The following is a 70,697-nucleotide window of genomic DNA, read 5'->3' as shown; positions in this document are numbered from 1 at the left end:
ATAGGAGTATGGGGCTACATAAGTTGGGTCATATTCCAAGGTCTTGATTGCATGTCTTTGCTCGGCATTAGTCATGATTTGGTAGCCTTCTTGCTCCCATTAGAGTCTAAGAGCATACCATTGGTGCATGAAAGAGGAGTCATTAGTAGCCAACTATTTCAGCTTTGCAATTTCTTGATAGGTGGGCAAGGATTGTGCCCTTGACGTAAGATGTAATTAGGCTACCTAGGAATAAGCTATTCATAGAAATCAAAATTACATTTGGAATTAAAGCATAAATGTCAAGACATTATGATATCTTTTCCAAGGAACTATATATAAGCAATAGCATGTCTCCCTAGCCCAATCAACTAGAAACATGTAGCTCTTTCTTTAGAGGGAGCTTGTTCAAGGGAGGGTGGTTGAGTCTTGGTGTTGACTCAACTTTTCAATGTGAAAAACTAGAAAACATTCCCTTTTGGTGATTGGCCTTACTAAATAGACATGAGGGGTATAGCCACATCATTTTCCTCATCGAGATCTTTAATGTGCATTGCTTTTACCCTAATCTCTTTCTCATCATCTTACAAGTATTCTTCATGTCTTGGATCTTTGGGTAGGTAGTATCACTTAATATGGCTTTTGCTACTATAATATCCCATCCCTTTTCATGTCATGTCTTCTAACTCCACTCACTCAATGAACTAATATTCTAACTCAATAAAGGCCAACTTCTTATCATTTCCTCTTCTCCTCTTGGCCCCTTTTTCATAAATGTCAATTTTACATCACCTATAGCAAGGCTCCTTTATTGAACATTCTTGCCATGTGAAGTCTATTTATGGGTTTTCTCTATAATGATTACATGAATTGCCAGCAATCTTATGTCTATACATCTTTTCAATTCAATAGCTACTATGTCCAAGCATTTCCTTCCCATGTTTTTTACCTTGCAATTCTTAAGCTTAGAACCAATAAAAAGTCAGCTCAAGGTCAACTTGAATATATTAAATTATCTCTATCAATATCATACTCTATGCTCTCATGAGCTAGGCTAATGTGGCACAATATAAATGTGCAATCTTTCCTTGTCTTGACTTGATATAATTGCAAAATATTTTCCAAAACTCTAATCATATGCATTGGTCCATCTCTAAATAGGGTTTTCAAATAATGTATGTTGATGCACGATGTAAGTTAATCCATTCCCATATGTCAAGATTCAAACATAACATTCAAGACATTGGATGGAATTCTTACTATTTTAGGAGCTTTAATACTCTTAAACTTAACCACCTTTCACATGGTTAGCTCTGAAACTGGTCTCACAACCATCTACTCTCTCCTTAGTATCCCAATCAAGAAAGAATGCAAATAACCAATAGTTCATAGTAGGATCACCCTCTCACCTTCACACATTTTGTTTTTTCCAAGGCTTGATAGTGGCCTCATAATTCAAACATTGCTTCTTTGAGCTACCACACTACCTCATTGTAATCGATCTACTCCTCAAGTGCTCCAACAAATACAAGAAATGTAGAGAAGGAGGTGTTCCAACCTCAACCTCACTCTCCACCTCTAACACTCCAAGATATGGAAGGAGCAAAAGAAGAGAAGAATGCAAGGTAAGACAGAAGCTTCACCCTCCAAGTCTCTCATTTGCACTCTCCCGCTCATGCTCTCACTCCCACTCACTCTCAACTTGATGCACTCTCCCTCTCGCACTCTCACTTTCGCTCACTCTCAAATTGATGCACAAGAAGACAAGATAGAACAATAAGAAGGTAGCTCTCAAAGTTGCTCACACAAGAATCAGCTACTCTATTCACTTTTGGGCTTTTATACATGGGTTTGAGATTTAGGATTCTCTCCATAACCTAGGCACCTTTCCTATTTTTAAAGCTCTTGACTAGCCCTCTTTTAACACACATATATATGTTATGTTAATTGCACTAGTCCCATAAAAAGTCAATCCAAAGACTAGTGCCTAAAACCTCTCATGGGTACATCATTTCTATGGGTCTTCCTATCTATTCCAACATATTTTACCATTTTCATGCAAGCAAGCCTATCTATCAAATGATATTATAATAATAGTAGAATCTAAAGTTCTTACTTCTTATGTAGATAATAATACCTAAAATGTTATAATGCAATCCAAAAAATAAAATTGTTTTCATATTAATTTTGGTACATTGCTTGACTTACATCCTTTGTCAGTATATTTGCAACATGATCCCCCTCCTAGACGAGTGCCTATTCATAGCACTTCTCATTGTAGGTAGCGTGCTTTAGCTTGCAGTAAAGTCATGTAATTCTTGGGACATCAAGATGTTATCCTTGGAAGAGTAGTTGTGTACATTGATGAGTGATGTTGATTGGTACATGGTGGCTGAGGATTAAAAGTATTGATGATTATGAATGTGCTAGAGAGTTTATCATCATTGGCTATGTTATGATGAGAAATCTCTTCCTTGATGTGCCAATAACAATGAAAAGGCTATTCATTTGTGTGTCAAAGGGTCTCATTTTCAACACATCCATGCACATACAAAACACCCTTTCATGATCCTTATCTTTGTTCAAAGTATAATTATACCAACATTAGGTGTTATAACCATCTTCCATATACTCTTCCTACCTCAATTGTTGCTACTAAGACTGGGAGTAAATTAGGCATATCCTTAAAGTCATCTTTTATTATACCCTTATGTGCAATCCTCTTCTTAACAAGAGTAATCATTTCTCAACATACTTACAGCTCCCTTCTCATAATCCCTAAGCTTGTTCCCCTTATTTTAGTCCTACTTAGACTATTTCAAGGATTTCCATAGAGTAAATAGAGGGCGATCAACTTCCTCTCGAGTTCATTGTAGGTACATCTAAGGGTAGCTTTAAATTCAACTTGCATCCTATTGTTGCCCCATGGGAAGCATATACATCTCTAAAAGAGCTTTAATCCAATTTGTTTGTAAGAACTTGGTCCCTAGACTAGTGTTTCATATTTCCTTATCTCATTATTTTTTCTAGGGTCATACAGAGTTAAGGTTCCTTCCAGTTCAACTCCTTTCAGTGAGGGTATTCTTCAATAAGGGATTCCAATTACTAGAGTACCTGTATATTCCACTATCACTTGCATATCCTCCCCCCAATGAGATCACTCTTTGTAAAGGAGACATATCACCTACAAGCAAAGAATCCTAGAAAACACCCCTATCTACATCTTGTGCAAAAGTCACATGACCCCCCTTTTTACACTTATACAATGTTTATTATGTACTACCTTTTTTAAATATAAGATATTATATATTGTTCAATTTCTCATATTGATTAAGCTTAAAAGACTAGAACATTTCTAACCCAAGAGTTACATGTTGCACTTTAAAGGCAATACATTGTTGTATTAGCTCAAAAGTAGTATTTCCCAATAGTGTGTTATCTTGAACACCAAAAAGGTAGTGTTTAAAAAATGTAGCAAATAAATTATACTTCCCTTGCCTCCTTCTTCCCCGTCCCCTGCCCTTACTTTTAGGATTAGGGGAAAATTTAATGGGGGTCTACCCCTAATGTATACACTTATGCACTTTTTGAAAACAACCCCGTCCCCTACACTTACATGATTCCTTAAGTTACCCATGGTGAACTCCTTCGAGTCCTCCCTTGATTATTATTTCCTACATAATTCTACTATGTAACACATTGTAACCTTCTCATAATCTAGCAAGACCATATTATTAAGTTATGAATACAAATGTTAGATAGTACCTAGAATTATGTATTGGAGATGGTCTATGTGACAATCATACTTACATAGGGTAGACATTGGCCCTTTGTGATTGGCTCAAGGTGTTGCTTGTGCATACTTCTTCTTGAACAATACGTTATTTTATTATCAATTTCTTTACATAGACTAGTAATTGGAGCTATTGCAAATATAGAGCTTCTAAAGGTGGTAATTATGATAATAATGTTGAGGGGGAGGGGTTAGCATAAATTCTACTTCTCTTCTCCTTTCAATACACCACATCTCTCTTATTCGACTTCCCTTTGTTCATTCTTATTCAATATATCACATGTCTATCCACTAACTTTTTCTACCCACTCTCTTTTCTATTCCAATGACTAAATCCCTGATCACTCTCTCTCTCTCTCTCTCTCTCTCTCTCTCTCTCTCTCTCTCTCTCTCTCTCTCTCTCTCTCTCTCTCTCTCTCTCTCTCTCTCTCTTCAATTTCCACTACCATCTCCCTTAAATACACACTTTTTTGCCATGTTCCTACTATTAGCTTAACACTCTTTATCTTCCTACTAATCTTACACTACACTAATCTCATTTTCCCATGCTAGCAATGTTCTAAGTTTTGATAGGGGTATATCTATGATATAAATAGAAGAGGAGGGTGTACCTAAATAAAAATAGGAGAGAGGTGGGCTTTATATAGGGTGAGGATGATGAAAGATGATGTGAGGGAGGAGTTGAGTACGTGTCCATATATGGTAGCCATGTGGGTGGATGAGGGGAAGATATTCATGATATCAAAGGGAGGGTGGAAGACAATAAGAGGAGGGGGTGTGATCAATGCCACCCAGAGGGAGTAGAAAGGACAAAGAGGAGGAATTAACTAAGGGGGAGGAGGGCTCAATGGGATGGAGTTTGAGGGAGGGAAAGTGATGGATGGCAAATGGTTGGGGGAGGGGAAGCGAGGTGCCCCCCCCCCCCCCGATCGCGCGAAAAGAAAGGCACAACTACCATGCTGTTAGCCCTCCAAAGTGGGGAGGCCTCCCCCTTTAAAAAGTCCATATATTAATTAATATTTCATTTATATTATTACTATTAAAATTTAATGACCAAATATTATAACATAACTTACTAACTCACTATTTACTAACTTAGTTCACGAGTTGCTAACTTATGTATTATTCACACATAGAGAGAGGGCTATATTGTGTGCATTCTATGCAAGGTTATGAGCATTCATGCATATCTTGAGTGCAAGAAGGGGGGAATAACACATAATGGGTACATTGCACTTGTATATCTTTAATAGAAGATTGTAGAAGATGGAAGAGTTATTGTCTGATAGATAGTTGATAATGTAGGAGTCTTCACAATCTTCTATATCTAGAATAGATAACTTGTCATCCCAACCCTCCTTAGGGGAAGTGCTAGTCTTCTAGTCAATATACATTATATTTTTGTTAGTTTGTGAGATGGGTCAAAGCCCAAGCAAGGCTAAACTATTGTCCCATACTTGAGGACCCAAACCATATGTTATTTATAGTGTAGATATTATTGTGAGTGTGTATGGTCACTTAGGTATTTACATAGCTAGAAGATGGCTCTACTAGCTCTTCATACTAATATAGTTCATGAAGTAAGGGAATTTTTTGGAGAAGGATGGGAAAAAATATAATTCTCTAACTGCCAAAACAAGGGAGCAGTTCACTACTCAATACCTGTAAGTGCATCCAAGTAATAGCCAAGATCCATAATCAGAGCATCAAATCCCATATAGCATCCAATGTCGTAATGGAAAAAGCCAAGTCAATGTCCAACTACTCAAGGGAATACTCAAAATAATGTCGAGACGAGCTCAAACAACTGCCATCCACATCCAAAGCATAAAGCATTCACCAAGACATCATAACCCATACTGGGTAGCCTATACATAAACCATGTCATAGATGAAATGCCAGCTGCAAAGAAGTGACAATCAAACCCAAATCGAGCTCTAATCTTAGCTCAAAAGCATTCCAGAGCATAAACAAGACATGTGGCATAGTCCAAATACATCTTGACATCATATCGAGTAGCCGAGAGCACCCCATGACCAATAGGCATAACCCAACTATAGCATAAATAGCTTCAGCCTTGAAGTTTCCAGCAGTAAATAATAGTACAAAACTGAGTAAAATAATGCTCAAAAAAAGCTCAAATCAAGTGCCAACTCATAGGCATGCATTCCTAGACATGTAGGCACCAACCGGGCATAAAATGACCATGTACCATGAGCATAAAATGTAATGACAGGGGGCTGCCCTGTTTTAGGCTGCTTGTGGACTGTGTAAAATAGTCAATGGCTGAGCAAGATCAGCTCCAAAACCATCTCACATGATAGGCATACATTCCTAAATTATTCAGGGAGCATTTGAGACCAATCTAGCGAGCAATGTCAATGCCAATGTGGCCCAAATATAAAATGCTAATGTAGCATTGTTGTAAACTGTTTGTGAACAATCTTGGACTGAAGTAAATCAGCCCACAAATCAATGCCAAGTCAAATGCCAAGTGTCGGGGGGTCCAATGGACCAAGATCAAGTGCCAATGAGTAGCCAAGTGGGGGAGCTGGAGAATGATCACGTGCTATCCAGGGCCTGCCAAAAAATGGCGCAAACTGTCGTGAAGGGGGCTGATCACGTTTTTTATGAAGGGGGGCTCAATAGGTGCCAATGAAGGCCTAAACAAAGGCTCAATAAGCCAAGCAAAGCGGGAAGCTTCAAGCTTCAAGGGGGAAGCTCATCAATGGTTGCCCCAACTTGTAAACCCCGATGTACCTATGTGGATTGAAGAATGAGAGAGAACAAGATCTCATACCTCATGTAGATGCCGGGAAGAGCTCGCAAAGGAGTGGCTCTGATACCAGTTGAAAGGGATGTAGGAGACGCGGGAGAGAAGAGCACACACAATGTAGGTGTTGTCAACAATGTTATGACAGCCTCATTGCACTTTCATATATATATGAATAAAGAATATGGGCAACCATTGTACACGGGAAGGCCCAAGGGCCTTTTACCCCAACACATGACACCACCCCTAGCTCCCGGCCCAAGGATATGCCTATGCAACCTAATGTGACTAGATCAATTGAGGCTCGATCTGCACAAGTGAATGCGCAAAGGGCAACAAAGGACCCGACCACTTCTGATCTGCTTAAGGACTTGACACTGCAACCTACCAATAATGGCCAATCCGTTGAACTAGCCATTACTACTTCCAATTAGGAACTGCAATAGTCACAGCCAGTGGCCGTGAATGCCCCTTGTAGAATGTGTCCTTAGCCATACACCCCAGTGAAAGAGATGTCACAACCAACATCTTGATACCTCCAGCATTGCTGAAGCACCTTAAGCCTAGGCTTGATGAGAAATCTCTCAAAGATGTGGCCAAGGAGATGGCGCATCCGACCAATCAACCTAGCAAGGAAATTCAACAGGTCGCAACTAAGTCCCATGAGAGCACACTAGAGAAAGAGAGTGCTAAGGACTAACCAAGCACATCAACGATTGACCTAGTTCAAGGTCTTGAGTCCTTAAAGGAGACACCGCAATTGCCCAAGAAAAAGAGAACAAAATAATGGAAACAACAGTAGTTACAAGTGGTGGTAGATGCCAATAAGATCGAGACCAAGAGCACTAAAGAGTTGAGGAATAAAACATCAAGCCCATCCACCAATGAACCCATTGCCATCTCTCCTAACAGCGGTGAAACCTCAGATGCATCCATGTATTCTGATAAGTCAGAACAACCATTACCATCGACGGTTGCTTGCAGCACTCAATCCACCAACAACAAAACTCGCATTGACCAATCAAGAGTGGATACAACACTGTCACAACAAGGTGACAGGACTATACCAATCACATCCGAGGAGAACCGTGACACAATAATAGTAAAACCTCAGGAAAAACATGAAAACCCCGAGAATATAAGCAATCCTAACATTGACCAATCTTGCTCATCTAGGCCTGAGCCCCCAACTATGCTAAAGCCTAGGGAAACTCCTAGAACCTTGCATGAGACAGCAACCGAGCAAGCCCTCATTAAACATAGAAGTGTCGCAAAATGCTTAACTGAGCTGGATGCTAAACTCAAAGTATTCGCACATGTCTACGTCCTTGCAGGCATGGGTGCATTCCCTAGCGTGTAGCTAAAAGAATACCTGCCATTTCCCCTATCCTAGGAAGAGCAAGAACATCTTGATGAGCACTATGATAGGCTCGTGCACGAATACATGCGGCTCATCTCTAACAAGGAAGCTGATGAACTACGCTTAACTGTGACATTCAATGATGTGCTATGCCAACCAAATCTCTTAGAGATAGAGCAACTAAAGTGACAATCAGAGGGTTGAAGTCAATTTAAAAAATGTTGGTTTGAAAACCGCGTTACAATGGCCGAACTAGGAGCCCAAATTATGACAATCTCAAAGGAGCGATTGGCCAAATCGCGGTCTCAAAGAGACCCAACCTATGCGGTGCCAACTTCCTTTCGAGTACTGACTGCCATTCGGGGTGTGGACTTAGCCGGTGAAAGGTGAGAAGGATCGAAGCTTGCACTCGAGAGCTATGGCAGGAGAGCAAGAGCAAGAAAGAGAGAGACCAGAAATGGGAACTCCAACAGACACAATGTGTGACCGGGCCTTCCTTTATTCAAATTGTCACTAAAATAATAAAGAATAAAGTGACGGTGACGGGCGCCCGCCACCTGCAGTGTACAGTGGCGATGACTATCAATGTAGTAATACACATGCGGCTAGGTGGAGGTGCCTTTATCCCCAACAACCTCCCACTTAAAGGCGAATTTGCCCTAGTGAGGAGTGAAAAAGAAGAAGAAGAAAAAGACAGTACAACATGTACACATGTACAATAGGATGAGGAAAGACGTCATCTCATCCCACGCCCATCAACCTCCTGAGGAAGCCGAAGCGCTCTGTAGAGAGACTTTTCGTAATCAAATCTGCAGGATTCTGGTCAGTCGAGATCTTGACAAGGTCAACAGACTTGTCCTCAACGACCCCACGTATGAAGTGATACCTCACCTCAATGTGTTTCGTCTTCGCATGGAAGACTAGATTCTTGGCTAACTGAATAGCACTCATAGAATCCGAATGCAGTATAGGGGTAGCATCAATACCAAGGTTAGCAACCAAACGACCCAACCAAATGGCCTCCTTGAAAGCCTCAGTGGCTGCAACATACTCGATCTCTGTAGTAGAAAGGGCTGTGCATTTCTGCACCCTGGACATCCAAGAAATAGCACCTCCAACATAGGTGAATACATAGTCGGAAGTAGACTTCCTACTATCTGCATTCTTGCATAATCAGAGTTAGTGTACCCCATGACTCCTATATCTTGGTTGCCATAGCATATGCATATATCTGCAGTGCCCTTTAGGTACCTCATGATACCCTTTACGACATCCCAATGCTTCTTGCCAGGTGCCACAACACCAACTCCAAAGGCAATATCTGGACATGTGGCGATCATGGCATACATAAGATTGCCACTGCGGATGCATAAGGAATCTTGGCCATCTCGGCCCTCTGCTCATCTGTTTGTGGACAATCAGCCTGTGATACCTTCACATAAGAAGGCAATGGATAGCCAATAGACTTTACATCGTGCATGCGGAAGCGCTCAAGAACTTTATGAATGTACTCCCTCTGTGACAAGTAGAGGAGTCCTTGATGCCTGTCGCATCTAATGCGCATACCAAGTATGTGAGCGGCCCGTCCTAATCTTTCATCTTAAAGCTCTTCTTGAGCTGAGCCTTCAGAGCATCTAGCTCATCGTGAGCTTTCCCTGCTATTAGCATATCATCCACATAGAGTACCAAAATCAATAAAGAACCATCACGGGATTTCTTCGTATAAAGACACGAATCCATAGCACTCCTACTATAGCCCTGTGACTGCATAAAGGCATCAAACTTATGATACCACTCCCTAGGTGCCTACTTCAAGCCATAAAGACTTTTCTTCAATTTGCACACTAGGTGCTCCCTACCAGGTTCTACAAAGCCCTTAGGCTACTCCATATAAATCTCATCATGCAAGTCCCCATGTAAGAAAGCCGTCTTGACATCCATTTGGTATAAATCCAAGTCAAGCTGAGCAACCAAAGCCAAGACTAAGCACAAGGTGGTCATCTTAACCACAGGAGAAAAAACCTCATCAAAGTCCACACCATGCTCCTACTTAAAACCCTTTGCTACCAATCTAGCATTGTATGCCGACTTGGGGTGTCCAGGGGTACTTTTCAGCTTGTACACCCACTTGCATGGCAAAGCCTTCTTGCCCGTAGGCAAGGAAACCAAATCCCAAGTGTCATTCTTATGCAAGGAGTCTATCTCAGACTGCATAGTCCTCTCCCAAGAGTGACTGTCACCCCTGCGCATAGCCTCATCATAAGTGAAAGGCTCTCCTGCATCTGTAACCAAGACATAATGCATCGAGGGCTGAAATCTATTAGGTGGATGTCTGTCTCTAGCAGACCGTCTCACGGAAGGGTCTACTGCCTGCCTAGCTACCTGTCCAACACCCTAACCATGAGCATCTGCTGCAGCTGTAGGCTATCTAATTGGCTGTGCGGGAGCTCTTGACTCCTCCTAAAATATGACCGTGCAGATCTCAACAACTCTCTCAGGTTGCCGATGCATCTTGTCTTCATGGAAGACTACATCATGACTGCGGATGACTTTCCGTGCCTGCGGATCCCAGAGATAATAACCCATTTCACATGCATCCCCATAACCAAGGAAAATGCATTTGACACTCTTAGGATCCAGCTTACTTCTCTTGTCCCTGGGCACATGGCAAAATGCCTCACATTCAAAGACACAGAGATGCGCATAAGAGGGAGGTTTTCCAGTCCATACCTCCTCGGCAACCTGGAAATCCAAACCACTAGAATGTGATCTGTTTATGATATGCACAGCTGTACTAACTGCCTCAGCCCAAAAGCTCTATGGTAGGCCTGCGTGGCTAAGCATACTATGTACATGCTCTTGGACGGTTCTATTCATCCGCTCACCCAAACCATTCTAGGGGGGGTGTAGGGGGCGGTCAACTGACGCTTAATACCCCTCTCATCACATAACTGCTCAAAAGCACGTGAGACATACTCACCCCATTATCTGTCCTTAGGCATTTTAGCCTATACCCAGACTAGTTCTCAACCAATGCAAGCCATCTCTGAAACACAGCCAAGACATCGGATTTTAGCTTAATGGGATAAGCCCAAAATTTCTGTGAAAAATCATCTATGAAAGTAACAAAATACTTGGCACCACCCATAGATTGACAAGGCATAGGCCCGCAAACATCTAAATGTACCAATGCCAAGGGCTCACTCATGCGTGGCCTACCAGACTTATATGTAGACCTAGTCTGCTTTCCATAAAGACAATTCTCACATGAATCAAAACATGCAGAATCAAGGGGCGATAAGTACTACAAACCAGAAAGCATTTTCATTCCCTTCAAAGACATATGGCCCAAACGGGCATGCCAAAGAGATACATGTGAGATAGAACCCACAGACAAAACATGATCAAGGGAAGAAGCGGATACAATCAAGGGATAGAGGCTCCCAGCCTTGGCACCTCTCGCAATCACAAGTTTGCCACACGAGTGATCTTCCATGCAGAGTCTCCAAAAGATACATGATAACCTGTGTCATCAAGTTGTCCAACTGACATGAGAATGCATATCAAAGCAGATACATGACGTACATCCTGCATAACAAAACTACTGCCAGAAGGAAACTGCAGCCTAATATCACCAATGCCCACAATATCAAGAGAGTTGTCATTGCCCAAGCGCATAGAACCCGAAACAGTACGATATGAATAAAATCACTCTCAGCAAGGTGTCACATGAAAGGACACACCTGAGTCTAAGAGCCAACATTGTGCATATATAGAGTGTATCTCTATCATCTACGAAGCATTAGAAGAAGCTGCAAGGATATAATCATCATCATCAACATCCTTAGGCTACATAACATTAATCTCTTCATTTTAACACTGGACTTTGCAGGCACTATGCTGCAATCAAAAGACTTATCCTGCACTTTGTCTTTCCCCTTATCTTTGAGCCTTTCATTGCGCAGTTCATGGCATTGTGGCCTAATATGGCCGTTTTTCCCACAATGGTGACAAGTAACATCTGCATTCATGCCACAGGATTTGCTACGTGACTTTCCACGAGACTTGGACCGAGATTTCGGAGAACTCCATCCACGGCCACTGCCACTGCCATGCTTTCCATATCCATCATTCCTGCCTTTAACTCTCATAGCATGCGACACACAAGAGGCATCCAAATTCTTATGATTAACCTATTCCTGCGGAAGAGAACTCTCAATATCAGATAATTTCAAGGTAGCAGTAGAGGCACATAATGCAGCGCGAAATACATCCCATGACTCATTAAGAGCACCAAGCAAGAAAAGAGGAGTGACATGCTCTGCAAAAGTGATGTCCTGCGAAGTCAAGTTCTTGAGTATAGCATGGAATTGGCTCAAGTGAGCAGACATAGTTATTCAAACTGTCATTAAAAGAATAAAGAACAAAGTGACGGTGACGGGCGCCCACCACCTGCAGTATGCATTGGCGGTGACTGTCAGTGTAGTAATACACGGGTGGCTAGGCGAAGGCTCCTTTACCCCCAAAAGTCGGAACTAGCCAAGAGAACTCTCTGACTGATAAGGTTCTCACTGAGGAGGAGTTACATGTTGCCGATAGACTCGGACAAGGTACCATGCTACTCGATGTTGCAAAATATCTATTGTTATTGAGTAAGCTGCCATGAGTACTAGATGTATGTGCTACATTCTAGTACAATCTTGAGTTCTATAATTGGTTTTTATCCTCACGGAGTGACATGGATTCGTAAATATGTACATAAATAAACAATGAGTTTTGTGACCCTGTATAGATAATATCAATACACACAAGCAATGATAGTCAAGCGCAGGGAGAAGAGTTGGGTTTAACAGGCTCAGCTCCTCAGGTCCTCCTCTCACCACACGTCTAGAAGTTGTGTGACCATTTTCTCCTCCACGTGAAAGGCATGTAGCCCTCATTGCCACCATGGAAAGCCTTGACCAACACCTTTGAGGGTGTAGATAGGGTATTGTCCCTTTCTATTGGCTTTCCCCCCGTGTTCCATCTATCCTTCCGAAGATGAGCCTTGCCCCATTCCATCACAACCAGCTCGTGTAACTTGGCATGAGCAAAGATCTGCTACTGGTTGGAATACACCCCGTAGTCTAGGTAGGATGAACATCATCATGAGGACCATCTCTCTACAAGAAACACTACATGCCTCACCTCGCCCCTCCTCCTCATGTGTGCTTGATAATCCGCTGTTTAATCCCTTTCATGCAAATAATTCTATCATGCCTCAAAGCCTAACCTTGTTTCACATTTTGCAGGTTTCCCCACAATAGCCGTCATGGAGCACACAATGCAGCTGGTATGCAAGGAAGCTCTCCTCCGTAGAAGGGAGCATAAGGCACAAGCGACTCCACCAGAGCGATATGTGCCTGCCCTTAAGAGGTACACACCAAAAAGAGACCCTAAGCGACATCGCCCCGGACGCAGGCCAAAAACTTCCCAAGGTAGGAAAACAAAGGCTCAAGGGAATGCCCAGGGGATGGCAACCCCGGCCGCGTAGGCCCTCACAAGATGCTCGGGCACCAGGTGCTCGAAATAGGAGAAGGAAGCTAGAAACAAGAGGGAATTTGATGACTTTTTTTAAAAGCATTCTTGAAACAGCTGCGGCCAGGGACTACACCATACGGGTTCCAGCTAATATCTTCCATGCCCGGCCTAATGGGAGTCCCGCACCGGCACAACCCCAATCGCCTAGCCGCCCAAATTCACCCTGCTTCATACAAATAGAATAGGCCCTATGTTGTATAAGCTACTTGCCAAATACCATTTTGTCGTAACTTTTTGTCCTTAAGTGGTTAAAGGGGCAGGCTCCCCAGCTGTACAAGCCTCCCTTATCGACTTCAATATATGTTACATCTTTAACAAGCATCGATGATATGCATCGCAGTCAACACCGTAGGATTTAGATAAAGTAATATCTTCTTGCATCGCATTTGTTCATTATAACTGACTCATGTGACTTGCATATACTCTCACGAAGTGTTGATGAGTGGATGCAGGACGACATAGGTCTTTCTATGAAAGTGTTCAATGCCCAAGTCACCGCGAGACCACCAATCTCACAAAGAGCCATGATGGAAGCCTCACCACCATCGAAAGTGAAAATCACCCCTATTGATCGCCCACATCGCATGGCCCAAAGCATGATCAATGGCCACTCTCTTTTTCTGGGTCAAACTCTACATCGAGCACTCATAACAGCTGTTACCTCAATTGGACCAACATTGCACGTTACATAGAGGTCTTGCAAAATCTCCAATGTATCTCCCCATCTCAACAACTGTCCCTCTAGCAACGAGGCTAGGACACAATCATCACAGTAATATCCATTTTCAGAGCCTTTGAATCTCGACAATTCCCTATCCAATTGAAAGGCTGATAGCCTCAACGTATTGCAATGGTTGTACTCATATTATTCTTTTTTTTAAAGGGAAAAAGAAGAAAAATAAAAGCAAAAACAAAAACAAAAATAATAAGAAAAGGAAAAGGAAAAAGCACCACTCACAATCGCAGCATGACACCTAGGGGTCCTCAAATTGGGTACGCCCAGTGACCTTGGTCGGCTGGCTCTATCCCTAGTTCCCTAGCTCTCTACACATCCCCCACAATTGTTCATGGCACAACAAAGGCAAAACACACCTAGGGAGCTTGTTTCTCTCATGGTTAGACCTATCACCCTGACCCAATTGCACGATTCCTTTTTGCAACTGCCTTAGTACCATTGCAATCGATCGTGGTAAGCACCGCACGAATGGCCATGAAAAGTACACCATACTCGTCGAGCAAGCCCAGTAGCTACTAGCTATCGAAAGTTTGGTGTCAATGTGTTCAATTATGCTACATCGTGCTATCATAACACAAAGGATGTCTTATACACCTTCGTATGTACTTCTCCTCAACATATACAACTTTGCTTCATCCACACGTTGTTACGAGGAACCAGTCCGCAGTCTTCTAACTACGTAATATCTAAGTATGCACGAGCACTCGCGTAATATTTGCACTGAAATATATACACAGTTTGGGTCCTCAAGAGTAGGACAATACTCTCAGCTTGCTTAGAGTTCGACCTGTCTCACAAACTAATTGAACTACGTCTTCTACACGATAAAGAAGACTAGCACTACCCCAAGGGAGAGACCACATATGATAGGTTTTCAATTGCAGGTATTGAAGACTCCCACAAAGTGTCATTCGCCCTTCATCAATACTCAACTCTGAATTCTCATCCTTTATCATCATGCAAGCCCACCAAGAATCGTCGGCCGCCGCAGAATCCCTAGAACATCAACACCTCTGCCAACCCATGAGTGCAACTCCCAGCCCTATCCTTCTAAAATGTCTCTAGGAAAGTAGAGGAAAATGATTGCATTTCTATCCTTTGGATAGGTATTCCTTCAACATTTCCTCTTAGAGTGGGTTCCACATCAGATTAAAAAACTAAAAAAATCTAGATGGAGGATATATTCCCCTTAGATATATTAATGAATGGCCTTTTAGGTAACCCATATGCTAAGGGAAGCAATGTACTCATATTGCTACTAGTTGAGATTGGGATTGAATGTGCAAAATGATTGTTCTCCCACATTTAATATATTTTTCTCATAAATGTGTACCATGGAGATATAAAGCTATATGCAAGCCTTAAAATGGGAAACTTGTTAAGAAAGAGTTGCAATATCTATCCCTTATCTTCAGTCCTAGTAATTCATGCTATTTGAAATATGCCTTATATAAGATTTCTATGCATAAAGCTGAACTCACAAACCATAATATATACCTAAAGGAGAGTTCTCATCACTTTTTGAAATCAACTATGGTAAAAGATAAGAGTGCATCAAGATAAGTGTCCTTTCTTTTTTGATTTCCTTATACAATTTGTGACCTAGAATTTAAGATCAAGTGTGTAGGTAATTGCTAATCTATTTAGAAACTAGGATCGTATGTGGTTATCCTTACAAAAAGTTATATTCTCGAAGAACCCAAAGCACAATTCTAGTCTTCTAAGGTGTCAATCCTTGTGCTCTCATAATGACCATGGCTAGCTCAAAACAGAATCTCTCAAGCCCTAAACATAATTCACATACCATAGATTACTTTTTGAAAGCATGAATTTGAGTAGTACTCCCTTGATTTATTCCCTTCGCTCATTTGCAACACCGGTTTGCTCCTTGAGCACTCCACAAGAGAAGAGAAGCTAGGGAAGAACAAGAAGAAGAAAAATATGAGAAGAGCTTCACCATTCCTAGTTCCTCGTTCAACCTTTGTCTCACTTTCTTCACTTGAAACCTCACTCTCAACCCTCTCGCTATTCAATGCAATGAAGAAAAGAAAGGTGAGAGAAGAGTAGACCTTCTCTCTACCAAGTCCCTCACTCACACTCTCTCACCCTCCCACTCTCCCTCACACTCACATTTTGCACAATAAGATAGATGGAAGTAAGAAGAAGAAGAAGAAGAAGACTCTCAAGTTTGCACACACCCAAACTCTCCTCTTCCATTCACTTTTTATCTTTATATATGCTCTTTATGATTTAAGGTCCCACCCATAGATTGGATGCTTCTTTCAAAATTTGGCTCTTGACCAATTTTCTTCACTTGATGCATACACTTTAAGTTATTTGGATCAATCTTGCTCCCCTCAAAGCAAATGGAAGATTGGCACCCGCAACCCTTTATGGCTATAGGTCTTCCTATCTAGTCTAGTATACTATATAATTTGCATGGGACCGATTTCAACTCTCGAAATAATGTTACCAAGTGAAATGTGCAATTATAATAATTAATTTGAATACAACATGATTGCACATAGAGCTTGATATTGCCTAAAATGGTATATTGCACCCCAAAAATATAATCCATTGTGATTGGATTATGGCACATTGTGCTTTAGCTTGACTCAAATCCTTCTTTGCCATTGTAATTAAAAACCAACCACATAAGAGCACATCAATGTTTTAGCCACTACTACATGGGATCTACAATACTGTTGTTGCATCCTCCTAGACCTTTTTAACCATATTTGAAAACCTAGTATCTTACAAGAAATATAGGTTAAACTTAAGGGGGGGTGCATGAGCAGTCATGCCCATACATACTACCATTGTTGAAATCATGATTGGAAGATGTTTTGACCAGAGAACATCAACAAGTACATGAAATATACCATTGCACTTCAATCACCAAGCCTATGATGTGACACACATATAATCCAAGCATGAGGCCCTCAACAAGTTGTCAACATGCCAATTATGCCAAGTAAAAGTTACCATTTTCTCCATCAGCAAGGCATTTCAACTGATGATGGAGGGACAAGGACTCCCATGTTCTCCACCTCTTTTTGAATCACGCATATGGATGTGTGATCTATTGCCACCACTCACTATCATATTCCGATCTCCTAGAAGGATGGTTGGTAGGATGACTATTCTTCTCTTCTAGAAGCCCTAGCACATTGCCCTTTTAGATGAAACATTAGGGGCATATATAGAAAGAACATCAATCCTTTCGTCACTAACCCAACTAGATATTTCCACTATATGACCACCTGATTGCAGTTGTCACATTTCTAACCTTAGAGACTTTTTCCCAAGATCAAGGACCTAGCATAGCTCTTGCATTGTTAGAAAAATGGAGACCATCACCCACATTCCATGCAATGCAATCATCCACACCTAACTCTATTTCTTAAAGAGTTAGTGCATAGTTTGTATATTTTCAAGTTTGCTAACACCATACTCTTATTTTGGTGAGTAGAGTTCATTAGAGGAATGTGATGTTTTGAGATAGCATATTCATTCAAAGTAGAGCAAGAGTAAAAAAAAAAAGCACGTCATGTGCTCCCAACACAATGAGCATATTCTTCTCCATTAGCAGCTTATACATTATCTTTTCGAGTGAGGCTCCTAGTATCGTCTTTTGAGAATCCTACACAATTGCCATTTTTGGCTTGTGAGAGGATTGAGAGTTCTCTTCACGAGCCCCTTTTGCCACAAGTTACATGTTCGTCCCATGCAACAATTGAGGATGTGGTTGCATTGTGCTTGTGGCTCCAATTGTGAGACCCCCTTTGATCATAACTTCTTGGCTTATTGCTCAACACCTTACTTCACCACCAACCACTTCTCTATTTGCGGGCATTGGACCACCTTCATTGGCTTATCAAGATGCTAAGTATCCTCCTACTCCCCAATTCTCCCACGGCAGTTGTGAGAGAAATGCCTTATTGCCCTATATATATAACATGCATCAAGGATGGGAGTAAACTTCACCTTCATACAAATATCAATTGTGTTTGTGTTGTATCACAAAGCTCCAAAACATCAAGAGGAGCTTGATATCAATCCCACAAAAGGCACGCCTTTTTATCTGGGTGCATGGTTGTTGACCCACGTAGAGCATTGATGTTGCAAGAAATAGACTAACTTACCCCTAAAATCTACAGTACTAGCAAAGATACACTCTTTCTGTGCGAACAATGCCAATAGTGCAAAGAAAAACCTCTTTCCGCAAACCTGGAGTGATGGAGGGTCGCACAAGTATCACATGCCTATGAGAACCATAGATGTGACATGGTAGAGATATGCACAAACCAAAGGTGTGACATGTTGCCGAATGATAAGGGTGGGTACACACTACCCCGGACGACTAGGGCAGCATGCAATGTGTCCTATCTTACGTTTACACACTAAACTATAGGAAACTTTACATAAGAGGAGGGATGGCCCAGTGGTATTAAGACTTTGCTACATATCTATTGGTGGAGGTTCAATTCCTGTCATCCACATCGCAGTGTGTAACCAAACTAAGAATATGCTTTGCACTAGATGACTAGTGTGTAAAGAATAGTGAACATGAGCCCACATCTTCTATCTCTATTATTGAAATGTTTTTGGAGGGTGCCATGTGGCAGCAACTTGTGTCACTCTAACATCAAGGAGTTGTTCATTGCCATGTTTGCATAGGGTAGTAGATGAGGTAACCATGGGGGACTAAAGTATATGCGTGACTAGAACAGGTGCCCATACAGCCTTTATTTTTGCAAGTAAGGACCCTATAATCACAAGAAGGGCATTCTTCAAGGTTACCTTTCTTTAGGAAAGGCAATTTTTTTCTAGTGCCTTTCGAGAGCATAGCCATGAAAAAAATGCATTTCTTAAAAGATGTTTTTAAATATATAAATTAAAAAATGTCTATTATGTAAACTTAAAAGTTACAAGTCTCTACTAAACTAAAAGCACAAACCGCATTGTAAGGCTTCAAAAATTATCATAAATGCAAGCTTAGACATTATTTATTATATTGAGAAAAAAATCTTAATGGATCAACACATGCCGTCAAAAGGAACAAAAAGATAACCACTTTCTTATGTTGTCATCACATCGGGATTTCGATGCTCTTTCAAGCCATCCCAAGAAATGTACATGGCATCCCAATCCACAACATGATGATCTTTCTCACCATTGTAGGATAAAAACATCAACATACTTAATGTCTCAAAAGTTAAGTGGTTTCTCTCAAGTGACTTAATTCTATTCATTTGAGAAAACCCTCTCTCACAGTCCATTGTACTTGCAACAATCACTAGACAAGCTCGCCAAAGTTTCTTCATTTCTCCATACAGTTGCTCCCAATGCTCATCAACTCCACGTATTGCCCATGCCTCATGCATACTCATGCCTGGACAAATCCTTTTCAATCGGATCATGAAATCCTCATACTGCAAGTTACATGCATTCGCATTGCCTTGTGCTCAATAGGATAGTCTTTTGGACTAAATACTTTTGCTGCTTCAAAGAGTTTTATGTCATTGAATCGTAGACACAAGGATGATATAAATTTGCCAACAAATTGTCTACCTATAGATATACAACTCTCCCAAGAGTTTAGATTGCCACTTGCATCCTATCTCCCAATGAACGAGTGTGAAGAGCATGAACTTCTTGTCCATATGCATCACATGTATAAGGGAGATATTCATCATTGGCTTTTTCAACAAAGGATGTGAATTGTTGTGCTCCAATGCCAAATACATCTCCAATAAACCTTGTCTCCAATGTCTCCATTGCCACCACAAGCTCAGTGGCAATGGAAGTCACATCAACATTTTTGCTTTGGAATTTTAGATTGAGCATGTTTAAATAATGAAATACATTTGCAACAATGCGTAGAAAGAATTGTATCTTGAAAGATGTATGAAAGTCATACAACTCATGACTTTTTAACTTCAAAAGATGTAATAAGGTAGGCATAAGTTTTACAAACCTTGGTGCAATATCACCTCATGAAAGCCAACGAATATCATGCATTCTCAAAACCTCTTACACAAGCAACTCAAAGGCATTGGCAAGCTCTTTCAGCTCCTTATGGCTTTTATAAGAGCTTCTAACCCACTTGTATGCTTTTTTAATAATCTATTCCAAAAGTTTAAAAATAGGAAATGGCTCCAATGCATCATTGGCAACTAGTGCCTCTCTGTGTGCAATGCAATGCACACCCACCAAATGGGGAACTTCCCTTGCAAACTGAGTCACAAGGCCATTTTGACAACCAATCATTACAATACATCCATCACTTGCAAAACCAACAAGTTTTGCCTTAGGTAACTCAAGCTCCAAGAGGTATGATGTAAGACTTGCATACAATGATCTGCAAAACCATCTACTATCTCTAATAGTCTCATAAAGCAATTGCAAATGGACCCATTCCCTTTTTTAGTAAGATACGTGATACATACAATCATTCTATGATTACATGATGTGTCTGTGCTTTCATCAACCATTATTGAGAAGTATGGACTTTCCTTTAGTTCAATATTGATCTTATCATAATACACATTATGACAAGTTGTGAGAAAAAGCTTTGCAGCATATGAATATGTGTATGCACCATAAGAGTTCATTGTCAATGCATTCGGCACATCATAGAAAACTAGTTCCTCAACATCTGCTTCAATGTCAAAAATAGGTTTTTCTCTCAAAGCAATTGCATGCATCTTTTGAAGAAGTAATTTGATGCGAGATATCCTTTTTTCCTCTTCACTATCATGCAAAACTTGCACATGCTTTTCAATGGGCAAAGCGGTCCTTTTTTGCTTTTCAAACCACATTTGCTTTGCCTTTTTATGCTCTTTTGACTATTGATGGTCTTCTAGACCAGGTCTTTGAACATTTTTGCTACCTATTGTGCCAAAAGGATTTTGCATTTTGAAATGTGTACACCAAAGACAATGAACTCTTTGTTGCCCCTCATCATCATAAGATGAATAACTCCATTCATAATACACCTTCCAATACTCCTTATAAGTCCAAATACCCTTTTGGTTTTTGGGAGGCTTTTCATTTGTCCTTTGACCATGCGTAGCATATTGGGCTTGAATCTCATGAAGATTCTTTAATGCATCTTGAAGAGGAGAAGCTAAATCCACATGACTTGGAGGTAATCCATCTCCACCATCATCAATCACACTTTGCAATGGCATATTCAAATCCAAACTTGCCGATATATTAGCATTAAATGCATAATCATATGCCATACCATCATTGCTAGCATTTTGCAAAGAGCTTGCATTCCATACATGATCGTTTCTTGCATCATTAAAAATAACCTCACATGTAGCATTGTGCGGCTTTTTCAAGTGCATATTTGTATCTATAACCCATTCACCATGCATACCATCACTTGAATTTTTGACATCTGTGTTGCATATTTCAGCACGCAATGTCATGGCTGACGTATCTACATCATCATTTTGACTTGCATGAGAACTAATTGAATTCAATGATGATCCCACAATGTCCCTTTGTGCAGTTCTCTTTCGAGAGAATGCACTAGAAATACTTAATTATAGAGTATCTCTCTTTGGCCGACAAGGACTCATAATCTGGAGAAAGACATATAGCTTATATGCTATCATTAATCAATACACAAAACCACACAACAATGGTACTAGGCTTAGCATACACATGTGCGCGCGCACACACACACACACAGTGTGTGCGTGCAAAAAAGAAAATGCATAAACGTAGATGAATAACTCAAAGAGAGATGTCATATGTGCACCTACCTTGATAAGTGGAGTTGCAACTTGAAGTGTGGAATCTTAACGCTAAAGCTTCGGAATCCGCTTCTCTCGAGGAACGACTCACGAGGACTACTGTAGACTGTTAAACCTCTTGCATTCTCCAAACGAATATCACTTGAGAGTCAAGACTCGGGACTCCAAACTCCAAGTTTGAGGTTACTCTAGCAATTTTATAGAGGATTTATTTGAGCGATTGAAAATTTTAAAAGGTGAAAAACGAGTGGTCAAAATTCAAATGCATGTGACATTGCGATGACAAGGTTTAAGGTTACCTAAAACTTGAAAGGCGGGGTGCGGGAGTTGGGCGGGCATTGATGATTAGGTAGGAGCCGGGGGGTGAATGCACTGGTGACTCGGCAAGAGTTGGTGGGCGGGCATTGGTCATCACTAGGCGGGAGTTGGGTGGGCCACAGTCGAGCAGGCGGGCGGGGAGTCGAGTGGGCAGGAGTAGCGAGAAGGCGGTCAGTGGGGACGGGGGGTGATGTAGACGTCCGAGAGAGGGATGATGCAGAGGTCGAGTGGGCCAAGCGGGGGATGCAAACGTAGACATGAGCGGGTGGGTGGGTGATGTTGAGCGAGCGGGGGGTGAGGTAGACGTTGACGGTCGAGCAAGGGGTGATATTGCACATGCCACGCAATGACACATTGCGGCACTTGTTAGTCATGACTCGTGCGGTTTTGGAGGCTGGACTTTGGAGCTACGGAGTAGTGAGCATGCCGCACTGTCGACTCTTGAGTAGTTAGGCGGCTGCTCGCGAGTTGCGTCTTATGAGTCGTGAGATTGTGATGTGACTCGTCACAAGAGAGCCGAGGCGGTGGCGGCAACGTTGATGCGACTCCTGAGTCTTGAGTCATGACGAATCCCTAAAGCCTAAAGGTTCAAGGTTGTGTGACGACTCATGAGTCATCCAAGACTGTTCGATCCTCGAAGAGAGGATGATGGATTATTATAATTTATAACCTTATTTTTAATAATAATACTAATTAAATTTAAAAAAAAATATATGCATTTCATAGGCAAGGTTATGATATTTTTACCTTTCTTTGAGAAATGCAAAATTTTCATTTTGTGTTTCTCAAAAAGTGTTGATTTATTTTCTCATTTCTTTAACAAGAAAAATTACCATTAGAAAGGCGTGACAAGTTGCAAAAATAATCCCTGCGACGACCCATGGCGATTTGTAAGCTCCGTTAACGGGGATCAAAATCCAAGTATAAATTGATTTATAGTCAATATAGTCAATTATAACACAGTATAGATAAAAGTGGGGTATACATGCCCACACACATAGTGAGACATACGGTACGACCTCACGCACGGAGCGCTTTTACTCGTGCGCAAGGTTTGTGAATCGGGAGCTCACCAACCTTGGCGATTTGAACAGCTTCCCCTCACACCAGCTGCCTCTTCAAAACCTGCGAACGCACTCGCGCACAGAGAGACCAGCGACGAGAAAAATGGCGACACGAAAATTGGCGCTCTGTTTGCAAACCCTAACAAAGAGACAACGGGAGCTGTAAGGAAGAGATTTTCTGCGAGACTGCCGTTCCAGAGTTCGAAAGATGGTGCGCCAGAAACACGAAACTCTGGAAGTTGTCGCTTTTAACAGGAAATTCAGCGGAGCGTCGAGACATTGACCTGAAAATGGAAGCTGCAGACACGAAGGAGAAGCCTGATTCAGTAGCAGAGGCTTCAACGGCAGAGAATAGTGGTGGAACCCCTGCTTCATTGTCTGCACAAGCGGCTTCAAGTCAGAACGAGACTGTGGATGGTGTTCCATCCGAGCGTGCACCTTCAGGTTCGCCTGCTGTAGGCTTGCCTCCAGGCATGTCAAAGCCTGATGATGTAGGACTTGGAAATCCTTCAGCCACGCAGAAAGACCCGGAGCCGCCCTGCCTGGAGCCGAAATCTACAGGGTCCCCCGATGCCAGCGTTTCAAAACGACCAGGTTCCACTCTTGCCTTGGGGCAAGAAGTGCAGGAGGTTATGCCTGCCACTGCCGATGAGCAGACTCATCCGGAGCCGAAGTTCTCCCATGATATGCAACAGGAAGTTGCCAATAAATCTCGTGCTGAGGGCAGTCTGGCTGATGCTGGCTCTTCTCAATCTATTTCTAAGCCTGCAGGTGTTGCCCTACACATATTTTTCAAGCTAGTTGATTAATACCAGAAGCTCTGCTCTTACTGATTCTCTGATTGCACCAGATGTGGAGCATCAAGGTGTAATTCAGGAGGAACCACGTCCAGATTCCAAGTCTGCTGTTCCTGGAGTTGCTGCCTTATCTAATCAAGGCCATGGGCCAGGTGCAACAGGTAAACCTCAGCCGTTATTCATGTTTCTCTAGAGAGGTACTGCAGCTGCCCCCCTGATACATGCATTGGGAATTTCAGAAAGATCTGCCAGCATGATTGATGGAACTTCAGAACATCTAGCCATCATGGATGCTAAGGGTACTGTGGGCTACAGCCAGTCCAGTGAGAAGGAGCCATTTCCTGCTTTCAGTGCACAAATGTTACCTTCTGGATCCATAGACATCTCATCCATGCTTGGTACTTCTATGACCTTCGACAACAATGTGATTTCGTCCATTGATGGGGAAACAGTGTTGATAGTTGAAAATATTGGTCGATCACATGACAATGTACAAAAACCAGATTGGAATGTGCCGGGTATATTGCTTGCAATGTAGATTTATTGAAAGTGCATATTTCATGTAGATTGCCATTTCTCATAGATATGCTTGTTCCATTTCTGTAGTTTCAACAAGTAATGGATAAAAGTTGTGTGTGAAGGTATTTCTGGCAGCAGCGAGGCTTTTGATCAGCAAAATAAAGCCCATTTCGATGTATGTGTTTTTTTGAAGTATTCTGTGGAATGTACAAGTCATTTTGCTCAAAATTTTAATGTTGCATAGACAGATAAATCTAAGGGATTGACTGCTTGTCTCAGGGCAATTCATCCATCTTGCATGGTGAGGGTATTGATTTGGTAGGCCAGAAGATCAGGAAAAAGTTTGGAAGGAGGTATTTTGTAGGCAATATTGTCCGATATGACCCAGAGCTTAAGTGGTACAAGGTATTCCTTGAAGTAAAGCTTTTCTTTCCCTGCTGGTTTCTGAGTGTCTGATGTCCTAAGTAAGCTCCCATGTAAGTTTAATGTGTTAAACCATTATCAAAGTTAGTGCAGTATCTGATGCAGCTCCCAATGGCTAGCATGCAATCTTTTTGGCTGCAAATTATTGCCTTTGTAATGTAAAAAAAAGGAATGTTGGCAAATGTCTTGTGGCAAAATTTACTTTCTTATTGTATAGGTGGCTTATGAAGATGGAGATGAAGAAGAACTTGATGTTGCAGAAGTAAAGCGAACTTTGATTATTGGTGATGCAGACGAAGAACAACACTCTGACAGAAAAAGCTCTCGATCCTCTGGTGGTATTTCCACTAGTTTTAGAAGGTTTTGTCACATGTGACTGTCTTTCATCTTTTAGACTGCTTAGCTGCAAATGTTTTTATGTTTCATTCTGTTATTTTGTTATCTAAGCTGCAATTTAACTTGAATTCAGGAAGAGGTTGGGAACACCCAGAACAATTGAGAAGGAGGTTGGTCAATCTGATGATGAGGAGGATCAGGGGAGGTCACAAGAAAGGTTAAAAACAAGGGTGTTGCAAAGACATACTGCAACTGATAGTGGCACAAAACTTACCGAGAATTCTGAATCTAATGATGAAGACAGATCTCCTCAGTCCCAAGATGATTCAGGTGCTGAAAGCCATTTTGGCTCACGCAGGAAGGTGAGGCGGAGAAGGCACAGGCTAGAGGATTCCTCAAGAGCTTATAAAAGGAGGAAATTTGAGCTGGATGAAGAAAGTGCTGGCTCTGAGTCTAGGTTTCGGAGAAGGAAAGGTGAAGATATTCTTGCAGAACATAGGATAGCTACCAGAAGCTCCACTGGCTCTTTAATTGGTCCATCTGATTCATCACGATCGAAGAGGGGTCATGATGATTTTGAGACTCCTTATATGACCCCTCCTTTAAGGGGAGGTGAGCAACTGATTGGTAGGAGAACTAGGAAAGACTTTGGTGGACAGCTTTACATTGGCGAAGTTATTGGGTATGATTTAAGAGCAAAATATTACAAGGTAACTCACAGACATGAAATTTAGATAATGCTATCACATTGCTTACATGAGAAAGTCAGACCTCAGTGCTAGGGCTCTATAATACTGCAGGTCCGTTACGAGGATGGTGATGAAGAGGAACTGGAGTGGGATGAGCTAGAGCCAACCCTCTTAGCCGAGGAAGAACACCAGCAGGTACTGGCTTTAGAAGCACCTTATCAAGCAGTGAGGAAATTTGCAGACCAACACTTCAAGGAGAATTCCAGAAGGATTTCAACCTCAAGAGGCAAACACGGAGCTCTTATTCTCTATGAAGGTGGAGAAAACAATGGTGACCTTCCCAACTCGGCAAGGTATCTATTCTCATAACTTGTGAATTTCTTAGATCTGAGGTTTGAACAGCATTTCACATCCAGTTTTGTATTACAGACGCTGGCGAAGGAAAATACGAACCGCATCTGTCAGGTGTAGTGCCTTATAACCTTTTATGTTTTGCTACTACAGCAGGTTCAGGCCAGGTATCTTTTGGGTTGTTAAATAGCAGCTGATTCATGCAACTTCTTTCTGTCCTTTGTGAACTCAATATCATTTTCGCAGTGTTATGATGAAAGGTACTGAAGATTGGGCTGCTACATCTGCATCTCTTTCAATGTCAGAGCCTCCACCTCGACCTCTAGCTACCGCCCGATATGCTTCTGCAAATGATGCAGAGATATTTGAGTATTTTGGCTGGGGTGAACTGGTTAATTTTGAGAGATCGAAATGCCCTGAAGTACGAGCTACTCGATTATTGCCTACATCTTCTCCAGTGGTGCATTTAGTGGTAAGGCTATGTAAACTTGTGATTGTGATGGTAATTTGTTGCCATTAGTACATATTACTATCCTTCTGTTTACTCACAATTGATTCACCTTTTGAAAGTTACTGGAATAACCGTGTTCCAAATAAACAAGAAAGCTCTTTTGAAATGCTTTTTTTTGTGTGTAAGAGATTTTTTTTTTGTTTGTTTTGGAAGTGGGTTACAGAACTCTAAATCTGTTTCCTTCACTCCTACTCTCTTGATGACCCCAGGCATTCACTCACATACAAGTCACATGACCCTATGCTAAACACATACTTTCAAAGCTCCATAGCAGCTAAGCCATTTCATTTGTCCTTCCATTTTGGGTGCATTGGCTTATGGTGTTAATAGGTCCAGCTCAGCAATCTAATGGACATCTTGCATAGGGCACATGTCCTGTACATTTGAATGATTGGACCAAAAAGCTTTATGGCACATTCACAGTATTGTGAGGTCATTGGTCAAGCATGAACAGTGAGTGGAAAAACCAAGAGATGTCTGAGTGCAAGATGTGAAGAGATAGCATAAAGGCTCAACTTATAAATGATTTGTGGCAGAAACAGTTGTTTTTTCATCAGCCACTTTAGCTTCTGTAAATGAGGTCTAAGATTGCATCGATGAGAGTAAAGCAAGTTTTGGCTTTTAAGGTTTGTTACATGCCCACACTTTTTAATGGCCTGTCATGTGTGCGTCAATCTCGACATAGCAGCAGTTTCCCAGGAGCTAGGAATTAAAAGACAGCAATGTAGAAGAACCAAAGGCTGAAAACACAGCAATATAGGAGAAGCAGTTTGGAGCACCATCAACAGAAATCACTATTAAAATACTAGATTGCTCTTGCACAATGGCTCAATTCATCCAACACACCAACCACAGATTTGCCCAAAACGTTTGAAGTTTGTGTCCCTTGTTTTTCTTTAATCTTTAACTCCATAATCATCAAATACATCAGTTAACTTGGAATCCTTTGATACCACCAACATGCACCTGCATCCTGTATGAGCTATCTTTGATCCCTACCAAATAGCCCTGAATCACGTGCATGCGCAAAACTAGCACTCTGTCTTGGCTCAACAAGCAATGTGCAGTTCAGATCTCTTACCACGCGACTTGCAGCAGTGTCAAGTGAGCATGCAACCAGCCATTGCCGTGTTGTGTGTGGCTATCACAGGATTGTAGAAGTAGCCTCCATGAGTGAGTGAGTGGACAACAGCCATAGACTGTAGGATTACCTCTCACTAGTGCAGCCAGCAAGCATGATGTAATCTCACATAGATCTCCAACCTACACACAACATGGCACATCCATATAAGCATAGAAACATAATGCAATGGACATTAGTGTCACCTCCCAGCTGTAGAGTCTAGAGCCAAATGGGTTCACCCTTGACCTTGGCAGCCAAGTCTCTACTTCAATAGTTGGCATCCTATACCACCCACCCACACCACTATAAGGGTATAGCTAGAGCCACCTTGGATCTCGAGTGCAAAGTGTGTAAATGAGCTTTGGGTCTTTAAGGAACTTAGTAGCCCTAACCCTAAAGTGCCTTGAGTGCCGTCACAAACCCTTTACTCGCAACTTTTAAGACCCATTCACAGTGAGTGATCCATAGTGACCAAATGGTTAGTGGTCAATGGCGAAGAATATGGATATCCATCCTTGATGTCTAAGGATGTGACACTTCCTTAATGAACAAATTAATTGTGGTCAATGAGGCTAGTTGGAGCTCCATGCTTGTACTTTCATACATGGAATTGCTCAAGTACTCTATGGATGTACTGTTTCTGAGACAAGTAGAGAAATCCCTTAGAGTGATTGCACGTAATGTACATATCAAGTATGTGTGAGGTTCGTCCCATGTCTTTCATGTCAAACCTCTTCTTGAGTTGATTCTTTAGAGCATCCAAGTCAGCATGAGTACTCCTAGCTATAAGCATATCATTAACATAAAGCATCAAAATAATAAGACTAAGCATCACGGGCCTTCTTCATGTATAAACTCGGATCCATATCATTGTGGGAATGCCTCTGTGAATGCATAAAAGCATCAAACTTATGGTACCGCTCCCTAGGTGCTTGTTTAAGCCTATAAAGACTCTTCTTTAATTTGCATACTAGGTGTTGCTTGCCTTTCTTGGGAAAGCCTTTAGGTTGCTGCATATAAATCTCATCATACAAGTTTCCATGTAAGAAAGCCGTCTTCACATCCATGTGATAAAGATCCAAATCCAACTAAGCAACCAAGGCCAAGACTAAGTGTAGGGTAGTCATCTTGACTATAGGAGAAAAGACTTCATCGAAGTCAACACCATGCTCTTGTTTAAAACCCTTTGCAATCAATTTAGCCTTATATACTGACTTAAGGTGACCAGGGGTACTCTTCAACTTGTGCACTCACTTACATGGCAATGCGCATTTCCCATCAGGCAAGGAAATTAAGTTCCATATATAGTTTTTTTGCAATGAATCAAACTCAGATTGTATAGCTCTCCCCCAAGAATGAGAATCACCTCTGTATATAGCCTCCTCATAGGTAAGTGGTTTAGTAGAGTTTGTCACTATGACATAATCCGTAGAGGGCTTATAGCGATTAGGAGGACATGAAGCTCTAGTAGAGCACCTCAAAGCTGGATGTGGGGCTTGTACACCATGTCCTCTTTGTCTAACAACATGATTTTGCATGATGGGCGAATTGTGGGCCACTGTATCATCAACAACTAGAGCATATTATTTCATTGGGGCTGGTTGTATGGTAACAGGAGACTCCTCTTGAAAGACCACCTTACGTACCTCAACTGTCTACTTAGGTTGCTTATGGATCCTCTCTTCATGAAAAACAACATCGTGGTTGTGGTTAATGTTCCGAGCTTGTGGATCCAAAGGCGATAGCCCATCTCTCTTGCATCACCATATCCAAGAAAGATACACTTAACAGACTTCGGATCCAACTTGTTGTGCTTGTCTTTGGGAATATGCTAGAAAGCCTCACATCGAAAGACCCGCAAATGAGCGTATGACGGAGGTTTCCTAGATCATACTTCCTTTGCAACCTAACAACCAAGAGTAGTGCATGGGGGTCTATTAATGATACACAATAGTAGTGATTTCCTCAACCCCAAAGTACTGTGGTAAGCTTGTCTGACTAAGCATTATATTGGCTCTTTCTTGAAGAGTTTTGTTCATGTGCTTTACAATACCATTCTGGGGTAATGATGTTTAATACTTTGTTCATGGAAAAATTGCTCAAATGCCTTAGAGACATATTTATCCCCATTGTTAGACCTTAGGCATTTCAGTCCATAGCAGCTAAGAAACGTGTTTCTTTGAATTTGAAACTTACGAAACGTTTCTTAAAGTACGAAACGTTTTTGAGAGTAAAAAACGTGTGCATTTTTAACTTTTTTTATTTTTTTGGTGAGTTGGAATCCAAAACATGGCTTTTTTGACAAAAACTAATGGGCAATGTTAAACATGATGATGATGGTGATATGTAATGACTCGTGAGAGCTCAAGATTTTGGATGAGAGACTAATTTTTTTGTGATTTTGTTTAGTTATTGGAATTTGTCAATCTAGTATCTATTCTTGTCTTGAGATTTGAATATTATATGACTTTAGTCTCATTTATGAGTTATTTATGATATTTTACGATTCATTCTTGATTTTGACATTTTGTCGGTTTGTTTTGAAATGGAATCATGATGTTGCAACTTGACTTAGTTCATATTATAGATAGGCTATTTACATGTTAATTTTAATTTTCTTTGTATGATATGTGTGAATCATAATTTTTGAGTTACAAAACCATAGTATAGCTTGTCCAAAGACTAACTTTGACATAAGTGACAAGTCAATAATGGATCATGGATATGTAACGTATAATGTATTATTCTCAATTGACTCTATTATCACTCAAGCTCAACTAGCCATTTTTGTTTAAGAGAGTTCCATAGAGGTTTAGAACCTCTTTCCCCAATTAAAACTATTTAAAATCCCTATTTAAAAAACCCGCGGTTTCTATTTTACCCCCTCTTGAAAGAAACTTACGAAACACGTTTTTGATGTTTCTTTTCTAAACGTTTGACGTTTTTGATTGCTATGTTTCAGCCTATATCCAAAATAGTTCTCAACTGGAGTAACAAGGTGCTTAAATGTAGCTAGAACATCTGATTTTTACTTAATAGGATAAGCTTGCATCTTATGCGAATAATCATCAATATATGTTACAAAGTGACATGTTACCTAGTGAAGACTGACAAGGTGTGGAACCCCATATATTGGAATGCATAAGAGCTAGAGGCTCTCCAATGCGTGTAGAGCTAAAATTTTAATGAGCATTATGTGTTTGTTTACTATAAAAACAATGATTACACGAATCAGAATGTGAGTAATCAAGAGATGGAAGATATTGCAAACAAGTAAGTACTTTCATTCCTTTCAAAGACATGTGCCCAAGGCAATGATGCCATAAAGATACATGTGGTAAATTAGTAAGAGCCAATACATGGTCAACAGACCTAGATACAAACACATGATAGAGGTTGCCAGCCTTGGCACCTCGAGCAAAAACAAGGTGACTAGGAGTAATCTTTCATGTAGAATCACCAAAAGAGACATGATATCCTGTATCATTCAACTGTCCAGTAGATAATAGGATTTTGGTCAAAGCCGATACATGATGCACATTATGCAATTCAAAAGAGTTGCCTAAAGCAAACTGCAGTCTAACATTTCTAAAGCCAATGATATACGATGCATAGTCATTTCCCAGTCTCACAGAACTTGTAATGTTGCGATAGGTATGAAACCAATCCTGATGTGGGATAACATGGAAAAAAGTCCTAGAATCAAGCAACCAACACTGAGAGTAAGTAGATGAAGCATTGGTCAATTGAGTAGCATCGAGAGATGAAGTAGCTAAGATATAGTCATCATCAGACTCAAGTTGCACTACATTTTGTTGAGAAACCACTTTTTAGTTCACACACTTCATTTAGGGTTTCATACTAAGAGCTGCAAAAGGGTTAGTGCCCACATTTTGGCCACTTTTTCAATGGATGCCCACACAGTGGTGCGCCATCCTAGACAGCTTATGTTTGTAAATAGACAATCACTTCATTCATTCTTCACTCTCTCTGCAGTCATTCTTCACCACCTTTTTTGGTCACCACCACTTTCCTTCTCTCACTAGCCCCTTCCATTGCCTTTACACTGTCAGAGTGAAGCAATGTAGAAGCGAATGATCGTGACAAAGAGTGAACGGAGAGAGAAGAGAGAGAGAGAAAGGGATAGTGAAACACAGAAAATCTGCTGTGAAGAATGCTATATAAGAATGCAGAATTATACATGGGTGCAGGGAGAATATCTGCATACGTCTCCGCCTTGAGGACCTAGAACTTTGTCAACCTGAGTGCTGACTCTGTGACCAGTAGGTTGTAATCTGTCAGATACAAGTGATACAAAATGTGCTGGAGGGCTGCTAAATAGCAGAAAAGAAATGCCAAATGATGACCAGGTTGGCTGCATAAATGCAGCCGATTGGTGAAGAACTATCCGATTGTACTTGGCCGATTGCAGAGTGTCACGTGGCATGTGCCATGGCAGCAATGACATGGCTAGTGACGTGGTTGCTGCTTTGTCCTGCTCTGCACACTGTAACACTCTTGGCTGTCTAGGGAATGACAATCTCTAACACCCCCTCTCAGATCCTGGACATGTCATAAAGCTGAGGGATCTAGCATGCCTTCGAAGAAGAGCTTGGGGAAGCGCCTTTGTGAAAAAATCTGCAAGATTGTCCTTCGTCTTGTAGTACTCCACATTGATAGTCGCATCCAGAAGCTTCTCCCTGATGAAGTGATACTGAATCTCTATGTGCTTCATTCGGGCATGAAATACAGGATTCTCTACCAAGGCAATGCGTTTCTCATTGTTGTACGGCAAGATAGTAGGAGAAGTTTGGGGGCATCCAAGCTCCTTCAACAATCGCCGAAGCCACACAGTCTCACATGTGGTAGAAGATGTTACTCGATACTTTGCCTTAGTCGAAGATAGGGCTACCGTGGGCTGCTTCTTGCTACTCCAAGAGATAGCACCAATACCCAAGGTAAAACAATAACATGTAGTAGATTGACTTTGATCCACATCGCCAGCCCAATCTGAATCACTCCAACTTGCAAGAACGAGATCAGAAGCACCTATACTGTAGTATCCACTGAGCAGCTTGCCAATGCACCTGTCGAGGTGGACTCATGAACCCAACCAAGAGACCTACAACTAAACATAGATCAACTCATGTGTTGAGAAGCCAAATCAATGATCCAGTCAGTTGACTGTAGCGAGTAGCATCCGCCAAAGGAGAATCTGCGTGTGAAGTGGCCTTCTAGTTCGGATCCATAGGAGTAGAAATGGACTGACAATTCTCCCATCTCAAAAGTCACCAAGAGCTCCTGTATATATCTCTGCTGAGAGATGAAAATCCGCCTTTGCGACTGACAAATCTCATGGCCCAAAAAAAAATGGAGAAGTTCTAAATTTGTCATCTCGAACTTTTGGTCTAAGGTTGCCTTTGTCTCTTCGACCATCTGGGTATGAGCACTTGCAATAATCTAGTCATCAACATACAAAACAGATAACACATGACCTCCCTCGAAAGTGTATACATAAATCTACGGATCGGCCCTAGAACATCGATATCACAACTTGGCTTGGAGAAATGAGTCAATCTTCTTGTTCCAAGCATGTAGAGCTTGCTTTAGGCCATACAAGGCCTTCTTTAACCTTTAAACCTACCCTTCTAAAGAACCAAATCCAGGAGGCTGCTCTACATAGATCTTCTCCTTCAAATTACTATTCAAGAAGGTCGACTTCACATCTAACTGAAAAACAAGCCATCTCCTATGGCCAGCCAAGGCAAGAATAACACGAATAGCTGCCATGCGAGCTGTAGGGGTAAAAGTATCATGGAAGTCAACACTTGGGCGCTGTGCAAAACCTTTAGTAACAAGGTAAGCCTTGTGCTTGTCCAAAGAGCCATCACGATGGTACTTGGTCTTGAAGACCCATTTGATAGCAATCGCCTTCTTATGAGAGGGACGAGCCACAAGGAACCAAGTGCCATTCCGCTCAATAGCCTCCAACTCGTCTTCCATCGCCTTTCGCCAATGATGAGACTGTAAAGCCTCCTTCACTAATGTAGGCTCTCTATCTTACATAATACGAGACATCGAACAATAGTTAGAGTAAACAAGCTCCATAGTATATGTGTGGTGTCTCTGTGACCTCCGCGGTCCATCCAGCGGTTCCCGCTTCTTAGGGACCCCCTTGATCCCTAAATCTCGGAGGGTGTCATGGGCCTAGCGAAAAGGAGGCCGGATCTCTCTTAGGCACTCTCCATCCACTGAAGACTCGAGTATATCCACCGGCAAGATCTCTATTGGGGTGGCCAGTGGAAGAGAAGATTTTGAATCTGAAGAAGAATCTCCATCAATAGGCTCTGGCTCCACAAGAAATGTTGCGGGGGCCCAACTCTCCCAAGGATCTCCAAGTACGGGGTGCTTCTCGCCCCCCTCGGTGGCTGGAACTTCCACGAGAACCGCACATCTCGGCTCATGTAGACATCCCGCTTAACAGAATCATATAAGTGATAGCCTTGGGACTGGGAGCTATAGCCAACAAATACCTGTCTTTGGGAAGCCACCTCAAACTTGTCACGCTACTTCTTTGGGATGTGCACATAGGCATCACACCTAAAGATCCTAAAATAAGAGACATCAGGCTTAGTCCCAAAGTAAGCCTCAAAAGATGTCATCCTGTCAACGGCCGAAGTGGGAGATCGATTTAGGATATGGACTGTTGTAGCCACTGCCTCGGCCCACAAGAAGTGAGGTGTTTGTCGGTGCTCCATCATGGTGCGCACCATCTCAATCACACTTCGGTTTTTTTGCTCCAAAATGCCATTCTCTTGAGGAGTGTTGGTATTAGCAAATCCCTGGTGAATGCCCCTATTTGCACAAAAACGAGCAAACTCATTAGAAATAAATTCACCACCCTTGTTTGATCGCAAGGTCTTCAATCTCCGGCCAAATCGGTTCTCCTCAAAGAGAAGCCAATCTTTGAAGTGGGAGAAAGCCTCTGACTTCAACGTCAAGAAGTATGCCCATGTCATCTTGTTGTAGTCATCTACGATCAACATGAAGTACAAGCTCCCCTTCAAGGACTCGGTCCTCATCGGGCCATAAAGATTCGTAGATATAAGCTCCATACGTGAAGTAGACCGCCTTGAAGCTTTGTTGGGAATCGGATCCCGATACTGTTTCCCACAAATGCAGGAGACACATGGCTACTGGCTCACTACTATGTTCGGAAAATCTCGAATAAGCGATCCTTGCGATGCCTTTCGAAGATACTCATAGTTCAGGTGGCCAAACCGAGCATGCCATAGCTCAGACTATGTTTGAGAGGTAAGAAGAAGAGAGGTAAGAGCGGAAGAAGACTTCAATTTGTAGATTCCATTCTCCTCATATCCTGAAGAGAGAACCTTTCTCGATCCACGATCAAGAACTCGAACAACATCATTGTCAAACTCCACCAAGAGACCAAGAGAACAAATCTTATGGACCGAAAGCAACGCTTATGAGAATTTGCCCAGGCGATGGTCGCAAATGGGCAACACCAACTATCGAAGGAGTCCCAGTGATTACTTCGATAGCCCACTGCTCGGAGGATTGCGTTTTACTCCCTTCATTGTGCGGATTTTCTACAAGTGTTGCCGCTTGATTCCAATTTCAGACATGATAGTGCAATTATCTTTTAAGCTTCGGCTTTGTTGTATCAACTTTTCTTCTCATAGCATGATAACCCTACTGACTCTCTGCATTGTTGTTTATTTTGACATGGTATTAGAGCATACATGTTATTAGAGTGCAAGAGCTTAGAGAGCTAAAAGCCCTATTCATCAAAGAAGGCAAAGATAGGTTGCGTGTTCAACATCATCTACTGGTTATCGCCCTTCATTTCTGCTGCATCATCAAGAGACAGAGATACTGTCATGAGGACATGTATTTTTGAAACCTTACTTAATATGTGGATTAATTTTTAATCACATGGTTAAGTAAATGTTGCACATGTGAGGTGTAACTGGGGTTAGAGTAAATTTACGAGCTCGGGATCCGAGGAAATCACGTGATGTCAAAGGCAAAAGTTGCTATAAGTTATGTCGTAGAGATACATGGTGGTATTCGGTGCTAGTTGTTGGTCTAGGTCATTCATTTGGCCATAAGTGTCAGTTGGTGACACTAGGGAAGTGGTGTTTAATGGTACCTAACTCCTATTTGATGGTCAAAGATTACGTAGAGACACTCGGGAATGGAAGTTACCTAGCCAATTTAATTATTGGCCAGTTAGATTATTTTTCAGTGCGTCGAAATAATTATCAGTATTTAAATATTCAAAAGTAATATTTAATTATGGATAATGTTGGAAAAATCTACAAAAGTGTGTTGCATTGTCTACTATAGAGGCAGAGTATATGGCTGCCAGTGAGGATTGCAAGGAGGCTTTATGGCTTTTACGCTTGGAGGGAGAGCTTGGCATTACAGAGTTACCTGCTCTTCATTGTGATAGTCAGAGTGCTATCATGCTAGCACGGAATCTCGTCTTTCATGCAAAGATGAAGCATATACATGTGAAGTATCACTTCGTTAGAGATGTGCTTGACAACAAGAGCATTGAACTTATCAAAGTGTATACAAATGATAATCCTGCAGATCTTTTTACGAAGGGTCTTCCAATAGAGCGGTTTGCTCATTGCCGACAGATGATTGGAGTTGGATAGATATATGTATTTCAGCTTTGTACATATAGGTGAAGTATCACTTCATTAGAGATGTACTTGACAGCAAGAGCATTGAGCTTGTCAAAGTGTATACAGATGATAATCCTGCAGCCCTTTTCACAAAGGGTCTTTTAGTAGAGCGGTTTGCTCATTGCCGATAGATGATGGGAGTTGGATAGATATATGTATTCCAGCTTTGTACATACCTAGACTTAGCTGATTCTTTTCGACTCTTGAGGCACATTGCCTTTAGGTGGGAGGTTGTTGGGAATAAAGGGCCATCGTGCCTTTTACTGTTTACATGTGCACGGGTGTGAACACACCCTTAGCACATTTGTATTTTCATATATATCTATATCTAAAAACCTAAATAGGTACACTTGTCATTGTATCCACAAGTCGTGTTGACTCTCCTCTCTACTCTGCGTACACTCTCTTTGTGTCTCTTTGTTGCTGTGTGTAAGCACTGCGTGTCTCGATCTTCGTGCCACATGTCATAACATTTGGGAAGGCTGTCACTTGTAAAAAATGCCCATGCAAGACTGAAAAACGTCTTTAGAGGTTGCAGAGAGGCATTTTGAGTGTGTTTAGCTTGCAAGAGAGAGGGAGGAGATGCTATTGCTTTGATTTGCAGCCATTGGAGGACCTTCTGAGGTAGCCAAGGGCAGGAGAAGACCGATCAATAGTAGGTGACAGTATCTACAGGTTGTTGAGACAAGGCAAGAGTAGTAAATGACTGATTTTCTTTAGTTCTTTGCATCTATCGAAATTCAAATTGGTGAAAAGCATGGCGCTCAGTTTTTTCCCTGCTTTCTTTTATTCCTCTATTGTTTTTCCCTCCGTTATGATAGCCTAGTCCTCTCTCTCTCTCTCTCTCTGTGCATGTATCTCTCTCTTCTACCATGGATACAGAAATTCGACCTTCAACAAGACGTCCAAGCTCCCAAATCACATCCATATCAGTGTTTAACTCATTCCAAACTGATGGAAGATGGATTCCTACTATCATGAGACAGGGCTGCAGTAGTAGATGATTGATTCTCTTCAGCTCTTCATGAAGAAAGTCTAAATTTTCTCTCTCCTCGGCATTCTCTCTCATTTCCCAGTCTTTCTCCGAAGATTATAGTATTGAGATTATCAAAGACCGAGAAATTTCAGATTTCTCTACTGTAAATCCTAATCTGCAGGCAGAACTTAGGGTTTAGCAACAGCCTCGAGAAGCATGCCAGAAATTGGAGTCTCCAAGACTTGGATTCAACAGGGCTGAAGCTATTTTTAGCCTATTCAAGTGGAGGTACCAGAAAATCATTGAATTTGGGGCATTTTCCATCTCCATCAAAGCGGATGAAGGCCAAATTGATTGCCCGAATCAAGAGGCAAATTAGGTTGAAGACTTGCTGGTCATTTTGGACAGCAAGGGGAGTTGGAATACGAAAAGGGATTGGGAGAATCCCATTGTACATCAATTTTTTCTTCAATTAAGTTAAACAAATAATAAAAGGGGTGCCAGTTTTGGGGCCAATAAGATGTCCAATGTCCAAGATTATATGGCAAAGTGTGCATTTCGATTTTCTGAATTTGTTATTTGCTGTAAATAGTGCTTAATCAAGTTATTTACCACCCTATCTAAGGAGAAAGATTGGTTTTAAATACCCTTCTCTTCCTCTCCTACCCTCCAACCCTTTTACAAGTTGACACTCTGGTGCTATGACTTCTCCACAAGCAAATGAATAGATCACTGAGTGCTACTCTTTTGGCATCACTAGAACCCCCACCGATGCTTGTCGGCATGGACCATTGCTACCTTTTCTACCGGAGTATATACATCTATTCGTAGACACTTGATGTGCCATCTCTCTCTTCTAGGCCATAGAGTTTATTCTGCATCGGCTTTGAGATTTTTATGCTCAAGGCAATAAGACCATTTGATGCGCACTTAATCCTTTTGAACCATAGGAGAATCGATTGGTACCATGGCCTTCTTGTGACTGCTACAATGCGCTATAGAGGTTGCTTCTACTTCTTCTAGGGTTTCAAGAATGCCATCTCGATAATCTACGATTTTGTAATTTGCTTCCCCAAGAGACGGTGATTGTTGGATATTGTCCCCTTGGCAGTTGTCATGAGGATATGTGTTTTTGAAACCTCACTTAACATGTGGATTAGTTTTTAATCACATGATTAAGTAAATGTTGCATATGTGAGGTGCAACTGGGGTTAGAGTAAACTTATAAGCTCGGGTCCTGAGAAAATCATGGGATGTCAAATGCAAAAGTTGCTGTGAGTTATGTTGCATAGTATGTGGTGTCAATTGTTGGTCTAGGTCATTCATTTGGCCATAAGTGTCAGTTGGTAACACCAGAGATGTGGCGTTTAATGGTACCTAACGTCGATTTAATGGTCAAAGATTGCATGGAGAGACTTGGGAGTGGAAGATGCCTAGCCAATTTAATTATTGGTCAGTTAGATTATTTTTCTGGGCACTGAAATAACATTTCACAACCTTGCGCTGAAGATCTCAGCATTTGGACCCTTGAAGGTTAAGAAATTGCAAATTTCTTTGATGTAAACCCTAATTTACAGCAGAAATTAGGGTTTAGCAACAGCCTCGGGAAGCATGCCAGAAATTGGAAGCTCCAAGACTTGGATTTTTCAGGGCTGAAGGTGAATTTAGCTAAATTTAGGTGGAGGACTAGCCAGCCATTGAATTTGGGGCATTTCCATCGTTTATGAAGTGTGTGAAACGTCGATTTAATGATCAAAGATTGCATGGAGAGACTTGGGAGTGGAAGATGCCCAGCCAATTTAATTATTGGCAGTTAGATTATTTTTCTGGACACTGAAATAATATTTCACAACCTTGCTCTGAAGATCTCAGCATTTGGACCCTTGGAGGTTGAGAAATTGCAAATTTCTCTGATGTAAACCCTAATTTACAGCAGAAATTAGGGTTTAGCAACAGTCTCAAGAAGCATGTCAGAAATTAGAAGCTCCAAGACTTGGATTTTTCAGGGCTGAAGGTGAATTTTAGCTAAATTTAGGTGGAGGACTAGCCAGCCATTGGATTTGGGGCATTTCCATCGTTTATGAAGTGTGTGAAGGCCAATTAAGTGCCAGAATCAAGGGACAAATCAGATTGTAGACTTGCTGGTCACTTTGGACAGCAAGGGGAGTTTGGATTGTGAAGGGGATTGGGAGAATCCCATTGTAAATGAACTTCTTCTTGACTAAAGCTAAAGAAATACCAAAAGGGGTGCCAATTTTGGGGCCAATCGGGTGCGCATTGTCCAAGATCAATATGTAAATTTGTATTTATTGTTTGCTGCTGTAATTAAGTTGTAATCAAGGATTTACCACCCATCCACGGAAGGAAGGTTGGTTTCATGGCTCCATCGCCGGGAGACCATCAAATCCTTTGAATTGGTGGGCCTGTGGGACTTGATTGCAACTTGGGACTATTGCATTATTGCTGAAATTGTTCTCGCAGTGAAATACAAGCAGCATGTCTTCACATGGTGATACGGGATTAAGTGGAGAGGATACATCACTCCTTGGTCAATCACGAGGTGAAGGGGGAAATGCAATGATTGACGTTGGGCATGGTTCTCAGCATGGACAGCATGCTGAAAATGTGGGAAATGACGCAAATGTTGGCACTTCAATGCATAAAGAGGTTGATGACCAGCAAGGGGCTGAAGAATTTGATGAGAGCTCCAAGGATCGAATGCGTACAGTAGCAAATTTTTTTATTGAATCGGCAAAGGATCCCCAGTTTACTCGATTTTTGAATGCTCCAAAGAAGGATAGCAAAGGCAAAGAGAAGAAGACACCTTCTATAGCTTCGGGACAGCCACAAGAACCAAAGGAAATGCCTAAGTTTTCCTTAGAAGAGCCCAAAATGCGTGATGAGCACAAACAGTTTGGGGCAGCAAGTGGAAATGCATGGCCAACTTGGTAGTGCCAATCCATGGGAACATGGGCAGCAAGGCAATTATGCACATGCAAGCTTGGGACAACAAAGATACTTTGGTAGTGGTATATGTTTCGTGTCATGAGTTCAATCACCCATGACCTGAAAGGGGGACTGGTTATTTATTTTCCTTGTGTGTGAATGCACCTTATGGGTATATGTGCGTGCTAAAGGTGTGAACACATTTTACACCACTGAGCAAAAGTTAGGTACAATGTACACAGCTTAGCCTATATATTGAGGCCCTATCAGTCGTACTTTCAGATCTCACTTATTTTTATCAAATCTATTTCCTTGAAGTCTATGCACAAGAGTTTCTCTTCCCCCCCCCCCCCAAAAAAAAAGAAAAAAGAAAAAAAAGGAAAAAAAGAAAAGAAAACCTCCTTTCTCTCTCCTCTCTCTTTGCCATGGAGTTTCATTTGCTTTAGATGCTGGTCATCTTCATGAGCCCAAACCCAACACAGCCTGGCAGTATATCTGAAATATTTTTACACCTTTTGGCCACAATTAGCTCTTTGGTTACTTGACAGAAGTCAAGTCATATACATGTAACCAGGTGTTCAGGATGTCAAACCAGCCTTCTTTTGCCTTCGTGCTATATCAAATGTAATCTTGGCAGCTGTGCCTTACAGCCTTATACTTCTTAGCCAGAATTTTTCCAGCCCAATCTGCAGCAAGCTTGTTTCCAATGGCGCACCTTGCAAGCTATCCAAATCTGTAGCAGCATCTCTCATGCAACTGACTTGCTCACCTGCTTTGCCTTCTCCAACTGGCAAAGCTTAGCTCCTATGTGCAACTTTTGGTCGCATTGCTCAACCTTGGGGTACCCTTCTAGCCAAAACACGGGACAGACATTAAATGCTTCATGACAAACTAAAGAGAGAGCATTAGGGTCCAGCCCTCAAGCTTATGTATCTTCTGTTGATTGATTCAGGATGGAGATGCCACATGGGCTGCTCATTTATTGGCCCCAAATGCATTATTGTTTCTATGGCTAGGTAGGAAGTGAAGATATAAATACCCACATGCTTAACAGTCCTGCATGCAGGCAACTTAAGCACTCTTAATGCCCATTCACTACTTGTCAAAGTAATGGTCAAGTAAAACATTGCCGCTTGCAACTGGTCAAGAGAGTGAGATCTGCACAAATTAGCTAGATACGAACTCCTGGAAATCCCTCTGCAAACTTACTGCTCTGATTATTGTAGATTTTTAGATATGTTGTTCATTTCTGGCAAGTTATCACTATGTTAGCCAACGTGACAGAGTGACACTCCTAGTAACAATATCTTAGAGTTGTAAATCTTGTTCTTCAATTGTTGTCTGTATCTTTTTTGGGAACTATTTATAAAAATTTTCAACAGATTTTATAATCATTTGCTGCCAACATTGCATATGATGCGAAGTTTCTATATAAATAAGAGTTTTTTTTGGACATTCCTTGTTTGAATTTGTACTTGTACTCTTTACAGGGGTACAAAATTAAATAACAGTATTTTTAAAACCTCAAACATTACTTTTTCATTGTTTGCCTTGCTGAGTTTCTTGTGCTTGTGCCCCCAACTAGGCAAGCCGACATCAACTTGCTGCACTGACTGCTGCTGGCCAAGTATGGATCTGGCGCTGTAAACACGGAAATATTCATACACGATGCAATGAATGGGAACATGTATCCTCACTAGACAACAAAAATGTCATTTTGATTGACATTTCAGGGCCAGACGTTGACAGGGCATGTGCTGGCTATCAAGCTGGGCAAGAAGACCAGGTAACTTCACATAAAAAGTTGGCACTGTTTCACCTCGGATCCCTAGTCAAACTTTTAGTCTTATGCCAAAGTATATGGGCAAGAAATCAGTGTGGTTGTTTCGTTGGGATTTTCGATACTGTCTGTTTTCCATATCATTCACATGTGGGAGGATATCAGATTATTGCACTAGCCACGATGAGACTGATGAATTGTGACTAGCAATGTAAGGAATGCCTTGTTTGAACTCTGCTGCTTGTTCTTTATTATCCCAAATTGTTGGATTTGTGATAACAAAGGTAATTATAATTCCGTCTCTGTACACATGTCCAAGTCCCTTTTTATTTGTTTGCAATTTATTCAAGCAATCAAGATCCTTGCCACTCCTTTGTGCATAGGTTCCAGATCCATTTTATTTGGTGGCGGTTTCTAACACTGGAGAGGATATCATCCTTCAAGGATCACAACCTCATGAACCTGTAAGTTACTTTACAAATACATTGGTATGAGTGGAACAGTTGTCCTCAGTTCTGAAGAGCTTATGACTGAAATGATCAATATACTTGAAAGGTGCACACATGCCAATATGTTGATGAGCGGCAACATCCAGGGCTGAAATTTGCCTTGCTGCAGTCAAATCCTAATTTATTAGAGGGTGTTGGGAGAATTGTGCAAGTTAGTGTTGGAATGGTGGAGGCAGCTGATGAGTCACCGTTTGTGGGGTAAACGATTCTGTTGTATGGAAATGTGGTTTTTGCATGGGTTCAAGTAAACATGGGCCAGTAATCTTGAGATTATGTGTGCAGATACATTACTGATACGGATCGTGTCTACATACGATCTGCTACCAGAGACTACATGGAGGAAGTGAATCTTGTAACTGGATATACAGGCAAACCTGTTAAAATTCAGGTATTGAAGATTTCTGGAGAAGGTTCTGTGAGTGGAGGGAGCTTCAGATAATTAATTTTTCTTTCTTGTCAGTGTGGCAGGGTTTATCATGCTATAATAATGACTGATGATGGTCGGGCTTGGACATGGGGTGAAGGGTATTATCCTGGTTCAAACTCTATATCATCAGGCTTTGCTGGCAAATGGACCTCTCCTTTTTCCATTTGTCAGCCTGCTGTCGGTACACTGGTTGGGCGCAAGGTACTTTTCAAAGGAGCAGTTACATTACATGCTCGCCTGTCGTGTCTGAAAAATTTACTCACAATATTTCTGTAGGTGGTTGACGTTGGATGCTATGGTGAGGACTTTATTGCCCTTACTAATGATGGGGAGGTGCATCAGTGGACACATGCCCTCCCCAATCCTGCTGCTGGAGTTTATAATGTTCCAGCAACCCCAATCTACGGTCAGGGCCCAAGCATTGCGAATGGAGACAAGCTTAAACAAGTGTCAATTGGTGCAGGTGTATGTGCTGGTATCACAGAATGTGGAAAAGTGCATACCTGGCGAACTTCAATGAAAGGAGGGTTTGTGGGGGTGGTTGGTTCAGAAGGGGAAGCTCTTACACCATTGGCTCGTGAGGAGGGGTACAAAGAAACAGTCATACTCACACTTGGTAAGATGAGCTTTTTGTTGGGAAAAAAATGATTTTGTTTGTTCGTTCCCTGACATATCCTTGTGTACTGCAGGATCAAGAGTTGCCACAAAGATTGTGTGTGTTGCAGGCTCTTTACTTATAGTTGTCAGAAGGAGAACGAGAGGAAGACGAGGTGGAAAAAGAAAATTTAATGCAGCGTTGAAGGGCAATTTAGCGGAAAATAAAGCAACCACAGGCTGATCTAACTAGACTTGCATCTTCCTACAAGGGTTGTATTCATATTCAAGGTTGCTTTTGAAGGGCCTCTTCTCTCTCTTGTATCTTGTACACTAAATTCAATGGTAGGGCAGGAATCCAGTATAGTGGTCCATTTTGCCTGCTGGTTCTGTACTGAGCACATGTAGCACTTTCTAAACACATCTCAAAGGGCATCCTTGGATCTTATCTTGAGTCAACCTGTCCCAAATCCAAACTACAGCTGACTGAAATGTGGGTATGTGCTGTGGCATCTTTACCTCTTCTGTACTCCAATCCTCAGAAATTACTTCATGGAAGGTGCTGTGGCAAGCAATTAGTCTGCGTAACATTGGAGAGAAATCAGGGTCGTATCTTTATTCTATACTGTGGGTTCGTGGTTTTGCTTTGTCACCCACTTTTGTACTTGATGTTCAGAGACGGCTATGAGACTACTCTGCAAAGTGCCAAAACGTGTAATTGTGTGTTAAGTGTGCTGGTCCATAAAATTGTGCATACCTTCTATATGTTTGCAACTTTGCGTGTGCACCAGTTTTTGGATCTTACCACAAGCGCTTGCCATATTTTACACTAGGTAAGGTTGTGGCTTTGAGATATCAACCTCCAGGTATATGAAATTTAACCCTTAGTCGAGATTGAACAGTTGAATCATTTGGACTGCTAGTTCTCTTTGTTACTTCTTAATGTTTAAATAAATTCAAAGGTCTTTTGCATAGCAGAAGTTATTTTGGTGAGGCGTTGCCCTGCATTAGGCTGAATTTGACACTTCCCATCGTGAACTATTGAATTGGCACCCTAAATACAGACTAGGAAATGTACTACTGTTTTGCCGAAAAAGATAGTTACTCTTGAGGACAGTGGATGCAATATTAGCTACACACAGTTTCTCGGTACCCATCTCAGATCAGGAAGACAGTGGTAATTATATTTGTGTTGACAGTCATAATTGTAGATGTTTTGTACAGTGAAGTGATCAGTTTTGTACTTGCTTGCAAGGAGTCTGCATCAGTTTGCTGAGCAATGTTGGCTGCTGGACCATGAGTGAGGATTTGAGACAGAAGTACCAATGTTTAAGATAAGATGTGTTTGGTGTAGATACGTTCATGATCTTTTTACGGGTAACACTTTATCGAATAGTTCTCTATTGCTTTGAGCAAGCCAGTCATTGGAGTAATGTCAGAAGTGCATTATTTCCTTCTTTTGAATGTTTTGTCTCGAGTCTATATGTTGCCTAGATCAATGCAGCCAAGCGTATCAGATGGTAAAGAAAGAAATACCTCATGATTCATGGAGTAAACTAGATATTTAAATAGTCATACGACCTGTAATTGTCAAAGTCAATGTGTTATACACATGGTTTGCAACCAAAAATTCTATTGCACTCGCAATTTTCATCTCTCAGATCGTCAAGTTTTTTTGTGAGGATCTTCACAAAGCATGCTTTGTAATCTCTGAAACAGTCTTGCATTAGATTTTATTTAAGTTGTCATAAATTTGAAAGGCTTTGAAAAGGTGCATTTATTAAAATAGCAACAAGAATTAAGAAAATAATCTCGTAGTGTTTCATTTACAATCGTTGTGGAGGTTTTCATAATCAGTCTCATAATATTTCGTACACAGTTACCACAACTGATGAAGGTTAACTATATCTTCTCTCAATAAGTCTCACACTTGTTTGTCTTCATGATTATGATAGAAACGGGGGAATGATCCCAACAGCTCCTTTGATCGTAGAGTCTTATCCAAAGGGCATCTCTTGGTTTAAAAGGAGACTAAGGTTACTATTAGTAAACCCTTTCACAGTCTTCTTAGACATTGTCACTCTAGTTTTGACTTTGAGTCTTCAAACAACTTTTTCTTCAGCTTACCTAGCTAAAAAAAAATTGAAATCCACAAATTTGAAGGATAGAATACTCTCTTGATCATCCCATTTTTAATATAGAAGCATATACCATCACATGAAAGTATAATAGAGGCTTATGAAAGTTGTAAATTGTAATAAAAGTAGATTAAAGTCGAGGGAATAAAAAAATCAGCAAAAAACTCATATTTATTAGACAATATATATAATTAAAATATCAATCAAGGCTTTATTGTATATCTTCACATCATGTACTCATATAACAAAAGAATATAATACCTTATAGAAGTAATAAGGAATCATATAGAACCAAACAAAATATAGAAAGCTTTATAGTAAATCTCTAAGACTAAATGAGCTTCCTTTACGAACAAAAAATTATATCAAATCATTTCATACATGTCGAATTATTTCAAAAAAGTATATATTGTAAACTTTTAATGTGTTTTATACTTGATCCCAAGGAGTGTCCTTGTAAGCCTTGAAAAAGTTGGATTGAAGGACGTGTAACTAGGCAGCTAAATTTGCACTTTGGCTTCAATAAGCTAGCCATGATTCAATCATAACCCTTATAAAGTCTTTAGATAGATTTTGGGCTTAAAGAAATTTTGTAAGGAAAAAATAACCATTAGTTTGTAATTCAATCAAAAACCAATCAAAAACCCAAATAGGCAAGTTTTTAAAAGATATAAGATGGTTCCTTAGTTGCATCTTCAATTGCTACATTAGCATCAACTTCATCTTCAAAGGTAGTTATTCAAGCTCTTGCTAGGACAATTGACAAAACATTGACCATTGCATACTCCATGTTGAAGAAGATTAATATATGGGAGAAGCTTTTAAAGGATTAATATGGTTTCTTAATTGTATCTTCAATTGCTACATTAGCATCAACAACTTCGTCTTCAAAGGAAATTCTCTAAATTCCTACTAGGACAAGTGTCAAAACATCCAACATTGCATACTCCATATTTAGATGATTGATACACGAGATGAGGCAAACAAATATACGTAGACAAACACAAAGTAGTTTAAATGGCACCTCAAAAATTGTTGAATATTGTATCGAGAAGGTTAACATACATGGGCGATGTTTGCATGCAAGTATTTTTCCTTAAATGTCATGCCAACTTTCAATTTCTTTGCTATAGTATTCTCATGTACAAGATAAGTGGAAGATTTTGGAGGAACTATAAAGAACACATCATGTCATTCAGAACTATGAAATAGGTAGAAAATGCACGAGTAAAATAAAGTAATATATCTGTGTAGTTTATGTCCACACGTGGATTGACAAGAAGCAAAGGAAATGACTTTAGTATTCATGTGAGATTGTTGATGCATGAATGCTAAGTGCTAGTATAAATGAGCTACTAGTTTCACAGAAACATCGCTTAGTTGCACATGCGATCTAGCAAATAGGGGTTTTGATGTAGAGTAGGTAATGCGGGTGTCCCAAGAACCTTGAGTCAGCCAATTAAAGATTGGACCCATTAATGAATCCTTGAATGTCTAGGGTTGTTGACAAATGGTATTTGCATCAAAGTTGTAAGTATCCAAAATTGATTGAGGAGGGCGGGTAATACAAGCAGTAGGTGGAGGAAAAAAAAAGTGATTCAAAATGAATGAGAGTGAAATATTATGTTGGAAAGATGAAGGGAAATAGAAGCATGGAAGCACGAAAATGAAGATAAAAAGGGTTGAAGGGAGTCCACTAAAAAGGTAGATGGAAGAGGGGGTTCAAAAAATGATTGAGAAATAGGGGTGGGTGAAAAGATATGGCTAGTAATAAAGGGAAATAGAGTCAAAACAAGGATGTGTGGTTTGGAGGGAAGGGTAAATGATAAAAGAAAAATGGAAGATGGATAAGATGTAAGGAGGAAAATATGTATGAGAAATGATGACCCATCTTTTAATGAGTTACAAGTGGTTTCAGAGATGCAAATAGAACTTTGATAGGTATAGGATTGGAAGAAACCATAACAGGAGGATTAGAAGAAATATAATCTTAAGAGGATACTTCTTAGCCATTGGATCTCTAATGCTTAAAAGGTGGCACATTGATGATGTTGGATAAGTGGTGAAGCCTTCAGGGGTGGATACCAATGAGTTTCACCACACCAAGATGTACATGAGGGTTAACTTTGGTGGGACTCTTAACAACCCCAACATCAAAGATATAAGGTAGCGTGCAAGATAGCATCCCCTATATGTACACGTATATCCTCCTCATGAAAATGATCAAGTCACTTTGCAAATACATAGAAGATAATAACTAGGCCTATGGAGTGATCATGTTATTCATAACCAAGTAGATAACATACTGTAACAACTATGAGGACCATGGACTATAAGAGGGAAGCAATGGTGGGATACTGAGTCAAAATTATGGAGTGGACGAGGGTTGAGAGAGAGAAAAACACACAAAAGAGGTTAGTAAACACAATGAATGATATCCTTATTCTTTGTTAACTTCACTTATATACAACTGTACAACATGTACTTATACGAGGGGTGCCTGCCTGCCTATTGGTCGCCTATTGGTCATCTGTCTTTACCCAACAATCTCCCACTGAAAGGCCAATGTGCCTTCATCGGGGCATAAGAAAAAATTCAAGATACTATCCAATGCCCATCAACAATCTATAATATGCAAAGTGATCCAAAAATAAACCCTTTATGAGAAGATTTGTAGGGTTATCATACATATGGACCTTGATAAGCTTAATTCACTTGTGCTCAAGCACATCCCTTATGAAGTGATACTTCACCTCAATGTGCTTTTTCTTTGCATGAAGGAAATGATTTTTGCACCAATTGAATGGACTTTTGAGTATCATAGTATAATAAGCCTTCTGTCATATGATGCCCATGTTTCCTACTAGACAAATAAGCCATATAACTTCCTTATATGCCTCATTTGTTGCATGATACTACTCAATTGTAGTAGTAGATAACACTATGTATGGTTGTAGAGATGCAAGAGTGCATCACATGTGAAAATAAAGACAAAATCTATAGTAGACCTCCTAGAGTCTATACTCCGTGCAAAATCAACATCTAAATATCCAAGGATAGATGCATCCTTCCTTTTCAAAGCATATGCAAGTAGCTTTAGTGCTCTTCGAGTATCTCATGAAACTCTTTAACTGCCTTGACTTATTTTTGAGCAATTAGTATGCCATCCATAGAGAGAATCAAAACTCATAAGGTTGCCATCCATAGCCTTCCTAGTGTGTAGACATTAACCAATCTCACTTCTAGTATATCCTTGAGACTGGCTAAAGGCATTGAATTTATAATACCATTCCCTTGGAGTCTCTTTCAAATCATATACGATTTTATGTAGCTTTAGCACTAATTGTTTCTAACCTTCCATAATAAACCCTTCACATTGTTGCATATCCTCATGCAAATCTCCATGCAAGACAGTTGTCTTTATATCCATTTGAACAAACTCCATATCTTCCTTGGCAACGAATACAGGTACTCGTATATAAAGGGTGGTCATCTTGACTATTGGTGAGAAGGTCTCATCAAAGTCATTCCCCCTCTCGTGCTTGAATCCCTTGCCCACCAATCTTGCCTTGTACTTAGGCAATGCATCAGATGGAGATACCTTCAACTTGTGGACCCACTTGTTGCAAGGCGGCATACATTTATCCTTCGATAAAGGAACAAACCCCCAAGTAGCATTTTTCACCAATGAATGCATCTTTGATATCATAGTATTTTTCCACGTATGATGGTCATCCCTAATGATATCATGAATGTAACAAGAAGACTCACTACAATATGTAATCATGACATAGTCTAGAGATGCTATGTATCTTGCTCGTGGTTTAGAACCCCTTGTAGATTGTTGTAAAAATAGCTCAACATGAGCATGTGGTGGATGTTTCACTTGTTTATTCTATAAAACATGAGGCTGTCCACTTGTTTGTGGCACTCTGATCTTAGCATACCAAGCACTACATAATTTAGAATAGGATGTACATACTACTTATGTGATGGCTATCCATCCTCCTGCAATACTATTCTATGGCTCTCAAGTGTTTTAGCGTGGCATCTATGCATCTTATCCTTATCATTGATCATAACTAGGCCTTATGTATACACATAAATGCTTAACAACTAAAGACCCCTAAGTGATCATAACTAGGCCTATTTACAAACCCATACTTCCTCTAGAATTTTGCCATCCAATGGCTTACTAGGAGACCTATTAACAAGCACATTGCTATCTATATAGGTTCAACCCAAAATCCATTAGTGAGACCAATATTAAAAAGCATACTATGGACCCTTTCTTGAATGGTCATGCTAATCTTTTTAGATATACCATTTTGAGTAGGATTTTTAGGAGCTTTAAACTCTCTTTTGATACCATGACTTGCACAAAAGTTTGTAAAGGCATGAGAAATGTATTCACCACCATTGTCACTTCTTAAGCACTTGAAGCTTTTTTCCTGACTGATTCTCTGCAGATCCCCAAAACTTTTGGAATGCATCTAGTACATCATTCTTCTTATGAAGAGAGTAATTCCAAATCCTCCGACTAGAATCATATATAAAAGTGATAAAATTTGAAGCTCCACCTAATGAGACCATGGGCATAGGCCCACACAAATCACTATGAATCAAATCTAAGCACTTTGATCTTCTAGAACCATCATCTCTATTATGAGAAAACTTAGTTTGTCTACCAAACATATAATGCTCACAAAAACCAAGATTAGAAATGTTCAAACACAAAAGCTAATTCAAACAACACAAAGATGGTTGTTTCATGACAACTATACCATGGTCTTTAATCCAACAAACATGCAAAGGATACAAAGTATCACATTTATGTCCATTGGTAACAAGAAGAGATCCTTTGCATATTTTCCATACATGATATCCAAAGTTCACATGGTAACCACAATTGTCAAGTTCTTAGGTACTAATTAGACTCTTATGTAACACATGTACATCCCCTATAGCAACAATGCTACATGCAATATGATGCAACCTTATTTCCCACATCATAAGTAATGAAACATTTTCCATGAAGTGTGACATTGAATGATGCTCTTGAGTCCAAAATCCGATTATGTGATATGTCATCATCCATAGCAACCAAGAGTGCATCAAAAAAGAGAAAACGTACAAGATATCTCCATCATCATTGTTACATGCCTTAACATCTTTTATGCTTGTGTTAGACTTCTCTTCCTTTTTTCCATCATCCTCATTATGCTTTTTAACCTTTTTCTTGTTGGTCTCTGGCTGATGGATCATCATTATCTCTTCTTAAAAATGGTTATCATGACAAAAGAAGCCACTGCTGAGAAGACTACTTTTGGTTGTGTCAACAATTGCTTATGCATTTGTTGTATGCTTTGCAAGCCATTAATCAAACAAAAGGGAATCACCATTGCCTTATCAATGAATGTTAGATCTTGGGTTATCATGGACACTATACTTTGCGCAATTTATCCAATTAGTAAGAGTGATTTCATTGTTATTAAACTCATCTCTTGTCTCCATTGACTCTTTGTCATCACTTTATGAGTTATCTTCTTTGACTCCACTTCTCCTTCTAATAGGGAGTTGTAGGAGAAGAATAAACTTTCTGTTTTTGACTCTTCTTTAGTCTCTTGTGCTAGGATGGCTAAGTAGCAAGGAGAGCAATGCATCCAAGCTTGTGTGTCATTGTTAGAACTAATTTTAAAGGATATTGAGACATTGGAAGAAAGTATTCATTGATGGCTAATGGCTTTGCTTCCATCGGAAAGCAAATCAACATTCCAACTTCAAGGGACTATCCCTCTATAATCTTTGAGAAGATATACTTCATTGCATCTTCTTTTATAGAGGTTCCATCTTATGTCTCTTTAGATAATTTATAAGAGGTCTTTAGGGTTGTTGAACCATTGCCCTTCTATAGTCGATACACATACAACACCACATTATTTGCTCCTCTTCCTAGGGTTAGGGCTACTTTGAACCAATCTCTTAGTTATCTTATTTCAAAAAACCAAGGTTTTAGTAATGGCAGTGGGTAAGAGGTTCCACAAGGATGAGAATTTACCACAAGGTAGGTGGGCCAATAATCTCTTCTAGCCAAAGTTTTCACATACAAAAGAATACCCAAATGCTTTATCTTACTGGGATCCACTACTTTGATGAGCCATTGTGTGAACTACATACCTTGTAGTTCCAAGTCATTCATTGTTATATGTCTCAATGTTTACCAAAGATTTTTCATCAATTAGTATGCAAGCTATAAAGCATTATCATTGCTTTCACAAGGTATGAATGCTGAACTTGATGGAATACCTTTTATTTCAAGTGCTTCAAGGAACGTGGCTATGGTCACCTCTGACATAACCATTACATGCTCTCAAAATGAACACATCAAACTCATTGATTTACTTGCTCATTGTAGTCTATCCACTGTAAAGGTTCATCGATGGCTCCATGACTCAAGCGATGTGCATCCATCTCCATAGCCTTGATCATGGCATGAGCCTCACGTAGAAGAAGAAGATGAAGGAGAAGAAGAAGAGGAAGCAATAGCTTCACCCACATCGGTCCTCACTCTACCTATGTCACACACAAACACACACACGCACACGCACATGCACACGCTCATGCCGCGCGCGCGCGCGCGCGCGCGCACACACACACACACACACACACACACACACACACACACACACACACACACACACACACACACACACACACACACACACACACACACACACACACACACACACACACACACACACACACACACACACACACACACACACACACAAGCAAGATGCAAGCAAGAAGGAAGTAGTAAGAAGAGAGCTCCATAAGATTGTACACTGCAAGAATCTTTTTTCTTTTCTACTTTTATACATGGCCTTGATTTTTTGGGCACCCTCTCATTGCATTGGCTCAAATAGGTCCTTTCTTACTTTATCCGTACTCTATCGAGTTACAAATCCTTCTAGCTTTTTGAGCCAAGATTTTGACGCTCATGTCTTAGTAAAAGATATTATTACAATTTTCATGGGACGAATTTATTTACAAAATTTATTTTTGTCAAAAATTAGTGTTTGAGAGGCTATTTGGTTTCCACTTCTCTTTTTATTCTAAAATTTCGCATTTCTTCTTGTGCATCTTGTCTTCATCTTGCCCCTCCCCCCCCCAACATATGCTAGTCCCATGGCACTCTGCATTCAAGTGCATCGCCGATGTTGGGTGATGATGGGGAGGGTTGTAGATAAAGATGTTGTAGTTTAGAGTCATTGTTGGTGTGTACTAGAAATGGATGTGCACTCCCTAAGGGTGTGTGCTTGCCTTATTGTGTTGTGACTACTCATGCAAGTGAACTCTCCTTGCACCTTGGCTTGCATCTTAATGGCCCATGCATATTGACCTTTGATATGAACTCGATTCTCTCTTTCAACTTCTTATAGATCCCAGAGCTCCTACACCCCTTCCCTTTGTAATTGCCCTCCTTCAATGCTACGAATTCCTTGGTATTTTGCCATTAATATGTTGCGTGAGTTTCTTTCTCTTTTTCCAGCATGGCTAAGCTACCTTTCTTTCTTCATCTAATTGATCTTTTTGATCTTCTAGCTCCTTTAGTGGCTCTTCAAAACCTTGCACACCAAGCTTAGTGTAACTCAAGGTACAGAGGTTGATGATCCTTCAATCCTAGGCATTTTTAGTGCCTTTTGAGTGATTTCGCATATGCAAAATTTGATCTATTTGTATCTGTGGCTATGACCTCTTCAGATATTTCTTGAGAGAGTGCAACAACTTGTATCACTAATTCATAGACCATATTCTCTAGCCTACTCCTAGTAATGTTTTCCATTGTATGCACTAAGATGGAAGGTGTAGTTACTATTGGTGACAGAGGTGCTTCTAACGAGTCATGTTGCACTAGGGCTTCAGCCCATCAATGCTAATTCTTATGCCCTTGGAGGCTATTCGAGTGATCATCTGATGGGTAGGGCTAAGTTCTCCTCTTCTTGTTTCATGAGCCACTCTTCCTCATTGTTTCCATCTCCATTTCTCCTCTTTCTTTCTTAATTCCTCCTTAGATCTTTCTAAATCCTTATCCTCTTTGAATGTAGCCTAGTGGTTTAATGACAAGATTTTTTCTTCCTTCATTGTTAGAGGTGGACAATTTTGGCAAATTTGATTGTGCTTCTTATTGACTTGATTATTTCTTACTTAGTGCTTGTCATGTTTTGAGATTTTGTCGTGTCACTACAAATCTCCTTGTAGTTTCCTCTACTTCTTGCTATGATATCCTTACCTTCTCCTCCTCCTTGATCTCATGAGGGCTCTAGCCCCCTGAATATACTTATGTATGTGGATGGCACTTCTTGTATTGACACATTTGGAAGATTTCGGGATGTAGGTGTCTCTCTTGTCTATGAGGCCTTGACAACTTCTTGTATATTGCCATTAGTAAAACCTCGAACCCTATTAGTATAGCCTTTGTTGCAACTTTATTTCTTTCTTCTTCCTTGTTTGCTACAAATCATTGTATATCATGACATTGCAATTAGCTCCCTCATTAATTGAAGCATTGATTGTGTGTTTTTTTTTTTGTGGGTTGTGAGTCTGACCATAAGATATGCGATGGGTATTGGTTCATTGACCCTTTTATAATTTATGCACACTTTGATCTTTCTTGTTTCTTTAGCACAATGATGATAGGTGAAATCTAATCCATGTGCTGGATTTCATAAACGAATCCTTCATTTAGGAGTTTTTCTATTTTCTCTTTGATAATGTGCACATGCTTAAGATTCATTGCAAAGTGTTAAAGCTAGCTTCTAATTCAAGTTGAAGTCACACTCCTCATGCTAGATGAAGTTGTTTCCCTTGGCAATCACATCTTAGATTCAACCCCAAATTTATGTAATGCTACTGGATTTACTTGGTTGAGTCCTACTTTCTCATAATCTAGCATTTCAAGGTACTCCAACTAGGTTCTATTGTAGTCTATTTTGATTATTCCATCAATAAGCAATGGCTCTATCTCTCTAGGTTTGGTGTCAACAACAATTTTCTATAATGTGTGCCCACCAGTATTATAACTGATTGTCTGAACCTCTATGTTACCCTTGGATTCAGAGTTAGTGTAAGCACTTTTTGTGTCTATTGCATCAAGAAATTCATCATTAGTATTACTTCTTTCTTCAAAGTGGTGCTATTTTCTAGGAGGGCCCAATTGTAGAGTAAATTTAGGACATGTACTTTTTTCCAATTCCATCATCGAGCTTTCAAGAGCTCGTTAGGTGGTTTCAATATTGCACTGGGATTGTTTCGTAATTTTTGTTCAAGAAGCTTAAAATCTTTTTTAGATGCAATTTTTTTGTAGGCAGATGATAGGTCATACAAGGAGCTGCTTCTGTACTTTTTGCCATAATACAAATTGAGATTGAAGATAGATCTTGGCCCAAGGTGTCCTTCTCACTTTTCTTTATTTTTTTGTGTTAGTCACTTTATCCGCTACTAGCTTGGAGTGCAAGTCAATGGTAGAGTAAGAATATGCATCCATTCTCACTCATCATCTGGACAAGGGATGCATTTTGTGAGCGTTTGGTGTGATCTTAGTATCACCCTTTACTAGAGCAGAGATGGCATCTGGGTCAATGGGTGAGGTATTCCATCTATCCATATCATTCTAATCGGCTCCATGTGATTGTCAAAGAATGTCAAGCTGCCATTGCCCTAATCCTTGATTGTATATGCGTTTCTCATACGAGGCCAACCAATTAGGATATTATAGTCTACTCCCTTCACAACAATTAACTTCATGAAGAATTGGATTTTTGCGATCTTGATCGGCCAATCTTTCAACACCTCGAGAGGCGTGAATTTCATTTGGTTGGCCAACATAACATTAAAGTGTGCAGTTTCTACAGGTAGATTTTCCCAACACTGTAGAACTATATGGCTAAGAATTCTAACTCCTGCCCTCCCACAAGGCGTTGACTTGTAAAGTTTGTCATGGGATTTAGGGTTAGGTTGGATATATATGTATCAACATCGTGACCTAGCATGATTCCTATTTCTAGTTGCATTGGTCTTTCTATCCAATTTTTCAGTGCTTCCCAAAGCATAGGGGTTTGCTTTAGCACAACTGCCCTAGTTGTAGGGAGATTGGGGTTGAGGTTAATATGGCAAGCAAGTAAACACTTGGTTTTCCCTACTCATGCTCCTCAAGTTCATGTCTCTAGTGGTTAGGTCATCCTGGCTGGTGTTGAGCTGTAGTGCCACTTAGCTATTGATGAGTTGCCTTAGGTAGTCAGTTTTCTTTTGGCCTAATGTAAGTGGGAGAGGTGGATGCAACTCCTCTTCTATAGATGTGATTGTGTCTCCTCAACCCAACTTCTAACCTTATGTACTATTTCCAATTGTTTCTTTGGATCAAGGCATTCTATAATTTTTATGCTTTCCTTTTCTTTTGTCTTGGGAGTATGCATTTCTATTTCTGCATTAGGAACTTGCTTTCCCTTAGTTAGCATTATAGTACTATCATCTTAAGTGAAAGTTTTACATCATCTCCTTTTTTTCTCTTGTATTGGTTCTTTTTGCATATTGATGATGTGTATAGGCCAGGAGGCCTAAGTACTAAGATGCTAACTTGTTTTTCTTGAGCTCTAGTCATTATGTTCAAGTTAATTGGGGTGGCATCATTGTCGGGTGTCTCGAGACTAAAAAGTTTGAGCAGTACTAATGGCACTATTGCAATGCTAGTGGAAGTCTTCCATCTAGGGCAATCAACATATAGGTATGTGACTCCACACTTTGAACATCTCAAGCTTGTTTTGTCCTTATTAGCTTGTTTCCTTTTAGGACATCTTGATGAAATGTACTGTGGGTGGCTGCAAGTCCAACAAGTTAGAGGTTATTATGGTTGATTTCCTTCCATGCCTTGACCTCATCCCTTTCCCAAAGCTATAACTAGAATTGACCTAAAATACATCAATATCGGATATCCCTCTTTGTTATGAGTGAATTAAGGATTCATGTATTTTTTCTCTTCCAGTGGTTCTTGGACAAAGTGTACGAGAGTGTCGATAGGTGGACGAGTGATGATGGGTCCAAGAGGTTTGGATATTCTTGTTGGATTAATGTCCACCCTAGGGGCTGGTAGCCTTCGTTTGTTGGGCGTTGGCAATGCTAGCATAGCTCCTCTTCTGTATAGTTGAATTGTCAGCTCATTGGATAGAATGGTTGAAGATAGGGCTGAGAATATGGTAGCCTCCTTGATAGTCGTGTGGCAATGAATGGCCTCATATCCAAATCTTCCATAGTTCATGGAAGTGAGAGGTTATGGATTGGGGTATTTGATGGGAGATGATTGTTGCCACAATGGATACATTGATTGTGTGGTCTTGTGGTCCATATTAACATGTCCTAAAGCTTTGTGAGCTCCAACTTAAGGCCTTTCATTTCTTGTGTAAGGTTTGTATCCTTCCCATTGTTTTGAACATTAGAGATAGTCTACTCATTGTGGATGTGGATCTCTTGTTATTATGAATGGTAATGATGGGTGGTGGTTGAATAGCTTTCACGTTTCCTCTCCTTTAACAGGTCATCAACATGGATTGCCTCTTTGGAAACTTTGGCTAGCATATCTCTTTGTATACTCAAGCTACTTGCTAGCACTTTATAGAGTTTTTGATTATTAATCCTGTTAATGAACACTATGGCAATTTCTTTTTGAGTGGGTCATTCAGCTATCAAGATCCACTTGTAGAGACTTCGGATGTGGGTGATATAATCATAAACCTCTTCCTTGTCCTTTTGACTTACATTCATCAGTTTGACAAGCAACTTCTCTACATGCTCTGCTTTTCAGAATCACTTGATGAAGAGGTTCTTAAGCGTGTTGAGGTTATTGTGTTTAGCATCATTGAGGTTGATAAAACAAGCTTGTCCTTTTTCCCCTAGATACAACCCAAAAGTTTGTGTGTGCTAACCAATACCTTAGAGGTTGTTAGCCTCGAAGACCTATTCAAACTGCTCCACAAAGCTATATGGATCATCTCCTACTTTGTATTTCTTGACTTTTTTTGTGATGATAGGAATTTTTGCTTAATTCTTGGTGTTGGGTGCTATTCTTAATCTAGCTAGGATTGAGGTAGTTAATTCTGCGTTACTTTGCTGCTTGGCCAAATTATCCTGTAACTACTTAGTAAAGAGTTTGGCTAGCATGAGGTCTGCTTCAATGGCTCTTTCCTTGTTGGCATTTGCTCTTAGTCTAGTTCTTCTTGTTGCGAATTTCAAGATGTATTGGACTTAGTTTAGTTTAGGAGAGAGAGAGAGAGAGAGAGAGAGAGAGAGAGAGAGAGAGAGAGAGAGAGAGAGAGAGAAGTGCATGAAGCTCTTTAACTCTTTGTTGTTGTTCTTCTGTCTCTTCTTTGTGGAGCAAGCCCAGAGATATTGGAGCTATGGAGGTGGAGTACACATGAGGAACATCTCTTGAATTGTGGAGCCATTGACAAGCCTTTACAGGTAGAACACAAAAAAGAGGTAAATTTGTGAGCATGTGCAATGGTTATTAGAGGTAACCATGCAATGTCATTTGAATTACTTGAACCAATAATCATTCTGTGAAGTCCAATATCAAGTTCCAAAGTGATTTGACATTTTATTTTTGATATTGCATGAGCTCTTCCATGGAACTAGACTTCAAGTGATGGTGGGTACCACCAATGCTTGACAAAAACTTTTGAACCATTTTTGACATTGGACTTGCAAACTTGCATATATTAATCCTTCATGCCTTGAACTAGATCATAGAGAAATTGCTCTACTGTACATTGGAATTGCATGGACCATTAAGAAACCAAGACAAAGAAAAGAATATATTGCTAGTATTGTAGATTCCACCTCCAATGGGACTACAAAATTAGGCAATTTGTATAAAGTGAGACATACAAGAATAATAGAGTTTGGAAAAGCTACACAATGTAATTAAGGGTCAAGAGGGTGCATCTAGGAATGCAAGGGTGAATGTTTGGGGATCAATTGATCTTGTCTTTTAAGTGTGTGAGAAACCTACTTGGTAACAATAAGACAAGAAGAGATCCCAAGACACTTTGCAAGCCTCCTGAAGAGCATTCTTGTATGGATGGACACAAATATCATAGACTAATGGTGTTAAACTCTTCTAATAGATTAAATCAATCTCACACATGAAAATAAATATGATCCATGTTAAAGATTATGCGCACATAGATGCACATGCAAACATATAAAGAGTATACCTACATACATTTAATATACATTATCAAAACATTAATATATTAATGTGTGTCTTAATGGAAACACACATTTGAGATTCTATCAAAATACATATAATATGGATCATTAAAACATGAAGATATTAAAGCATTCAAGCTTTAATAACTACATAAATAATTAGAGCATTAAAGCATAAGTAAACATTATGTTCTCATGGATTAAAATAAACACACCATTATTTCTACATTCAAGCTTATCCTTGCATACATGATATAGATAGAGAGCCTATCATAAAGTAAAAACCTTTTGATTCCCAAAAACACAAGAAAAATTAAAAAATGCAAGAAATAAAATTTCTAACTTTGAATTTTCATGCATGAGAGAGAGAGAGAGAGAGAGAGAGAGAGAGAGAGAGAGAGAGAGAGAGAGAGAGAGAGAGAGAGAGAGAGAGAGAGAGAGAGAGAGAGAGAGAGAGAGAGAGAGAGAGAGAGAGAGAGAGAGAGAGAGAGAGAGAGAGAGAGAGAGAGAGAGAGAGAGAGAGAGAGAGAGAGAGAGAGAGTGTGTGTGTGTGTGTGTGTGTTGATGGTGAAAGTAGCAAGCAAGAATGAAAATAATGTTAGAGATATATTTGAAAGTGAAAAATTGTAAAAATAATAGAAAAAATGGAGAGAGATGTCTAACTTGAAAAATATTGTAGAAAAAGATACCAAAACTATGTAATCTATATGAAAAACACATTTAAAAAATGATAGAGAGACTAAAGAAAAATATCCTCAGACATATTACTAAAAAAAATTCCAAACACATTAATAAGTAAAAATATTCATGCACATTAATATACAAAATTAACACAACATTCAATAAATAATATTAATATGAAACATTCACACTCAATTTGTCAATGCACATCAATATACATAATAATAACACATTATGAATTAATACATCACATTTATGCACATAATACATAATATTAATACACATAATATAAAATTGAGACTAATTAATGAATATCAAATCACATATTAACAATCATACATAATATTCACACACACATGCTTTTTCAATATTAATATAACATATTAATATTCAAATTAATAATAGAATATACACACATAATTGTTACTATTAGTTAACTAGCATTTAAACACATTGATATATGAAAGCATTTATGCACATTAATATACAATATCATCAATATATTTATTGATTAATATCAACACATTAATATGCACAATGGTGACATTAATGGCTAAGGATGACACAACAATTTTATAATGTCTTCTAATTAACTAATAAATAAATAAATAAATATTAATACATATAATATGAACTCGAGATGAATTTTAACATAATATTGACATACACGTGCTTTTCACAATATTAACGTAACATATTTACATTCATACACATGGCATAACATACGCACATGATTATTTCTTTTAGTAAGTAAAATTTCTAACGCATTAATAAATAAAAATATTAATGTAAATTACTATATAATGTTTACAATATATTCATTCTTGAATATTAGCACATTACTATATACACAATGTCTTCCAGTTAACTTAGATTAATGGCTAAGAATAAAACCAACATAACATACACACATAATTGTTACCATTAGAACAAACATTCAAACACATTAATAATCGAAAACATTCACACACATTAGTTTACTATGCAATGGCCTCTAATCAATATAAAGAAACACTACAAGATACATGCCTCATACTGACGTTCAAAGCGATAAAAATATTCACAAAAAAATTTGCCCCTGTCGTCGCAGAAAACGTCGGTATTAGCAACGCCATAGAACATTTGCTATTATTGTCACTATATTCGTTGCTATCTACATGTGATGCAGATAGAGACGCAAATGGCGACGATTTGCGATGCTAACTATGACGCTAATAGCGACGCGTGCAGTAAATTTGCGATGCTAATAACGACGGTTACAAGGAAATTTTTTTTTGGGTGGCAGGGCAACAAGCTGTCCTACCAAAAATAGCACTATGTGCTTTATTTGGGCCATATAAAAGAGTTATAGTAAAGTGTACAATGCTCGTCTCCATGAAGGCAAAGTGTACTTGAATCCATAAGACTCATACATAAAATAAATACAAGATCGTGTAATGAAAGCGACGACACAATCATGGCAAGATACAAAGGATGATAATAAGATAATGCATAAAAAATACCTATATAAATCACATGACCAAAAAAGAAGAGGATGTGCGCTCCACGAATCCAAGGGTGAGCTATAGATCCTCGCCATTCGAAACCTTGTCTTGTCGCAAAGGAGCATTGAACGGACTCTGCAAAAAAAAAAAAACTACACATCAGTCCATCGTACAATAATGCACTTTAATTAAACTTAGTAACTACGGACAATAAAGATGAGTGACTTACTGGACCGCTGCATCTATACAATCGATCAATCAATGCAATGAGACCGTGTTTCTTTTCATATTGAGTCTCTAGGCTGGTGGGATTGCGGTTTGTTGTAATGGAGTACTACAAAGAAAACAAAATACAATTGTTAGAAACACGATTGTCAGTACAAGGGATATTGCAAAAAAAAAAGCAAGTAGAACAAAAGAAAAACTTACAAAGTCCTCTAGATAAGTCCTGTGGCTGCCACTCCAAAGATGATGGACCACTCTTGCCTTTAGTCGTGCCCTCGTTGCCTAGCGCTGTTGTCTCCAACGTCCTGGAGAATCTGTAGCCTTCTCCTTGAGTCGGCGCCAGCCATGTGTGTCTAGCCACTCGGGCTTTGAGGCCCCACTCTTAAGTGCCTTGCGTGAGTTAGATCATCTATGTGACATGTATGCACGCATACACTCTATCATCCAGCCTGTGAAAAACCTATCTGCTACGGTGGATATCGGAAACTTCTCATGCAAGGATGCTACTATGTAGTCCTTACTCCCCTTCGGTATGTCATTCCAATGATCCAAGACGTTGTGCCGAAAAACTTGTTGACACAACTCTCTCATACGAGCCATCACCCTCCTCCCCTCATCATTCATGATGATGGCCCCTGTCCTATCATCTACAAGGTATTCATACCCCTTTGGGGTATGCCTAAGATGTGTCCTCTTCCACCTGCAACCATGCTCCTGGTCATATCTAGGAGACCCCTGTACATCTGGTGTACCTACGGGGGTAGTATCTCTTGGAGTAGCACCCATAGGGGTGCCACTTATAGATGATTGAGCAAAAGCTGGAGTGATTGGGGTAGACGTCCCCATAGGTGTGACAAATCCCATAGGTAACACAACTCCAGCAGAACAACAAGACGGAGACATTGCGTCGGAATCTCCACAACAACCACATGAGCCATGCTCTCTTGAACCTGCACGAGAGTGAGGAGTAGCACCTGTATCTTGAGCCGACCATAGGCTCACTGTATCCATGTCTCCGTAGCATTCCCCTGAACCACTCCCTCCATTTGGTCCAAGTCTAGAGCGTCGACCTCGTCAACTGGAAACTGAAGCATCAGAGCGCATCGAAGTAGATCTAACAGAATGGCCTGATGGTGTTCGAGACAGCTCCCAGTCGCTTATCCCTCGACTCATCATGCAGATCCAAATATCCACAAAGGTAACTTGCACATATAAAAATTGATGTTAGCATAATCAATATAAATCAAGCAAAGCACGGTAATATAAATCTTCAAAAAATGATCTTACCTAAAACACATATCTTATGTACCCTTATAAGCGATTCGTTAACGAATTGACTAGGTGGATGCTCCAAGTATGAAGTACCCTATGGTCCCATGTCAATCTCCTGACACAACTCTGCATACACTGGAAGGTCGATAGACAGGTCACCATAAAAGGATGAGTCGACCTTGTTTTCAAAGAATCCTTGGACTCTTGTATTTCCATCATTGTTACCCGATTTTGGTTCCTCTACATGCTCCAAGCTTTCGGCGGCCTCCACCCCTTACAATATCGACCTCTCTATTTGCATACTGTCCTTATCTATGCTGGGAACATTGCACTGATCATATACTCTTGCACTTTGGGGAGCCGAAGGTACAACATACCACTATTGAGGTTGTTGGGGGTTTGGATAGAAAATTACATGTTCAAAATCACGTACAAGAGAGATTTAACTTTTGTGACATGTACCATGTTGTAATAAAAGTAAAAAAAAACATGAGTTTATACACCTGTTCACAATGGACTGGCAATACAAACGTGTTACGTAGATCCGTTCATTTTTTTTCGGAATCTATTTTGAGAAATCCAGATGGACCTCGTCGAACTATTGGCCTAGCTCCTTCAAGTATAACTTTGAACCATTGCACATCGAATAGGATCATTGAGAAGCTACGGTAATCCACTGTGATAATACTTTGCAAGTTTTCAAAATACTTCATCTCATCTATAATGGTGTTTGGATCCGTTGCTCGTTGTCGGCTCTCTTGCTCGAACTTTGCCATGCTACCGCAATCTGTTGTGGAGCACATTTTGTCGATACGCTCCACGAGAAAATGTCGTCCGCACGACCATGCCGCACTGTGTATTTTATACTATGCATTGAAACAATCAATTAGTTGTCACATATAAAATCTAGATATGATAAACCCTAAACACGTCATCACCTTTGGACTACATCCCCTTGAGGATTTTCACTCCTTAGTTGAGACCTCCGCCCCTTTGCGAGACGCTGCGGTCAATGCTCCATGCAACCATCGCATTGATATAAACCACGACATCTCCTCCATGCCCTCGGGATATCGAATGTGTTGATGGCACATACTACGTCGAAATTTAGATTGCGCTTCTTCTCGATCTTTCCTAGCTTGCTCGTACCTAGCAAGCCATGTCTCCATGGAGGTATGGTGCAACATACAAAAACGATTCACTTTCTCCTCCACATTGCAACATCCATTCTTTTTTCCACCCCATTTCCAATCACCACATCTCCGGTTAGTCTATCATTGTCCTACAACGACCATAGAATACTATTGTATGAATCCACTATTGGTAGCCATTGTGAAATATGGACTAACGCCTCAGATACCAACCAACCTTTAGCCATGCTACCTTCTAGTCGAGCTTGTTGTTGCACAAAGCCTTTCATGGTATTCATGAAGCGCTCCAAGAAGAGCATCTATCGCATATGGACACGTCCAACAATCTCCACTCCATCTACAAGATGCACTAGAAGGTGGGTCTGTATCATGAGCATGCTCGTGGGCAAGTACTTCTCAAAGAGACATACCGTCTCCATTGCTCCCTGCCTTGCGGATTCAATAAAGGATGTCTTGATCTCCTTCTATGAGATCCATTGCACTAAATTTGACAACCTGTAAATCGCATTACGTATTTCTGGAGTAAGGCATCTTGTGATTGCAATTGGTAGTACAAACTACTACAAATGAAGAAGCATTACGAACAACGACTATAATCCAAATAACAAAATATGCAAGCCACTTACAATCCATTTGAAGTACAAACCTGATATATGTTATGCCAATCATGAGATTTAAGTCCCAATAATTGGTCGTCTTTAGAAAATGCAGACATGAGAGAATGCATCATACTCATCGGAGTGCGGATAGACTTGATAATTTGCTTCACAAGGCGCTCTTCTTTAGTGGACAAAACCCAAGGAGTGCGAGGTAGCTACAAGCGACCACTAGCACTCAGCTGCGATCAAAGAGTCTCCATCTTGCCTACCTCCTTCAAATCCATTCGTGCCCATGCAATGTCTCTCTTTCATGTGATGTGGTCCCATAGTAAGATTCCCACATTCTTGAAAATGTACATGGGATTCAACAAGTGGTTGATCTGTAAGTGGGTCCAATACAACAGCTTGTAGAAAACTAAGAACCGTCGCATTCCGTTTGGATGTGACTCCGTGTGGACCATTTTTTGCTCGTACTAGCTTTGGGCGTTCATTCGTGCCGAAGGTCGTTCAAGAAAACCTTCACTCAGTTCATGACCCTCCAATAAGAAAGCGGAGTGTCCTTGATATAACATCTTCTTCATGGTTTGTGACCTTCGGGAGTCTAAGTATGGCCCACACAATGGACATGCATGATAACATGAGGTAACCAGACTTGTCCCAACACCTTTATCCAGTGAATACAAATTTGAATGAGCTATGATAGATATCACCAACGAGAATGGAAGCCTACTTACCTAAGTACTCCCTGAATCCTGGAAAGTCATGCATGGTCCACATGAAAATGGCTCGAATATTGGCAGACCGTCGACCATCGCGCTTGCTCATATCTTCCACCACGACCCCCTCCTCCCACAAAATCTTAAGCTCATCAACTAATACATCCATATTCTTGGCTTTGTAGCAGTCATGAACAAGCAAGCTAAGGATGAGGTGTGCTTTCTTCGTAGAAAGCTATGGAGGGATGTTGTAGTTAATAAGGACTACATGCCACACATTGTAAGAAGTTGAGTGCAGACCGAATGGGTTCACGCCATCCATAGCAAGACCAAGTCGAAGATTCCTTGGCTCTCGGGCAAAGCGTGGAAAGGTAGGGTCAACGTGGCTCCATGCACATGAATCCACAGATATTTGTTGGACTCCACCTGTGGTCTATTCTGTGCATGCCACTTGTCAAGATTGCTATGACGGTCGTATGAAACATGTGATGTATACGGGGGATAAGCAGAAAGTGTCTAAGAACTTGTTGAGGGATGGTTTGCCCTTGCAAGTCCTATCAATACATGCGAGCACCACACTTTGGACATGTCTCTATAGTCTCGTATTCTCCTCGAAACAGTACGCAATTGTTGATACATGCATGGATGGTGTTGTAATCCATGATAAGATTTCATGAAACATGTCGCGCATCATCACGAGACTCAAGCATGGTATTTGTAAGTGGTAATATATGATACTTTAGTAACCTGAAAAAAAATCATAAAACACCTTGAAAAAGCACAAATTTTTTTAATGATAGTACTGAAAAGAAATCAACAAAGCGTACGTAGAAGGTACTTGAACAACTCAGTCACACTCACATCGTTCCACTCGTAATTTGCTTGCACACTTAGGAGTGCAAGCAGTGTCTTTAGGTGAGATACTTGGCACCCATCATATAATGGTATGGATGCCTCTCTAAGCGGATTAGATGTCTCGACATCCATGGGCATTAATGCATCGATCATTGCCTCCATCTTAGGATCTAAGATTATAGAAAATTATGGAAGGCTGCCTGTCTCCTCTCGTATTGATGGCATAGATTGGGTAGTACCTTCCAAGTGGTGGATTGGCTCAGGCACTCTATCAATCGCATGCCTACGAACTCTTCTAACTGGCCGCAAAGGGTGCACTCCTCCTTGGGATGAGACGCCACTTGCCTGTAATAAATTTTATGGCTACATCTAATGTTGTTGTATATGATATTTAATTAGTTTGCCAATACAATGTATGATTGATATACAATTTTCTTACCGTTTGCTCAAAATCTGAGATCGCTTGATCAATGATATCTGATTGAAACTTGTCGAAGCATCGTATGTGTTCCATAGACAATCGGTGTTTTTGTTTAATTGCAAATTTACATTGAGAGCAAGGACATGGGACACATTGATTAAGATACATCTCGCGATCTTGAACATCAGGGCCTTCATCGTTTTCCATTTGGTCTACATTACGACAAATAATGTGGTTTTGTTATCATTCATTTTTTCTTTCTTAAATTGTTTGACAAGGGATTTCTTCTCTTGTAACTCAACAAAATTAACGTATATAAAGTCTCCACCTGTCTATGGACGGGTCTACAGTATGTAAAGTCTAATATGCTATGCATGGGGATGAGGGAGTAGCTACCCTATGTCAGAGGAGTGTTTCTCGTCCCACCATGGTATTGCACTGGACCACTACTACTACTAGTCCTCGCATTCTCGAACACACCAAAGGTGCACCTTTAACAAAACCTTTCTCTCTCTCTCTCTCTACTACTACTACTACTACTACTACTACTACTACTACTACTACTACTACTACTACTACTACTACTACTACTACTACTACTACTACTACTACTACTACTACTACTACTACTACTACTACTACTACTACTACTACTACTACTACTACTACTACTACTACTACTACTACTACTACTACTACTACTACTACTACTACTACTACTACTACTACTACTACTACTACTACTACTACTACTACTACTACTACGACTACTACCACTACCACCACCACCACTCGCCTTCCGGAAGCGTCGAACACACCGAAGATGCACCTTTAACAAAACATCTCTTTCTCTCTCTCTCTCTCTCTCTCTCTACTACTACTACTACTACTACTACTACTACTACTACTACTACTACTACTACTACTACTACTACTACTACTACAAACAAGAAAATAAGAAATTAAAGAACTACTACTACTACTACTACTACTACAACTACTATAAAAAACAAGAAAAGAAGAAATTAAAGAACTACCACTACCACTACCACGACTACAAACAAGAAAAGAAGAAATTAAACTACTACTACTACTACTACTACTACTACTACTACTACTACTACTAAGAAAAGAAGAAATTAAAGAACTACTACTACTACTACAAACAAGAAAAGAAGAAATTAAAGAACAAGATCTTACCCTCTCTTTGTTTTTTATTCATTCATTCTCCTCTCTCCCTCCCTCTCTTCCTCTCTTTCTCTCTTTCTTTATTACGTTTCATGTTTATTCTCTCTCTCTGTTTCGTTCCTTCTTTCTTTTTCTCTCTTCATTTCCCTCTCTCATTTCCTCTCTTTCTCTCTTTTAGGACACATCATTTTTAACAAAAACAAGCAAAAGAAAAGGAGAAAAAACAAAAACAAACTAAGAGGGAGTAATGTACTCATTGCAAAGATCTGAGGATGGATTCGGCGGCTCCTCTTCGCGATGATGGTGGTGAGAAGCTCTCCTTCTCCCTCTTTCTCTCTTTCTCTCCCTCTCCCTCTGAAACACACAATGCAATTCACTCTTTCTTTTGCTCTTATGCACAAAATACCGCACTTGGGTTTCGGCCCGCGTTTTTTCGTTTGAGTACCATCGCTATTTGCGTTGCATTTGTGACGCAAATAGCGACGCCGCTAATATGCGTCGAAAATGGCCGTTGCTATTCTTCTATATTATTGTAGTGAAAAGATAAAAATCTACATTGACATAAATGGCTTCTCATACAATGGCAAGGTGGGTGCTCGGGGGGGGGGGGGGGGGGAGAGATCGGGGGGGCTTGTCGTGGCAGTAGGTACCAGTGCACAAAGAGAGAGAGAGAGGGGAGGAGCAACCAAAGGGGGGGAGAGAGGGGGGGAGGGGAGCATTGTGCATGTACCGAAGGGGAAGGAGGAACCAAAGACTCCTCCCTTACTAGGTCATCTCGTTTTATATTAGGTGAGGCCAGGATATCACGGCTTAAGAGAAGGAAGTCTTAAACTATGATAGTGACCATAACATTGTAAATGACATGAAGTAGGCAAATATAACCATGAAGTAGATTCACTATTTTATAATTTCATGGAAGCCTCATGGAAGCCAAGTTTACCTTAATCATCTCCATTGCCAAGGTGGCAAATATAACCGTGAAGTAGATTCACTATTTTATGATTTCATGGAAGCCAAGTTCACCACCCTAATCAACTCCATTGTCAAGGTGGCACAACTTTGATGTGCCCATTATACTCTTTGGAATACTAATTACCTAGACTTCAGCATGAAGCACCAAAATATGGAAAAAAATAGAAGTTGTGGGAGAAGATACAAAGTGGTGAGACGAACATGTTATTTAGAGGAAATGGCACATGTAGATGGCATGCGAGCTCCAATGGTGCACCATGGGTCGATCTTTAGAGAGCTTTCAAAGGGATGGGAGAGACCTACAGTAATTGGTAGCTTCGATAGCTAAAATGGAGTTGTCTTTCTTTCAAGTACTTGGGTCTTGCAAACAATCCTATAGGACATTATATGCAATTATACCTTAAAATCCCATCATGACAAGGAGTATAAGTAAGTTTACATTGACATGCTTCAAAGATGGCCAACACACAATGATAGATGACAATCAAGGTTGTCTTAGAAGTGTAATTACAGGCAATCTCAAGGAAACACACCATGCCAAAAGAAGTTAACATGGTAATCAATGAAGTTCATAGTGCAAGAAAGGAACTAAAATTATAGGTGTGCCATTACTGACATGAGGGTTGTACATTTAAGGAGGAGCAATCATAGAAAACACATGCGCAGGTGATGAAGCAAGCTAAGATACAAAGGCACCATTCCCAATCAAGGGTAGAGCTATAGGTGGACATGAGGTGATCAGAGGCAACATTATGATCTATAAGGGCCAAGCTATTTTTGCAAAGGAGCTAATAATAATTCCTTTTTTCATGCCATGTAAACAAAATAACATTGTATATATTATTAATCTACGTATATCATAAATATATAATTATTAATATAAGTATATATATAAATATTTTTATAGTATTGAGTAATATAAATCAATAATTATAATTACATTAAATCTAGTTTATATAAGTAATTAGTTATTACAATTATATATGCATAAATATACTATTCATTAAATATATATGTAATAAATAAATAAATAAATAAATAAATAAATAAGTCTAATTTTATACAAAAGAGTAGATAAATATATATATTAAATATATATAGACTAAATAAATAAATAGATAAATATTCATTTATAATTGTCTTGCATGATGATAGAACTAACATATGATTAGATATATTGTTATATATGATATTATAAAAACACACACACACAACTACACATACACGTAATAATACATCATTTAATATTATATTTAGATATATAACTATATACATTAAACTTTCTACTATCATATTAATATACAATTTGCTAAACGGTTAAATATCTTGTTATACACACACACACACACACACATAAAAATGGGCAGTGGCTATTGGTGCGCTGGTGGGCGGGGATGCGCACAAGTGGGGGATGATGGACATGCATGCGGACGGGGACACGTGGCCATCATTGAGGTGGTCCCGGGTGAGGAAGGGAGCATGAGGGCATCAGGTGATCTCTTGCGAGCGCGCGTGTGCAGAGAGTGGATAAAAATCATGTTTTTTATTTGCATTATTACTATATTAAATAAAACTAGCGTTCCGCGCGCGCTTCACGCGCACAGAACGAAGCGACAAGCGGCAACTTCGCTCAACAATCCATATTAAATAAAACTAGCG

At 40.1% G+C, this 70,697-nt stretch overlaps 1 protein-coding gene across 3 annotated transcripts; it reads left to right on the top strand.

Annotated features, from left to right (window-relative positions):
- Positions 1-23,304: 23,304 nt before the first annotated feature.
- On the top strand, positions 23,305-44,834 carry LOC148037910 (uncharacterized). 3 transcript variants are annotated; one of them, XM_087676915.1, is made up of 17 exons: positions 23,306-24,146; positions 24,226-24,333; positions 24,412-24,570; positions 24,814-24,866; positions 24,971-25,096; positions 25,332-25,474; positions 25,584-26,160; positions 26,251-26,492; positions 26,569-26,604; positions 26,737-26,962; positions 42,349-42,549; positions 42,927-43,007; positions 43,099-43,250; positions 43,335-43,440; positions 43,513-43,680; positions 43,756-44,095; positions 44,169-44,834. In XM_087676915.1, the coding sequence occupies exons 1-17, from the start codon at positions 23,666-23,668 to the stop codon at positions 44,315-44,317; spliced, it is 3,348 nt and encodes a 1,115-aa protein (XP_087533041.1). In that variant the 5' UTR covers positions 23,306-23,665; the 3' UTR covers positions 44,318-44,834. The 3 variants fall into 3 exon arrangements, with proteins under 3 accessions (XP_087533042.1, XP_087533041.1, XP_087533039.1); XM_087676913.1 differs by having other exon boundaries at positions 24,412-24,690; XM_087676916.1 differs by lacking the exons at positions 43,756-44,095; positions 44,169-44,834 and having other exon boundaries at positions 23,305-24,146; positions 24,412-24,690; positions 43,521-43,676.
- The last annotated feature ends 25,863 nt before the right edge of the window (positions 44,835-70,697 follow it).

The sequence above is a fragment of the Lygodium microphyllum genome, chromosome 4 (genome assembly GCF_053477565.2).
Source record: "Lygodium microphyllum isolate KBCC chromosome 4, Lygodium_microphyllum_v1.1.10, whole genome shotgun sequence".
NCBI lineage: Eukaryota > Viridiplantae > Streptophyta > Polypodiopsida > Schizaeales > Lygodiaceae > Lygodium > Lygodium microphyllum.
This window is presented reverse-complemented; position numbering and strand designations above follow the sequence as displayed.

What these genes read in the sequence shown, in the direction of transcription:
- LOC148037910 (XM_087676913.1), top strand. Translation starts at nt 23,666, where the DNA reads ATGGAAGCTGCAGACACGAAGGAGAAGCCTGATTCAGTAGCAGAGGCT. An exon ending in GTACACTGGTTGGGCGCAAG is followed by an intron (nt 43,681 to 43,755) that starts GTACTTTTCAAA and finishes ATATTTCTGTAG; the next exon opens with GTGGTTGACGTTGGATGCTA. An exon ending in AACAGTCATACTCACACTTG is followed by an intron (nt 44,096 to 44,168) that starts GTAAGATGAGCT and finishes TGTGTACTGCAG; the next exon opens with GATCAAGAGTTGCCACAAAG.